This window comes from Cydia splendana, chromosome 16, assembly GCF_910591565.1.
Source record: "Cydia splendana chromosome 16, ilCydSple1.2, whole genome shotgun sequence".
NCBI lineage: Eukaryota > Metazoa > Arthropoda > Insecta > Lepidoptera > Tortricidae > Cydia > Cydia splendana.
This window is the reverse complement of record NC_085975.1, coordinates 5,266,840-5,338,928: the sequence shown is the minus strand read 5'-3', so window position 1 is coordinate 5,338,928 and position 72,089 is coordinate 5,266,840. Positions and strand designations below refer to the sequence as shown.

Genomic DNA, 72,089 nt, shown 5'->3' with positions numbered 1-72,089 from the left:
TTATGTTCCAAACAAATAATCAAGGATGTTATTCAACAGAACTTTTTTATTTGTCCTTGACGCACTTAAATAAAACAAGTATAAAAAAAAATCTAGTCGGAAATTTTGAAAAACTCATAGTGTCTATTACAAACCGGTTAAATGGGACTTAGGGCCATTTCAAGTGAATCATAGACAATTATTCTGATTTCGCAAATTACACTTCTTATTATAAAACTGGTTTAAGTGTGTACATAAGTGGACTTAGCTGGTTGATATTTTAAGTAAGCGTAACAGGTTCAATGAACTTCAAATATATGAGAACAAGTGGATTAACCCCTCGAACGCCCTGGTCAAAATTTGCAACTGAATTAATGAAATGAAATGATTTTTTTTATTTACAACTAAAACTAACATACATAATTAAAACTAGCATACATATTATAAAAACATATTTTGAAACTAAGCACAACAAATCACATTATGACTGCGATGCATTACGCAACCCCGCAGTGTCAGGGAGCCGGCCGCGGGACCGCCGAAACTTGACACCCTTCGGCCAGAACTCCTCCTTGGTGCTCATTAATAGGTAACTTTTTATTTCATTACTGTCACAATTGTCTGGGACGTATACGGGACAAAGCGTTTGGGGGATTAATAGAAGAAGTAGGCACTCGGTAGGAACTCGGAAAGAACTTTAATATACTTAAGATGGTGGTACTGGTGCTCGACGCCCAATGCCCATGTACTGGGACATGTCATCTTGAAACTTAAGTCATTGTCAATAGAGGTGACAGCAGGGTGTCATCTATTGGGCATTAGCAATGTTGAGCACTAGTACCACCACCTTACCTACTCAATTCATTTTCTTGGTAAATATTTATTTTCACCTCAGCAGCTCGAACAAGGGTACTTTGCTTCTTAAAAACAGTGAGCAAAATGCGATTTTGCTCACTGAGTCATTTTGTCTCACTCAGTGAGCAAAATAGCATTTTGCTCACTGAGTGAGACACACTTAGTGAGCAAAATGCGATTTTGCTCACTGAGTGAGACAAAATGACATTCAAGTGACCTTTATAGTCAAATGTCATTTCAACATGCGGGGTCTAATACAAGTTCGATATACCTGGGTTTTATTATCTCTGTCCCTCTAGGTATGTTCTCACTGCTTAATAGGGTGAAAAATTTTGTGTACTACACGAGATCAAAGTTATTTACATCTCGTGCGCTTTTGAATCCCTTACTACGCTCAAGATTCTAAATTAGATTCACTCGCTACGCTCGTGAATCTATTATAGAATCTTTCGCTTGCACGGGACTCAAAATAAGCACTCGAAGAAATATCAAACTTTGATCTCTTGTTGTACAAATAACTATTGTAATGCCTAAAACCGAAAGTGACGCAAACACGGAGTAGTTACCAAAACCTGCTGCAATTTGCTTTATAACTTGACAATCGATCATGTGGGAAAATCCGGTAACAATTAGATTTTTTGCACTTCCTTCTAAGCCGAATTCATCGTTTAAGTCATTTAAAGTAATTTAGTTTTCCGCAAGAAACGAAAATAACTAAAAGGGAAAAACAGTGACAAAAGATCGAGTTTGGAGCAGGTTTTTGAGACGTAATCGAAAGCTGTTAGCCTCCGCAGAGATTTTACAACTTGTTGATTTTGTTCCTATTTGGAACTTTAGAATAGTAGACTGTGCTCGAAATAAGTACATATTTCCTAGTTACGAGTGTCGCTAATTATGGAAGGAACGACCGTTTATCCATACAAACATGTATATTAAACATTATTCCAGTCTTCTCCGAGACCACGGGGACAACGCCGCGCGCCGTCCTCGAAACGTCGGAGGTAAATCTTAGAACTTAAATACGCGATTAAGTCCCGTTGTGTAGTTTGATAAACATGTATAGTCTCTGGATATTAACATTTTAGAAATCAAGTTTACACAATTTGTATATTAACCACACAACAGCTAATGCCCCTTAGTTTATTCGATTTTTTACAAAATAAAATAATTTGGTCATAATACTATATGATATATACTCTTGATCAACTTGATCCTACTTGACCAAGTATAATATCACTATATAATACTTGGTCAAGCAGATCTTGTCAGTAGAAAAAGGCGGCAAATTTGAAAAATGTGGGCGCGAAGGGATATCGTCTCATAGAAAATTTGAATTTCGCGCCTTTTTCTACGGACAAGATTTGCTTGACCATCTATAATAGGGTATTTTCCTACTAGTCAAATCAGTTTCTTTTTTAGAATTGTCAAAACGATTTGCTAATATGGAATTTATATGAAACATTACATCGTGACGTCACGGTCAACTCACCTACTTTTTATATTTCTATCCGATTTATTAAATAAGACTTGTGATTAAAAATGACTGCTATCTATGTTTTTCTAATATATATTCTATATATATATATATTTCTAATATCTAATAGAAGAAAAATAATGAAGAAGAGTGGCTAATGTTTTTAAACGGTTGTAATTTACGAGTAACCACATTGTAGTGTGAGTGTGCACTATGACACGCACACTCTATCACATGTAGGTACCCTATATATGGTTAATTTGTATTTTTTTTTATAATTAGTTAGACTAATTTTTAGTTTTCCGTAAGTCAGTGGAAGATTTTGTAGGATATACAATGAAATTGCGTTTACGTTGTACAGAATAAGAAACTCTACCTATCCACCATTTTTTTTTCAAAATCAGACAAAGATGAAAAAACGACAACAAAATAAAAAATTACCCATATACCTACCCTCGCATAAGTATTACATATACTACAGAGATAGGTAGTGGCTGTCTTTACGGCCCACACTACATGGCGATCCTGCCAGGATTGCTATGTGAGGTGTGGCATCAATTGGACAACTTGTCGGTTGGAAGTATAGTTTAATTATGTAATATCAAATATGAGCCTTAACCCGCGGAATATATAGAGATAAAGTGTGATGGTGTGTGTAGCATACGTAGCGCACACTCCAACATAATACCCCGTTAACCCGTTATCAATGTTGCAACTCATTGAAAATCAGGGTTGGCAACAGTATCGAATCCCGCTATTGGGCATTTCTTTGTGTGCTTATCACAAAAGTATTATATGGATGAGTTCTAATAATAGGTACATTTATTTTAAATGGTCGTCATAAGTAATAGATTTATATCATCGTCTGCTTACAATCTTTATTGAGCTCATTGGACTACTTAGATAGACTTCTGTAGGTTTTGTCAAGATCACTTTGCAAGTTGTTTTTAAGAAGCTGTTCTCATTTTATTTCCGTAATATTGTTAATACTTAAGTATAGCTACTATACTTACCTAATATATCCTACCTGATTATATGTTAATTATTTCGCGCAGATTCGAACTGGTTTGCTTAAAATAACTTAGTGAACTTTATTTATAAGATCAAACCTTCGAGAAGGTTTTATCAAGCTGTACATAGATAAACATAAGACTTTAACTAATATAACCCTGGAGACCTGTAGGTATTTTATAAATTTAGTTAATAGTTAAATAATTAATTAATTATGTAAATATCAATGGTAAGCCTAGCATGAATCTATGGGCCTGCATAGATTCATGCTTTAGTTTAGGTACCATTCATTTAATACGTAAGACGATTATTGCCAGTTATTGACCCCCTCCCCTATGTGAGAAAAAATATGATATGGTATATCAACTGTGATTTTCTAGATTTTTCCTGTTTCGCACATGTTGATCACATAAATACGTGACATTATATATTCTCTCGCGAATGCAACAACTTAGGGTCTCGAACCATAAAAGTCTGGGCGCACCTTCATTAATTTATGACGCTTTTTGCAAATATATGTAATCCCAGTCTGATTTGACCAGACTGCTTAAGGTATTCAGCATATGTACTTATAAAATATATGAATTAAAGATTGTGCTGTAATGTTTACGAACAGACCGAGATGTCGTATTATTAATGGCGTCGGATCATGCAATTTTTTCGAGTCATTCAAAGCAGTAAAATTGCGGTAATAGCCTCGTTTTCAGAAAAAAAGTTTATTACGGGAAGAAATATATTAACTTGAAAAAAAAACTGTTCGCAAAAGGTACGATTGAACGATCCATAAAAAAATGTATGTTTTAGGTATTCGTCATTCATTTGTCTTTTGTGGTCTTTAATCTCATCAACATTTATTTTTATTTTCGTTTTTTCTTTGTACTTACTTATAGACATTCGTTAAACTTAGAAAACTACATAAATACATACATATATCCTTCACAGCTCTGTCACAAGTAGCCTAAAGGATGACTCACGTTAGAACGGCCCGGGTCTAGGCCGAGGCATCAGACACTTCGTTTTCTATAGAAAGCACGTGATCTCCGGTCACCTGTCATAGAAACGAAGTGTCGGTTGCCTCGGCCCGGGCCACGGCCATTCCAGCGTGAGCCAAGGCTTCAAAAATATACAACTCATAAAACGTTACCTAGGGTAGGTATTAGGATCCGTAGGATATCTATCCTAAATAGGACTGAGGACATTAATTAGATACTACACGCAATCAGCATCGATCCTACCATTAACAACGCCACGACTGACTGCACATCCTGACTGATCATTACAAAGTTGCAACTGTGACCTTTTCAGTCAAGAGGTACCGCATTGTCGCTTTTTCGGGTTTCGTAGTCAACTAAGAACCCTTATAGATTCGCCATGTCTGTCTGTCTGTTCGCGGCTTTGCCACCGTAAGTGCTAGAAAGCTGCAATTTCGCATGGGTACCTATACTACCTCTATAAAACAACGATGGCGACGAAATGGTAAAATTTAAAATTAAAATAAAAAATCATCACACCTAAATTGGGAATGTCGTGAGGGGTATTTCTTAGGGCTATATTTTATATTTTTAGGAATTGTATCTTTTAGCTATGGCGTTCATCGAGTATCTTTAAATTACGTGATCGTTTATCCGTATCTGTCATATAATATAAACTAGTTTTAGTCCCGAATCTAAGCTACTTTCTACTAAGTAGAAAATTACCGCGCAATTTATTTACCAACCTTTAAGATAAGTGGTACCTATAGGTACGTACTTAACGATATATAATAAAATGGTCGTTATCTTCCGTACTGGTCATATCCGTACACGGCGGGAAGAAGTTGATACTTAAATGGCAAAAAATTTGAATAAATTTGAACTTTATGTAATTTTATTTTAAGTTCATATTTCTTTAATAAAATACCCCGAGTTATCAACTTCTTCCCGCCGATTATATTCTCTTTAATTTTAAAATTTAACGTTTCTCATAAGATAGAGAGTTTTATTACTGCAAATTTCTTCTCATGACTTGCAGAGTAACTTTCTAAAGAAAGGATTCGCATGGATGGGCTAAATAGTCGTAAAAAGCTTTGTATGCAAATGTAAATAAACAAGCTTGAGTGGGCAAGTAAGAGTAGCCATTATGTTCTGTTGTTAGTTTAACACGCCGACCCCGAATCCACATACCATTCCTGCCCTTTTAAACACGTTAAATAGGTACAGTCAGCAATACTATTATTAGCTTAGCACCTTTGCATACAAATTTCTATGCAGGGGGTACCTTTTCTCTGGAGCTAACTGTACCTGAATAAAAAAAAAGTTGTAGGTAAATAAATGGAAGGGTTACTTAATACTTATGAAGTTACTTGTGTACACAGCGTTTCTGCTTTTCGTCTGATGCTTTTGTCAGCTCAGCAACATTCTAATGTCCATATGTACAGTCGACGTCAAAGATATGTTTACATATTTCGCCTTATTACAAAAAAGTAAGGTGCTAAAGTGTAAATATATCTTTAACGTCGACTGTACATGTATAATTGTCGTAAGATTTTGCTAGACAAGTCAGAATATATAAATCAAAAGCATCTGAGAATTCTCGCCTCGAGAAATCTCGAGAAATTTGTCCTTAGTCGAAATGGGGAAAAATCTTGAAACCTCGACACCTCAAGATATCAATTCCGTGAGTCAGGTAAGCAGAGCCTTAGTTGTCATTAAATACGCATTTTACTGCACTGTTAGGAATTCATATAAAGCGCAAGAACGCAACATATATTTGTTTTTGTTTACATTATATGTGATCAAAAGCACGAAAGCCTCAGGACATTTCTGAAATTCAATAACATTCGAAGAATTTAGCTCATTGATCCCATCTCAGAATACAATTTTGAGAGCAGTAGTGTCGTAAATCAAGTTTAATGTGTGTGCCATTTTAGGGCGAATTTTTTGACGATAAGCAGGAAAGTTGTCTTTAAAACAATATGACTTAAGTCTCTTTAGCTTCCACAAATCTACTATGTCTTCTGATAACGGACGTGTCCTTTTAAGATCGTAAGTAATATTGAATATCTCTCGAAATGTTTATTCTTTTATATTGGACAGACAGGCCAATTCGAACGCTAACTGATATCAGAATGATAGGTATCTAATAAACTGATGTCATTCAGTTATCGTGTATTTCGCTCGTACAGTCACCTGCAATAATATGTTACACAACGAAGGCCGCAAAAATATCTGACACCAGTGGGTTAGGTTAGAACTGCGACTGTTACAGAAATAAAATGCTACTAGAAAAAGGTGACGAAGTGGATTAATTAATTTAATAGGATAACGGTAATTATATTAAATATTTGCACATTTTTAATTAAAATGTGGTTACAATTTTGGTGGTCATTTACAATTTTTGGGTTTACAGTGATTATTTTGGAGTCATTTGCTTTAATATGATATCAAGATTTAAACATTTGGTTATAATTTTACATTAAAATGGGGTTTGAAATTTGGTAATCATTTAGTATTTTTGGGTTAATAATGATTAGTTTGGTGTCATTTCCTTTAAAAGGATAGTAAAGTGTAATAAAATTGGTAATCATTTCACATTAAAATGGTGTTATAATTTTGGTGATCATTCATTATTTTAGGGTGGTAAAATAGATTTTTTTGGTATTAAATTTTACTAAATCTGGTGATCAGTTAAATAGCAGCCGTTTATTTCATTGGTTTTTAAACTTTATACAAAGTTCCTCAAAAAATTTAATAAATATTTTTATTTAATAACATTTTTACAACTTTATAACACTAAAACTTATAAATAAAAAATTTGCCCTAAGTCATGGTCCGTAGGTAGGGTGCCCAGAAGGCTGGCCGCATTGCCCCGCTGGATGGCAATATTGGCAATGCTGATCCTTTGGGCAAATTTAATAGGGCCAGCCCTCTGGTCACCGGAGGCCTCTATGAGGCGCTTTGACAGCTCCTCATAGAGGCGGTGCGCGCTAGGTCCCCACGGCCCCAAGGTTTCCACTCCAAACGCCGCAAATATGTAGCTACTACCTAGTGCGACATATTTGCGGCGTTTGAGGCTTTCGGCCGAGTATGCGGCCGCACCAGCGCCAACTTTGGTGCCTGGAATATGGGACGGCGCCAGGGTATCTACGCACGTAGCGTCCCATACTCCAAGGCTCCTCCCTTTTTAATTGAATGATCGTAGTTTTAATTTATACTTAATGCCATTTTGTAAAAGATGTTTAGGTAAGTAAGAAAAAAAACCTAAACATTATTTGTCAAGTCAACATATTGGTCACACTGTAAAGTTTCTAAATGTTTATGTTTTGGTAAGGTCGTGACACAATCATACTTTTTATTTATTTGGGCAGATTTATTTCACACCTTTTAACTAAATGATGATTACTTATGGTTATATATAAGTAAGTATAAAAAGTTAAACAAAAACCTTAGGTCGTACAGTCACCTGCAATAATATGTTACTCTTCGAAGGCCGCAAAAATATGTGACACGCTCTTATGGCTCTACAAATAAAATCGTGTCAGATATTTTTGCGGCCTTTGTTGTGTAACATATTATTGCAGGTGACTGTACATGTCACAGGTCCTATAAAACCGAACTATGGCCGTATTTGGTTAGGTTATGCGTTTTTATTTTATTTATTTTAGTTTCATCTGTCTTGAGTGTACATTTTGGTTAGAACGGAAGTTGACGGATGGTGACCGAAGGTGCCTATTAGGGCATGAAACTGGGGTTGAAAGCTTTTAACGACAACGCAGATGAAGTCACGGGCGCGGGCTAGCCATATAGTTCGTTTTATTTCATTTTCGTTCATTAGAAAGAAGGTAAGCGATCTTGACATGTCTTTTAATTGAAAATGCTTTTTAAAAATCAATAACTATTACTTATGAAAGCAGAAGAATATAAATGATCGTATTAGATTCATAGTTGTTACATATTTGCCGTGACTTGTTTATAAAAAGTATTTTTCAATTAAAAGCCACGTCAAGATTGTTTACTTACCTTGTTTCGAACCTAAAAAAAGGAACTATAGAACTAAGGGGCTGTCCATAAATTACGTCATCGATTTTTGACGATTTTTGACCCCCCCCCCCCCCCACTGTAATCATCCAAAAATCATGCTTCAAATGACCCCTTTTCCTCCTACTTCATGCTACCGTCATCCGATGTCCAGACCCCCCCCCCCCCCCCCCTAATTTGAAATGACGTAATTTATGAATAGCCCCTAAGTATAGTAAGGACCTGGAAATATGCCGTCATGGTGTAGGTACCCATGGTGTAATTCGCCGTGATCTAAGGACCTGACGCAACCCATACACGATCCGCATGGCTGCCCATACACAATGGGATTTCAACCAAATGGCTGTATGTAACTTTATAATCTTCTTGTAGGTTTATTGACGTATTGCTTCGGAAGAAATAGGGCATCTCTATCAATGTAGTACAGTTATTTATTTATTTAATCTTTATTGCACAAAAGATAAACCTTATAGTACAAAATAAATAAATAATAAATAAATAAATAAATAAATATTATAGGACATTCTTACACAGATTGACTAAGTCCCACAGTAAGCTCAAGAAGGCTTGTGTTGTGGGTACTCAGACAACGATATATATAATATATATATGTACTTAAATACATAGAAAACAACCATGACTCAGGAACAAATATCTGTGTCATCACACAAATAAATGCCCTTACTGGGATTCGAACCCAGGACCATCGGCTTCACAGGCAGGGTCTCTACCCACTAGGCCAGACTGGTCGTCAAAAGGCGGACTGAATGCCATAAGGCACACACAATTGAACAATTTAAGCTATCTCCTTGTTAGGTGTCATCTTCAAAAACGAATGGTAGTGTAGTAGGTACCAAAGATTTGTAGTTAAGTAGGTACAATACATAAATTTAAGTAGGGTCAACCGGGATAAATGCGTCACTTGAGGTAAATGCGTCTTTTAAACGTTTATTCTTTTAAATGGAACATTTTAGAACGATTGCAACCCTCACTGCTCGTTGTTTGGTCACTGAGCTTTTAGTGTGGACGGCTATAAAAGGTAGTTATAATATGTTGCGTTTGGAAGATATCTTCAAAAGACGCATTTGCCACAAGAGACGCACGCAGCCAAAAAATTCGCTTTCCCGATTTATCAGCGTAATTTTTGTAGCTTAGTCTATGCCATAAACATAGACATAGAGAAAATAGTAATGTGGCAGATTTTTAACCCCATCGATAAATAACATAAACTTGATTATCAAAATTATTTAAAATTCGAAACGTATAATATTTTGCTACATTCATATGCTCAGTTCAACATCGTGATGTAATTGTTATACTTTATACCAGTGGCCTATTTTATAAAGCTACAAGTTACAATTTACAAGCGGAAGTCTCTTTCTAACCCTATGTGCTAGAACAAGACTTCCGCTTGTAAATTGTAACTTGTAGCTTTATAAAACAGGCCACAGGTAGTCCAAATAATCCCGATTAGATACTGTATGAAGTTTTGAACTAAGTATATTAATAACGAGTCTTGATGTGTGTTTATTTTACCACTACGTAACTATGTAAACTCATTTTTAGTTTTCTTAATTCCTTAATGTTTACTCAGTTCCCCAAAACATGGCACTGTGCAATGAGGGGCAATTAATTTACTGTCGTTTAATTTTGTTGTATTATTAAATCAACATAATTATTCAATTAAATTTGTTGATATATCCGTACCCTCTCTTCTAAACTTAGAGTTAATTTGGCAAAATCCTTCCTCGGTGGTTATTCATGTCAACACGTATTAAATTCAGCGCCATCTGTTAGTTTACCTGGGTACTCTATAGTGGTAGCACATATTTGAAAAAAGTTTGCCCCTCCTTCCTAAGTAGCGCCATAAGATTCAGGGGCAAACTTAAGTCAATCGAGTGTTGTAGCTACCCCCCCTTTTAGGGGTTGAATTTTTATAGCCTATAACCTGGCCGGGGATGTTCTCGACAGATTAGTAAAGTTTTCATCAAAATCCGTTCAGCCGTTTTCACGTGATGCACGTTCAAATAAACAGACAAACAGATAAACAGATAAACAGACAAACAGACAAAAATTCTAAAAACTGTTGGAACGTGTTCTGTTATCGATTCTACGTATCCCCAGCCAACTTTTTTTCGAATATCTTCCATGTACAGACTTTCGACCCTCTTCAGCTTTAATAGATAGATAGAACAATGAAAGTTAAATATTATGTTATGGCACTTAAAAACATTTTCCATTAAACAGTTCTTTGTTATTTTTCAACCATTGTGTCTTCAAAAAAGAGTAACTAACGGCCCGATTCGAAGTTTAAGATACGTCAACTAATATATATAGAAACGCTATGGATTAGATATGTCAGTGTCAAATGTGACGTTTCTTCAAACAAAAATGTCACTTTTGACACTGACACATGTAATCCATAACGTTTCTAGATCTATTAATTGACGTATCTTAAAGTTCGAATATGGCAGTAAGTATTTTTATAATTGATTTATTTTCTTCGTGAAAAATATTGTGTTTTACTCGATAGCAAAGTTTGTTTAATCCTCGTGCTTTGAAACCGTCGCAACGCTCTAGATTCCACTTTTGAGCAATTTTGGAATATTTTGGTTACTCGGGTATCAACGTAGCACGAGGAATTAAACAACAACATTGCCCCCTTGTAAAACAAATAGGTATTGTCGATTCGATGTACAAATATACTCTGGCAAAGGTAACAGTCATCGTATTGAGTCAGGTAACAATTTTGCATATATCACCTAATGCAGTTACGCGTCCTTATGTAACAATTGATAAGTGACTGGAAGCCAAATAGATTTATTTGCCTGCCTCGTAACAGTCGTAACTCGTTGACGATACTCGACCTATTAAATCACTTTCTAGAATACATAATATATAATGCATGCATGTATACTAAACATAAAAATTGGTTGATTATAGCAATGCACTCACGAGAACTTTCCAAAGTTGCGAAACTTTCCACAAGAGAATTTCTCGGTAACTTCTGAAAATGTTCTCGAGAACGAGAATTTATTTATTTATCGTAGTTTATACCATGAATATTCACGATAGTTTAGGTGTAGTCCTTACCCCCAGAAAATTCTGACTTTTGGTCTACCGCTTCCGGTCAGAAAAATGTATGACGGCCCGGCCAAACGGTCAGACCTAGGTGAGGGGTGCTCGACCAAATGTCATAGAGGGACCCTGGCAGTTTTTGACGCCGCCATTTTTTTTTAATATGGCCGACTTTTTATTTTATTTTTTCAAGTGTGTCCTAGCGCGCTGAAATTTTGGTCACGGAATCTCGGGGTCCCCTAAATACCTTTGAAAAATTTTTTTTTGGATAAATGCTACAATTGCTGCAACTTTTAAACGGTGCGTGATAGGTGGGGGGTGCTCGACCAAATGTCATAGAGGGCCCCGAGACAAAACGAACTGCATTAAAAAGAAAAGAAATGGCCGACTTTTTTTTATTTTTTTTAAGTTAGTCCGAGCGCGCTGAGATTTGGCATGGCGGGAGATAGAGGCCTCTAGATTCCGATAAAAAAAGATTTTTTTTGGAAAGACCCAAAATGGCGGAATAATAATTTCCATGTTGCAGGAATATTCTGAGAACATTCTCGAGAACGTTTCCGGCTTTTTGGGAATGTTCTGCAATTTGTACATTGCTAGTTGATTATATATACTTAGTCTGTTCAAATATTCTGTACAATATTCGCGTATATTATTAGTTACAATAAAACAGATTTTTTACATTCAATTTTTTTACTAACATGTGTTAAAAATTCAATAATATTTAGGTAAGCTATTATAATATGACTATTTTATGTACTGTACTAAGTAAAGACATGCTATAGGTATAATACTACCTTAAAAAAAAACGATGTATTTTTCATGAGGTTTATTGCTGGAATATTTATCCGCATTATTTTTACCCTTAAAAGGTACATATAAAAGTGCTCACTAAAATAAAGGCACACAACGAACAAAAATAACGCTATTTCTATATTTCTAATGGTTTAATTAGTAATTAGGTAGGTCTTCGAAACTTTTCAATAAAAGCACAACAAAACGCAAAATTTGGAAACTTGTTTACATATCCATGTAAACATACCGCTATTGCACTTCCTCGTTAAAACTTCCCTTCATTTACCCTTGAATCTTGTTTCAGATCAACTGCAGCGGAAGAAAGCGTTGACCGACCAACCTCAAGTTTACTTATAACCGCGCGTCGCACGCATTACAACACAACTCGACTGACTCGCGTTGTCGACGCGCGGACGGCCATTGCGATCCGTCGAGCGGGCGCAATTCCATTTTCAAATTTTCTTTTTTTTTAATCGAAGTGCATTTGCGCGTGGCGTGAGCGCGTTTTATTTTTAATTTATTCAAAGGTGTCTTTCAAAATGCGTGCAGTGCTTTTCGTGTTTGCGTGTGTGTCGTTCGTGGCGGGACAGGACATAAACAGTTTGAGGGATATGCCAAAGTACGATAAGAGATATGACTATTTGAGTGTGGACGCTATTTTGGAAAACAAGAGATTAGTGAGAAACTACGTGGACTGTCTGATCAATGCGAGGCCGTGCACGCCTGAAGGAAAGGCGCTGAAAAGTAAGTCATAGCCGATATGTGCAGCATGCATAACGATGAAATGGATCGATTGCAATTTCTTTCAGCTTTCTGTTACATTGAGGGCTGGTGAAGCAAAGCCTACGAGTATTTAGCCAAAATTGTAATAAATAACTATTATGATACAAAATGCGTAGGTAAGTAGTACCTAATTTTAAAATAATGGTGTTTAAAATAAGTACTTATCATGGTTTTACATATTTACTTATTTAAAAAAACCTTAAAAAGTACCATAGTTTAAAAAATATATTGTTTAACTCTCTCGAATTATCAACAAGCTATTATTATATATTGCTAATGTCCTACAAACATCATCCTTTGACACCGTTATAATCATTAAAACACTTAATGTTGATAATTTACACAGATCTTATCAGTATAAACACCAACTCACGTGTTACGAGGACGATCATTACCAATTTGTTTATGCAAAAACTAAAGTACACAGTTAAATTGTAATAAACACACATTACGATTCAAGTGTTCAGTTTCGTTTAACTTGTGACCCATTGGGGAGAGCCCAGTTACCAGACAGATTACTTTTTAATTGCTATTACTATGGAAATAAGCGCTAATCGATATTGATACTGAGTTTTAATTACTGTGAAGAATTTCAATGCGTATATTTCCTGTCTCTTTATATTTCCTGTTTCGTTGTTAACAAATAATTAAATAAAAATTAATTTATTATACGTCAACGTCACTATTTTGAAAGCATGGTCTAACCACCTGGCTAAAAAACTAGCCAAAAAAAAAAGTAAAAATACTTTACGTTTGGATTTAACCCCCTCATGGGATTGGTAAATGTAAATGACCCACAAAAAACTTGAGAAAACGATACTTGATGCTCTACTAAATATATTTACTAAGCAGTAACTTTATCGTTACTCTACTGGGTGCGTAGACAAGATGCCAATCGTTAACGCTCAGTAGCGAACGAAACGCAACTTTCTCTGTCGCACTAATATGTAGGAGTGATAGAGAGAGATAACTATTAACTATGCTACGCTACGGAGCGTGAACGATTAACATCTTGTCTACGCACCCAGGCCAGAGTGATCATTTATAGTCATTATCATTGACTAGTTTACAAACACCCCGCGATTATTTTCTGATAACAGTTTGCTTTGTACATTTTTTAAAGGGAGTAAAGTAGGTGAATTTCCATAGGAAATTTTCTTTCTGGCCAAACTATGACTTCTCTGGACCGTAAGTGTCCTGTGGACTTCCCTAAGAGTCCTAGTCTCACTTGTTTTTATACCACTTCGGTGGCAAACAAGCATCACTTGTCCAAGGACCACTTACGAGTATGCTCTGGCAAAACAGCTTTGTCAGTAGAAAAAAGCGTCAAATTTGACAAATATAGACAGATAGAATTGATCTCCCATACAAATTCTGAATTTCGCGCCCTTTTCTACTGATAAAGTTCGCCAAACTTAGTGTTACATGGCCAATTTGGCTGTAATTTTGTCTGTCATTAGTATTCTGTGAATTTTTCCTCGTTTTTCGTCATGCTGATAAAATACACATTAGTGTCATTTTCTCTCTTGACACCATTAAGTATAATCGTTATATTTAGTAACCCAGTTAATTTCTTATAATATCTATTATCTATCCAAATTATCCAATACATCGATGATATGATGCATTCAAATAGGACAGTAGGGGAAATTTGAAACATACTTAAATTAAGACGATACTGAGATTGTTATTAGGTGTTAAGATAACCTTGCGACGTATATAATTCGATTCCCTACAATCGAAATATAATACATATATGTCGGGGCCAGATCTTAGAATTGATCATTTATGATGTGGCAATCATTTGAAATGATCGGTTGGCCACATCATGAATAAGTCAAACCTAACCTAACCATATCATGCAGAGATCAATTCTAAAATGGGAATTCATGAAATAGTCAAATTCTGTGATCTGACCACGACATAAATACACCATTATACTTACTTATACCTACATAGTTCTAAAAATACCTAGCCTTATGACATGAGACAGTTATAAAGGCTAAATTCGTCCTTTTTATCATTTGATCGCAGTCAATATAATTTCAAAACACGGAATCACTTTTAATAAGAAAAACGTCTTATCGATATATCAAGGTTAGGTACATTATAAAAGCACTCAACAACGGTCGTATTAAGAATAACGTTTAAATAAATTAGCATACATTTAGAAACATAACATAGAACATAGGAAATAACAGATTAAATAACTACAATACTTATATAATTAATCCTCAACCTATTTACATATACCTATCTACTGAGTTTCTACTTGTACGAAAACTGCTTGATCGCGTTTTACGTAGTCTAAAGTTCAACTCAGTTCAGCAAGTGATTTGGTACACTACTTAAGTAGGTTAAGTCAGTTATATTGATCGCCTATTTCAATATTTGTACTCACTTTTTTGTACTCCTTTTTTTCTGCTATTGAAAGAGCTCATGATTTTGAGTTTCAAATAAATAAGTACTTAACATAAAAAATCCCAAATTGAAATAAAGTGAACCTACTTAGGTACCTATATAATTTTAAACACAATGGCCCAGTTGCTGGACTTGCTGGATACAAAGTAAAATCAAAATAAATGTTACCTGTAGCTGTATACTTGAAAATTAGTGGTATTTTAAACCAATAGGTATTGCAGCTGCTGTAGGTATGCTATGTGAACTTAGGGTTGCCATATGGAAGAATTAAATGTCCTTATAAAAATCCGGACATCACCCTAAAACTCCGGACATTTCTTGTAGCAGAGATTTGGCGTAACTTGAACGACGCCCCGGCGGCGCGCTGCTCTCTGCGGTGTACTGTATCGTGGATCTACTTTTCCCTTTCGATCCCTTCGCCCGATCCCGTAGCCCCCTCCCCGAGCGCGCATTTTATTTTTATAAGGTCATTCCTAAAAATCCGGACACATGCCAAGTCCGGCCGCAATCCGGACAAAGGGTCAAAAATCCGGACATGTCCGGACAAATCCGGACGTATGGCAACCCTATCAGTGAACTTGACCTGCGGCACGAGTTCGCGCGTTCGCGCTCAACACAAAAGAGGCGGAGTAAAAAGCAGAGTGTTACAAATTCAGTTGTAATACAAACACCTTGTATGGAACTTACATAACCATTCATTTTGACTTGACTGGTTTTTTCATTATGTGTGTATTATTATTCCACAGTATTATTTACCGTAAATATTTGTTTATTCAAGAATGATTTATTTATTATTTATGATATATTTAAAAGTGATATTTAGATAGGTATATAATATCGCTCTATCGATAGAGCATAAATTTATATGGAAAGCGTTGGAAGAATCAGGAATAAACAATACTTACATAAATATACTAAAACACATATACGCAAACTGCAAAAGCAGAGTCAAGTTAGAAACCACTGGCAGATACATAGACATCGAAAGAGGCGTCAGGCAAGGAGACCCGCTCTCCCCAACTATATTCATAAGCGTTTTGCATTTAGTTATGAAAAGTTTAAAATGGGATTATAGAGGAATAAACATAAACGGAAAATATCTCACATATTTAGCTTTTGCAGACGATATAGTGCTACTATCTAGAAGTTGGAAGGAGCTACAATTTATGATCAATACTCTACACGCAGCTAGTAAAAACATCGGTCTCGAAATGAATCTTCAAAAAACTAAAATAATGACAAATCATGTAAAAAAGAAATATTTATAGAAAACATGAAGCTAGACTTTGTAAATGAGTATATTTACCTAGGGAAGCAGATATCATTCAGACCGGATAACAACACGGAAGAAGTAGAGAGGCGGGTAAATAAAACATGGAAAAAGTTCTGGAGCATGGCAAATATACTTCTAAGCGCCTTGCCACTACATTTAAAAAGAAAAGTACTAGATTCGTGTCTCCTTCCCACACTTAACTACGGCTGTCAAACGTGGAAATACACAAGCTACATTAAACACAAGATTAGAGCATGTCAAAGAGCAATCGAAAGAAAAATTTTGAAAGTTAAGTTAATAGATAAAATACGTCACAAAAATATACGAGAAAAAACTAAAGTAATTGACGCTCTCGGACACTCACTAAGACTCAAATGGCAGTGGGCAGGTCACATCGCGAGAATGCCAGATGATAAATGGACAAAGCGTTTAACTACCTGGAAGGGACCATGTGGGAAACGAAGATCTGGGCGTCCCCGTGCTCGCTGGGCAGACGACATAGAGAGAGTGTCGAGCAACTGGCTCACAGAGGCACAAGACCGAGAACGGTGGAAAAGGTTGGAGGAGGCCTATACCCGGAAGGGGTCCTAACACTACTAGATTATCACAAAATAGTATTTAGTTTAAAAATAGCTTGTACAAGTGTTTACGGAATAAAAAGGCTTTTTATTTTATTTTATTTATTATATAATATCGCTATACCTACTTGTATGCTCTTTTATTGTGTTCTTCCAATTTCGTTTTAGTTACGAGATGTGATAGCGTTTTTATTACAGTCACTTATTATACATTAATTATATTAATTTATCCAAAGTCAGAAAAGGTAATTTTATCTTTTTTTATAATATCATTCAAATACAGTCATATTAAATCTCAAATTAACACTGAATGGCATCAAATGACAAGGTTTACATGCTTAACATTTATTAAATGGATCGTTCGTACAATAGATTTGATCTGCCAAACGTCTACGCGAGTGACACTAATCTGTCCGCCTTGCATTTTGCCAGCAATATCGAGCTGCAGCGGCATCATGGTCGCGTTTTTATCATTTGTCATGTCATGCGTCACTTGCGCACTTAAGAGCCAACGGGAGTGGTCATTTCTCCATACAAACGTACTCCTCGTTTTCCTCCGTGGTTTTTGAAGCTAGAGCAATGATTTTTTCAACACAGATTAATGTTGTCAATATCTGTGTCGAACCGTTTTGCTTTTTTTGATATTTTTGTTTTTTAAGGCGCTAGAGCGCCCTTCAAAAATGGCCAAAATGGCCTAATTGACTATGCCGCAATGAGAGGCGTGGCATTCAAAACTGATATCAATTAGCCAAAAAAGCAAAACGGTCCGACACAGACAATTTCATAATCATTTAGATTTCCAAATTTGGTTACGATTGGTTAAGTTTTGGAGGGGGAAACAGAGGAGTACGAAACCTCGATTTTTGAGATATTTACGCAGGATTTTTCGCCTTGTCCTTATCGCACTACTTTTAGGTGCCGCTTCCGTTAGCGAGACGGGTATATTTACCTAAAATATTTAAAGCTCAGCTCCTGTTTCGTCTTAAGTACATACTTGTTAGAACGTGACAGGCATGGTTACAAATGATAAAGAACCGGCCATCTTAGCCCTTCTGCCTTCAATCGTACATTCTTGATAAGCTGCTCTGGAACAAATTCAATGAACTAAATTAATGTATTTTGACTAGTAAAGTGTATCATAATAATACCCACCTAAATAATAGTGGGTGTGACATATTTTGATCTTAGAACTTACAACAACTGGAGTAGCCTTATTTGACGTATTTGCGTTCAAAAATGTCTGCTGTATTTTGCGGGGAGGTGAATAAGTAACACCAAATAACACCTGTGTCGAAACACGAAGAGACACACGCACATTTGAATGAAAATTAACACATTCTCATTTTTACACATATAAGCATCTTCTTCTTCAGTCGGTCCCTCAATACTGAGGATCGTGACATCATATCCTTCTAATCTGTTGAAGACTAGGTTCCTCCATAGGGTTCTTAGGGTTTTCGGGTAGCATATCACACATGGTAAATGTCTTTGTACGATTCTGTGCACATTTTGCAAGATTTTTGACAGAGGAGTAAGTTACTGACAGGCTACTCTATTACTGTATGCTTTAAGATCGTGATAAGTACCTACTTTTAATTCTGACTAGAGTGACTACAAATGTTCTTGTAGGGATTTATGCCATAAGCTAATTAGTAATATAACATTGTAACAGAACTGGTATAACATATATTCCATTACATTTTAACCACTAATAAGACCGAGCTTGCTCATAATAAAATTATTATTTATAAGGTTGATTACAATGATTACTACGTTCATATTCATAAATTATTATCTTCAGATAAATATTTATGTAAATTGATAAATGCTCTTGCATAATAAAAACATTTCGGTGATTATTTGAGGTCAAATATTAAGTTGAAGGTTGAGGTTGAAGACTGTTATTTTGACTAAAAATAAAATATTTAACATATGTTAGCAAAATGTACGACAGCTCGCGGAGGTCTTTCAGATTAAAATATTTTATTAATATGTATTATAAAATATGTATTTTAATCTGAAAATATTTTATTAATATTTTATTAATATCTATTTAGTAAAACTAAACAAAAGGATACAAATTAAATTACAACTAAAACTTAGAAATAAAAATTAAAACTATACATTTTTTCATTAACTGTTTATTAATTAATTTTAGATTTATTTAAGTTATTTTTTGTACGATTGTAGGTATATAGCATTAACCTTACGAAGTACTGAAATAAAAAAATATTCAAACACGAATAGAAAACATATTTTTCACCTCAGCAGCTCGAACAAGGGTACTTTGCTTCGTAAAAACAGTGAGAAAAATGCGATTTTGCTCACTAAGTGAGACAAAATGACATTCAAGTGACCTTTATAGTCAAATGTCATTTCAACATGCAGGGTCTAATACAAGATCGAAATACTTGGGTTCTATTATCTCTGCCCCTTTCACACTGTTAGCAAAAAAAACAGACAAAAAAAGTTAAAACGACATTCAACGGTATATTGATGGTTTATAACAGACCCCGAAAAACTTCAGACCGCATCGTTCCAAACCACGTAGGTACGAGTATGAATTCTTAATAATAAATTAATAAAAATAAAGTTGTAGATTTGATAAAAACTAATAAAATACAATATTTTAGGTATTTTATTGTACAGTTAAAATTATGAACTCAAAAAATACACAAATTATCACGCAATATTAATTATTTTACTTTTAAGAATTTCTACCATAGTTGACAAATAGTACGTATTCGCAATTCGGACCGTATCATACAAAGTTTTTTTTTATAAAAAAAAGTTGTCGATTGAAGTGTCAGTTGATGTTCGTTATTTCCATATTATTTTACTGAAATTCTCTTTATTTATTTCTCATCTTAAGTTAGGTTATTTTATAATATGAATATAAAAGTAAAATATAAAAACACTCACAAAACAATAAAAAATAATATAAACACATTATAAAAAACCTAACCTAGGGTGCCGCCAGCAGCGGGGCAAGGCCCAAGCTACCGGTGGTCAGGGCTGCAGAGAGAGGAACCGGCGGACTATCCGCGCCGTGTCCAAGATCACCGCCTTCTGCATCTGACCCTTGATCCAACCACCTAGCGAGAGTCTCTCAAGGTGTTGGTCGAGACTCTTCGCTATTAGACCGTTTACTGAAACGACTATCGGGACAATGATCGTCGAATCAACATCCCACATGGCGGTTATCTCGTGAGCCAAGTCTAGGTACTTACTGGACTTGTCCTTCTCGGCCTTCACGAGATTCTCATCATGGGGGATGGTGATATCAACGAGCACGGCCCGACGTTGCGATCGATCTATTATCACAATATCAGGCTTATTGGCTACAATAGTCCTGTCAGTGATGATAGATCGATCCCAATAGAGCGTGGTACGACCATTCTCGAGAACAGGCGCAGGTAAGTACTTGTAGTACGGTACTTCGCGGTCCACAAGGTCATATAGAAGAGTAAGTTGCTGGTGAATAATCCTGGCTACGAGATTATGTCTGTGCAAGTACTCGCCGTTAGCAAGATGAGAGCAACCGGAAATGATATGCCTGAGTGACTCTCTGGGACGGCGGCATGCCCGACAGATGTCGACCGTACCGTCCTTCAGGATATATTTCCGATAGTTGTTCGTCATCATCACTTCGTCCGCAATTGCACAGGCAAAACCCTCGGTTTCTCCGAAGAGGTCCCCGAATCGTAACCAGTTCACCGACGCGACACTACTGAAATTTATTATTACGTTTTGTTTTTGTGTTCGATTGCGGTAATTAAACTTAATTGTTTCTATATCTTAAGAAAACATGAATGCAGTGCAGTGATGAAGAAGGATTACATTTTTTAAGTTGCCTAATAGGTATGTTCTCACTGCTGAGATGAAATTTTTTGTGTACTACACGAGATCAAAGTTATTTACATCTCGTGCGCTTTTGAGTCCCTTACTACGCTCAAGATTCTAAATTAGATTCACTCGCTACGCTCATGAATCTATTATAGAATCTTTCGCTTGCACGGGACTCATAATAAGCACTCGAAGAAATATCAAACTTTGATCACTTGTTGTACAAATAACTATTGTATGCGGTCAGACGGTTTGAATGACAGAGTGGAGCAGATCTCTACGTAAAGCTCCAAGGTCAAAGGCTGGCTTCGTAAGTATTACTTCCTGTGCACTATGTTTTGCTAAGGACTGGCTGCATCTTCCGCCACGTGGCATGTGCATTGTACACACGGAAGTATGGTATATATATGGTATATCCCTACATAAGGTATATACCTAAATATAAGTACCATTTGTAGAGAACTTAGAGTTAGTTAGTTTACTACAAATCTCGCGCCAGCACTTATGAATCTTACTAAAACATCTGCCAATGTCAAATAACCTTTATTAAGTAAGTAAACTTTTTTTACGCGAAAGCGGTGGTAGCCGAGTGGATATGACGCCCGACTTTCAATCCGGAGGTCACGGGTTTAAATCCTGGCTCGTACCAATGAGTTTTTCGGAACTTATGTACGAAATATAATTTGATATTTACCACTAGCTTTTCGGTGAAGGAAAACATCGTGAGGAAACCTGCATACATCTGCGAAGAAATTCAAAGGTGTATGTGAAGTCCTCAATCCGCATTGGGCTAGCGTGGGGACTATAGCCCAAGCCCTCTCGCGCATGAGAGGAGGCCTGTGCCCAGCAGTGGGACGTATATAGGCTGAATTATTATTTATTATTAAACTTTTTTTATTGTGCACCATACAGTTAAAAAATGCACAGTTAAGAGCTAGGTAACAGGCGGTCTTATCGCTAAGAACCTTTGTGCATTATGCAATAAAATCTAACCCCCTTATTCATAAAACTTTAAGTAATCGTGCGAGCCAGTCATCTGTCTGATATCTGATGCAAGAATTAATCCAAATACTTTTTAAAGCGCATTTAGTAATATTATGAAAAAAATAAAAACGCGATCGTGTTAGCCAGTCATCCGTCAGGCCAGACAAGGCTCACTTGCTGCAAGAATTAATTTAAAATTTCTAAGTGGATTTATAAATAAATACCTATAATGAAAAAAATAAAAACGCGATCGTGTTAGCCAGTCATCCGTCAGGCCAGACAAGGCTCACTTGATGCAAGAATTAATTCAATAATTTTAAATGTACTTAGGTATTTATAGTATAATAAGCAGAATTATAATAGAATGAAGAAATTACTTAAAAACGCGATCGTGTTACCCAGTCACCCGTCAGGCCAGACAAGGCTCACTTGATACAAGAATTAATTCAATAACTTTAAATGTATTTATAATATAATCAGCGGAATTATAATTGAATGACGAAATTACTTAAAAACGCGATCGTGTTACCCAGTCACCCGTCAGGCCAGACAAGGCTCACTTGATGCAAGAATTAATTCAAAAAATTTAAGCGGGTTTATAATCGAATTATAATCAAGAAAACTTGTTGTTATCATAAAGTTTATCTTAATATAAGCTTAGGTTATTTTTTTCGTAACGGCATGGCATAACATGGAGGATAGAGCCTTCCCATGTCCACAAAATACAAAGCAGCAAACTTTACGCACTTTATTTAATCTTTTTCTAGTGCAATAGAAACACGTCCAATATTGAGCAGAGCTCGTTAAGAAAGCACAGGATCAAAAACACAATTATAAAGAAACACCAAAAAAATTTTTGGGTGGACGATTAAGACCCCTGGGAGTAACGATTAAGTTTAACACATGTTTAACATAATGTCATAGTAGTTGCAATACAGTAGGGATACTGCTCGCTCCAATGAACCGAATAATTATCAGTAATGTCGTCAGGGATGTCACTAAGTACGTGACGAAACTGATTAGTCGCAGCATGTCCGATCCAAAGTCATTGGCTAGGGATGTGGGAGTGTCTGTCACTTTCCACATGTTCCGTCAATTTATCGAATAGATAGGTACCTCTGTATCTGTATCTCTGCGTCGTCATTTTAATTTCGTTACCTGCTCCTTTCTATCACTCTTAGGGTGGTATTCCATCTGTCCAATATCTTGGTCCAATGTCATTGCGTCTCACTCTCTCATTAAGCAAAATGTGATACAAAATACACCTTGGACAGGTAGAATACAATACACCCTTACATACGAGTGTTCAAAAGTTGCTTTAGTAATCATAGTTGTTATCTGTGTATTGTTGTTATGTTGAGTACAAATAAAACCGGGCAAGTGCGTGCTTCGGACTCGCGCACGAAGGGTTCCGTACCATAATGAAAAAAAACGAAAAAAAATGCAAAAAAAAAACGATCACCCATCCTAGTACTGACCACGCCCGACGTTGCTTAACTTTGGTCAAAAATCACGTTTGTTGTATGGGAGCCCCAATTAAATCTTTATTTTATTCTGTTTTTAGTATTTGTTGTTATATCGGCAACAGAAATACATCACACTATCACGGTTCGTGAGATACAGCCTGGTGACAGACAGACGGACGGACGGACAGCGAAGTCTTAGTAATAGGGTCCCGTTTTACCTTTTGGGTACGGAACCCTAAAAATGCCTTTCCTTGAAAATTTTTGAAAACATGTCGGTTTCAGAAAACTAGTTCAAAGAAATACCAGCTAATTAAAAAAAAAAGTCTTTGTGACTTCCAAGACTAAGACAAATCATTTAAATCTATTTATTTCGGATTTACTGAAATGCCAGAGCATTGCAATACAGATATTGCAGTCAAGAAAGTAATCTGGAATGAGTTTCCCTAGTTTAGAAATGTCCGGACATTACTCGAAAATGTCAATACACCATCGGTTACATTTAGAACATTCACACCTCTACTCGCTTCAGACCAAAAGCGGCACCAATTGGTCAAGGCTCGGATCAGTATTGAATGCCTGACATTTATTAACTAGGCTAACCTTAGATAGCTAATGTATACAGTAAAGGCTAAATACACCTGGGTTTGAATGTAATTACACGGTATTATATAATGTTAAGGTATGAATAATTTATTCAAAAGATCTGAATAACTAATTGTTAACGGGGTTTGGTGTGTATTGCTGCATAGATGACTTTTAAACGAGTGGTCGTGGCGTGGCGTGGGTTGAAATCCTGGCTCGTAAACTTTCTGTACCAATTGTTGTTATTTATTCTAGATTTTTAGTACCAGTAAATATAATATCGTGAATACTATATATAGTCTCAAAAAAACCTAAATTCTCCTTCGGGTTGGACCGAGAATAAAAACTGGTGTATTCGCCGATTCTTTGGTTTAATGCCTAAAAGTGGACCTTGGTCTCCATTAACCACTAAGATCATCTTAGTGGTTAATGCAGCCTCTTAGTAAGATGTGAAGGAAACGGAAATAACTTACTTCTCATGATTATTTATAATCAACAGTGTAGGAAGAGTATAGTAACTGTTATTAAAACAGCCTGAAATGACCGTCTATAGCAAAAAGAACGAAAATACTACCTTAGACATCATAATTAACAGTGCACTAATTGATCGTTAGAGTCAAGGATTTTGCGATCATTAAGCAAAGAGATGCAGTCTATTATTATGATATAAACTATCCATAATTGAATAGCTATAAATTCTATTGTAACAAGTGCTTCTACAATATTATATATTTAAAACAATAAAAAACTAGACTTCTCTTTCCAGGAGGGCGTAGTCAAAGAGACAATCATTAACGCCAATCGAAAAGTGAAATAATGAAAGATGCGATCGAAACGTCAAATTATTTCCATACATTAATTACATTTTAATTGGCGTTACCGATTAAAGGATGACTCACGTTAGACCGGGCCGTGTCCGGGCCGGAGCTTCCGGCGCATCGTTTTCTATGGCAATCATCACATGATCACCTGTCATGTCATAGAAAAGTAAGCGCCGGAAGCTCCGGCCCGGACACGGCCCGGTCTAGCGTGACGTGAGTCATCCTTTACGCATTCACTGCCAGGGGGTGTGGCCTAGGCACAAACTTGCATGTTGGTTGTGATGTTTGAGAAAAGATACTCCGATATATTAACAAGCACTTTATTATTTAATTTAGTTTTTAACATCCAGTCGGCCATTAATGCCGTTCACTATGGATGCATTCTTACAACGGTGAACGCACATGAGCGTTGGAGGCAGTGAATGTGTTAAAGATTGCCATCTTTAAAGTAACTCTGCATGTTACCTCTTCACGCTTAAACCGCTGAACCAATTTAGATGATTTTTGGTAAATTGAGATAGTTTAAGGCCCGGGGAAGGACATAGGATTGTTTTCATCAGTCACCATCATCATTCCACGCAGGCAACGTTGTAGATAGAAGTTAGTTATCTATACCGTGCCCATAGGAGCTTACCTTGACAGTTAGGAGGACCTTATTCACACGACTCCTCAGTACCACTATAACGGAGCTCGTTAAAACTGTTACTATAACCATCCACATTTAATTGACAGTTTATATACCTTATTGTAAAGCCATAAAGACCACTATCGGTCAGTCAATAGTTAGTATTATCATTATCAGCCATTTAAGGTGCGTACCGTTTTTGAAAGTAACGAGTAGCGGTTTAGCCTAGCGTGAGTACTTTTTTGCTATAATAACCTACTTGTTGTATTAAGTACAGTCGCCATCAGATATATCGGAGCGGCCAAGGTGTTCACAATATCTGAACACGCACTCTAACGCCCTGACAATAGAGGCGTGTTCAGATATTTGTGAGTACCTCGGCCGCTCCGATATATCTGATGGCGACTGTATTTTATTGCTATAGGGAATGTAGCTGGTATATGTTAACTTACTAGGTCAAGAACCATTAGGCTGCTAGCATAAATATTGTATATTATTACACAAGTAGGTACTAGTTTATACAATTTATGAACGTCTATCAAATCTAGTCACGGAATACAATAATTATAATATATTCTGTGAATCTAGAAAACCTTTAATAATCGTTTGTCGTTCTCATCATTCATTCAGTCATTTTGATATTTCTATTGGTATGGTAGGGAAGTATTCGGCATTCTTTTATAGGCCCCGTGCATGAACTATAGGGAGCAGCATAGGATCCACAAAACAAAGAAGTAATAGAAGTGAAACGTACGTCTATAGCGTGTGGCAAGATTAAGCCTTATTGTACTCAGTTTCACCACAGACTATTGTCAGTCGTGTGTCAATTCAGTATGGCGCTTTTGAGATGTCAGATGTGAAAACGATTCCAGGAAAAATTAGAAATAATTAGAAATATGCCGCGCTGCTCCATTTTGGGGTGTAAAAACACTAGCCAAACAAAAAATATTAGATATGGAGGCATTTCATATCATCGGTAAGTATTATTTCAAGTAATATTTCAATACTTTTACATTTTCGGTTTCCGCAAGGATTTTTGGATTGTTTAGTGCAAAAATCAAATTTATGTAAATGAGATAAGGTTGATATCTACTTAGCGTCAAAGTCATGTACGGGTGCCATGGGACCATATTAAAAATGTTATCGATGTCGATCTTCGTATAAATACACAGTTCGGTTTGTTTATGTGCATACATGTTCTTAATAATTTATTTTTGTTTTGCCTCTGGATGATCATATCGAAAAAGTCGTCGCTTATGCACATTTTATATTACGTACAAAATATGTTCTTACTTATTTATTGCTATTCAATGGATTATTTGATTTAAAGTTTTTCTTATAGTATTGCATCCATGGATACATAATTATTTGTCAATTTTGTATATTAAATACGAATAGGTAAGGTGTCAGTTTTAAGCTGTCACATAATTTTACTGCCGGGTATTTGCTGACCAGTCTAAAGCCCGCTCCACACTCTTAGACAAATCTTAAAGCGGTCTTCACATTCGACCTCAATATTTAGTATCTCATTGTTCGAATACGGCTGTAAAGTCTCCTCTCGGAGTTGGAAGGTCAGATGACAGTCTCTTTTGTAAAAAAGAGTGCATAAGCCAATTCTTGTGATAAGTTTCCAAGCAGACCCCAGGCTCCGTGCCTGACGCGGGCCGGCTCACGGGCCGTGGCAAATAGCCGGAACAACGCTAGGAAGAAGGAAGATGATGGTTGCGCGACATGTAGTACGTAACTGAGGACGCGGACATCACGCGGGGTGTGCTAAGGAGTAACAGTTTTTATTATATACTCGCTTACAGTTATATGCGTGGTTGGTGGCTTGATTACTTTCAATACGAGCATTTTTTTATTAAAAAGTAACTAGGTACCTAACCGTCGCCAGAAAATATAGTAATACATATGTATAAAAAACCTGAGTAGTTTACGTGTACACTAATCATTAATAAGCGTTTATCGATATCACACCGAATCATGCACATCCCTATCGCATGTGTCAACCTCATAGTCGAATATTTTATCCTATCGCATTCACTCTTGGAAAAGCCATGCAAGTGTAAAAGCAATAGAGCATAAATGTCAATTTACAAAAATAAAAATCGTAGTGCAATTTCGACATAATTTCCTTTGCTGTAAAGTTCAAATTATTGAGATGGGCGAGGGCTCATAATCCTTTTCGAAATAAGAAAATATGGCCAATTTTTTGACAGCGTTTTGGCGACATAGGTTTCCATACTAATCCAGGCACATGCCGTTTCCCGTCAGAGCGCGGCGCGCTCATTGTTTCTTCCGTGATAGGATCCTTCATATTTTTGGCGCGAGGCGTAAACGTGTCGTTTATGCTTCAGATGTAGCCGACAAGATGGCATAACCTACTATGCACAAGGAAAACTACCGACGAGAACGGTAGATGGTAGCACTTGCTTTGGTAATGTACATGTGCACATATGTTTCCGATTCAGGCCACAAGATGGCAGACCCTCCAACGCGCACGGTCCCTATATTAATGTTTTTGGTGGGAGAGCATAAGCATTAACAAGTTCTATTCCCATAAATTATTAAAACCACATTATCTATCAAAACCAGACATTTTGTATACGCTCCTTGTGCAAACAATCCACTTCGTGCTGATTGGTCATACGTGAATACGCAAAATAGTGCATTACCTCGGTTCACCTACTTATTCCAGCAATATACATACCGAGGCCCTGGTACAAAAAACAAAAATCTTCCTCTATAAAAATATATAGTCTCTATATATGGCTCGAATAGGTAAGCGCAATAAAGAGGCAGATAAAGAAATTTCGATTTGAATTTTTCGCTGTAGTGCCTGGCGTGGCTCTCTGCGATTTTGTCGCGTCGCTACAAGTACATGCGGCCCACACCAATTTTGATATCTGGCCATGGTAGTTGCCGCGCACCGCTACGGAACGGACGCCTGCTCGCGCTTACGCCACCTTGCGGTCATATCTGTCGTAATAGACGCGTTTTGTTAGAGAGTGAACCTTCTATAAGTACCTAATCTTCTTCTTTTCCTTTGCCTTATCCCACATTAGGTGGGGTCGGCTCTCCTTATCCTTCGGCGCTAAGACGATCTGTCTTGAGTTCTCGGGTTGGGTAGTTGGGTTTTTTCCAATAGCGTACTAACCTTCTATACCTAATATTGCTAATACTATTATTTATTATGTAGTAGGGCCTAGGGCCTTTGTTTCCATAATTAGGCAAAGTAAAGTAACTCAGCCAAACAACGAAATAACAAACAATATTGGCTTTAAATTATCTCCGATCAAAACAATACCTTATTATTCAAAGCTATCAAACTAATGCGATGCCATGACGTGTATGACATTATTATTCTAATGGCGATTCTCAGCCAATTAAAATTGTTGTCCGCGTAATCATACTCAAGAATCTACAACATAGTTTCCGACTTCAAATTGAAGAACATGTGGTTTAACATCAAATTATTTATAATAAAATAATTTAAATTCGTCATCTATTAATTCTTCTCAACTGTTCCAAACAGTGTTTAAGACTGTAGAAGGTAGAGCAAAGGTAAAGTCCATCTAAGCAAAGTTTGTGCCATTTTAAACATCGTTTCGGGCATTCTCGGCTCCGTTCGGCTCAGCATTGCTCCGAGCAATTATTAGGGTTAGCACAACTTGACGTCCTTTTACGTGACTTGAATTTTGAAACATTGGAAATGGACAGCATGATTCGTCTCTGAATCGCTGTCAAACTTCGGTTTTGTAGGAAGTGTCCTTTCTGTACGGTAGTACTATTCTGTGGTAAAATATTTAGTATTGCACAAGAATAATAAAACAAATTTACAATGTAGATAAAGGTAGCAACAGGCGATCTTATCGATAGCGATCTCTTCCTGACAACCTTAGGGTAGCAGGATATATAGAGAAAAAAAGCTAAAGCTATTAAGCTATAGGGGTAATCGATGTACTGTTGACTATTGTAGAATAAGTACAATTAGACAACAATTTGTTGCAAATAGCTGCGTCGAATTCCACATGTCGGTAAATGCATTACCTACTTCGAAGACTGTTCATGAGATATTGCGATTCTTCATTTTAAACGCTTCATAGTGAGGTATCTGTGGTAGGTAGTCTATGTAAAGGATGCATCACACGTGACAATCTCGTCATGTTATTAGGTAACTAATTGGCAGGTCTCAAAAGGTTACGGACTCAACAGTTAATTCATAGCTTGAGAGAGTACAAGAGGTGTTGCCGCGATTTCCGCGTAACTACTGAGGGCCTACCGTGGTTACGCTCGACGTGCTGCCTCTCTGTCGCACTTGTGAATTTGTACGTAAGTGTGACAGGGAGGCAATACGTCGAATGTGGTTCGCGGTAGGCCCTCAGGTCGCGTGAAATGCGAGAAAGGTGTTACTTGTATTGTTAAATAAGCATTGTTCGGTGTTCAAATTTTTTTTAAAGCATTATTACAGATCATATATCTAATGAAAAGATTATTTTAAACTAAGTGTCTAAAGTCTAAACTTTAGACTCTAAAGTGTACCTAAGTCAATCTAAGTAACGAATAATGTGACGTCACGAGTACGACATATATAGATGGTCAAGCAAATCTTGTCTGTAGAAAAAAGCGGCAATGTAGGCGCGAAGGGTTATCGTCTCATAGAAAATTTGAATTTCGCGCCTTTTTCTACTGACAAGATTTGCTTGACCATCTATATAATTTCGTTTTTGCCATAAATTTAAGAGATTACAATAAGAATCTAGTTTACAGGTAAGTCCTTTTGAAAGTATACTCTGGCAAACTAATTTGTTAGTAGCAATAAGTACCCACAGTAAAAAAACTAGGCTCATCCGTTTTTTTAAGGTGATAATACTAAAAAGTGTAAGAAAAAGGCAGTACGATTCTCTCTGCGTATACTCTTGCCAAACTATATCAATATGTGCTCACTTGCTCAGCCTAGCCTTAATTTTGTAATAAGTAATTAAATTGTTATGATTTTATAAGTCCACAGACACAATGAAATTCGAATAATCATATTAGTGTCAACTACTAGCATACTCAGCAACAGAAATAAACAAAATGCGATCGAATGATATAAATCTTTTTGTCAAAGATTACGCTTACGTAGACCCTATCTCGCATAACAGCCATTAGAAATTGGAATTTATTGCAATATGTTACAGTAAATAATTGAATGAGGTTTCTAATGCCTCTTACGACTGTTATGCATAACGGAGCACTATACCACGGATTACCACGGTATATGGTGTATTATGTAACTGGCAGAACCAGTTGCCGTTGCCTCACATATTGAATACACTCGGAAGTGTTAGTCACAGTTCCTAAATCCAATTCCCATCTGATTATGTCGCAATACAGGTAAAATAGATAGCGTAAAACCAAAATCCTGTTTTGACATTTAATTTATTTTATATTGTTTTACCCTCTTTCTGATATTATTTTATTTTCTTGTTTTCTTAGAGTGTAAATAAAATGACAATTTAAATTTGTTTTGACGTTTATATGCGCATGATTTTTATATTTTTGTTATGTCCTTGATTAAAATTTGATTAGTTCGCATGTATCCTTATTATTTTTGATAATTTATCTGAGTTCCTAGCATGTAAGTGAATTGGTCAGAAACTATAAACTTGCATTGTTGTAATAAATAAAGTAAAAAATAAAATGTGTCAGTGGTTTTCATACGTATTATGACCAATTAGCACACAATGTACTTTTACTCGGATCTCGTATTTGCGATTTCGCCGATCGCATTCCTTGTGCGCGAGCGCCGTTGTGTGACACAGATCTTGAGGCCGCCATGATAAAGAAATGTTCACACTGATCTTACAGTTCCGAAAAATTTAACAGAAGTTTGCTAAACGGCCGATTTTTTTCGTTGACATTATTGGTTTTTTTATGAATATTTTATTAATTGTTTGTTGCTTATTATTATTTTCTGTATAACTTGACGAATTTTTTATGGATTTGTGTTATTTTTAAGTGGAAATAAGATGTAATTTCCAATGGAAGGGAAATAAAATATATCCAATCTATTTTAATCTTACTTAGATACTATGATATGAACCCAGTTTTACCTACTTAAAATGAATTGAATTATATGATAATGATAATTTTACACATTATAACAAAATAGGAACACACGTTTCTTTTGGAAGATTTAGGTCCTGTTAAGATTTTTAAAATTTGATCATGACGTATTGATGCAAAAAATTGCTTTAGATTTCCTAATTTTATTTAAATCAAATTACTGCGTACTTTAAAACTCGTAATTTAAATATTGACTGTTAATTATGTACTCGTAAACAAAGATATTTATTTTTATTTATTTATAAACAGAAACATATTAAATCAATATAAGTTAGTTACACGACGTCTAACAGGTAGGTAATACCTATATACTTACGTAAGATTTAATATTACTATGAACTGTCGATATTTCTGTTTAAAGAAACACTGAAGGCTTTTTAAAACCAAGCATTTCAAGGATCAGCAATTCGTAAGTCTTTTAGAAAATTTGATCAGCCATTTAGGAGTACGTTTTTTAGGGTTCCGTACCCAAAGGGTAAAAACGGGACCCTATTACTAAAACTCCGCTGTCCGTCTGTCTGTCCGTCTGCCTGTCTGTCACCAGGCTGTATCTCATGAACCGTGATAGTTAGGCAGTTAACATTTTCACAGATGATGTATTTCTATGCAAATACTAAAAACAGAATAAAATAAAATTTTAAGTGGGGCTCCCATACAACAAACGTGATTTTTTGCCGTTTTTTGCGTAATAGTACGGAAACCTTCGTGCGCGAGTCCGACTCGCACTCGGCCGGTTTTTTAGAGTCCAGTAGTACAAGTACAACAGCCCTAAAAAACAAAGGAAAGCTAATAAACAAACTCGTCGTAGTCTAGTAAACGTGAGACTTTGTTTATTTTGTGTTCTGTGGTCACTGAGTTATTTTAAATGCCATAATCTGGCCGCAAAACTACCTCTACAACATAGTAAGCAATTTTAAACCTAAATCCAAAGAAATAGGAGCGTTGACAGATAACTGTTAAGTTGGCAAACTTTTATTGTTGTGGCTTCTTTAAACCAGCCAGTTATAAAAATGCCCGGAAGTTATGCTGCCTCTTTCGTAAGAAATGTTTTTCTAATTTTACATAGTCAGGGGTCGCTGCCTTGTTTTACGTATATAGCAATACGGCTCTCGGTCGTTGTAAATGTTATTGTTTTTTAAACGATTAAAAATATAGAGTTTAATATTGTATAGTGTTGAAAGTTGGCTGTTGATGATATTAGTACAGCGATTCCAATTAAAAGTAAAACAAATGTGGCATTGTTTTAATATTAAAGTAAGCTGCAGAGATAACAAACCCCCCTGAATAGATATTTGTATGCAGGGGGTCACCTATCTCTGCAGCGGACTGTATCTAAAATAACCAAGTAAACCAAGTTAAATTAATTTATCGTCTAACGAATCATCAAAATATCAATGTGGGCAGAATTATCATAGGTAAACGGCATATTTAATGTTGTAAAATTATAGAATTTGTTATAAACATGTTAGTAAACAATAAGATGAGTTCTATAAATACAAATCACATGGATATTTAAGACAAATCAATTCCGCATTTACGTCAGCGTCTGGATAGCTAATTTTAAATCTTAATTATATTCAAAAAAGGTGCCTGGTAAACATCTATTTATATGATGAAATATTCACAAGGATGAGACTTATATACTATATAGCTAATAATAAATAAATAATAATGCTTGGGCCTTGCCCAGCTGCTGGCGGCACCCTAGGTTAGGTTTTTTATAATGTGTTTATATGTATTTTTTATCCTTTTGTAAGTGTTTTTATATTTTACTTTTATATTCATATTATAAATAACCTAACTTAAGACGAAAAATAAATAAAATGAAATGATTAATAAATATTATGGGACATATTTACTCAAATTGACTAAGCCCCACTGTAAACTCAAGAAAGCAGGATTTTCTACACAGCACAGAACTTGGCACCCATATTGATCCCAATTCTTTTGTCGGCGAGTCAACAACGACACATATTCTAATATTGAACTTGGCTCTCATTTCACATTTATGTTTTTGTTTGGATTAGATTTTTTCTACGCATAGTACGATTAATCTACCACATCGTGTCAATTTAATTTCAACCTTAGCACTCGAATTTAAGGTTCAAATAAGTTCGCCTTTGTACCTTTATTTCTGTAAATATTTTGTAAACCTGTGTTGTGTACAATAAAGTGATTACTACTACTACTACTACTACTACTACTACAAATTAGGTTGGTCTTTCGGGAAATATGACTCGCCCTTAAATTAATCACCGACCCTTTTGGAATATATTTAGATTTTTTGGGAAAACGTTCTAGATTGGCATGACCTGGAAAAGGGTATCTCTAGGTCAAGTTATACTCGTGGCTCAGAGATGCAAGCTGAATGCTGTGCGAACTAACAGTTCGCAAGGCTAGCTTCTTTTGAGAGACAAAGACTGTGTTATACGGAAGAGTTTGACAAAAGAACGTACGCCAGGACCATTATCAATGCATAACGTGGGCAAACCATAACTAACTTTAAACTAATTCGGTTCGAACTGCCGAATATTTACCGAGTAACCAAAATTTTCTTCTTCTGACATCGGAAGTTCATATGACGGTCATACAAAACGGACGAGATATCCATTCATAAGCTACTATTTCGTGAAGGCACTAACTAGCATCTATTTACAATATCCCGACCACTGTCCAATGCAGCATATAAATTATTTTTTTCGATCGTTCACTCTTGGCAGAACCTAATTGTAATGATTTCACATTATGGTCGTCACCCTCGTCCTCTTCCAAGAGACTTCTGTAGTTCATCGGATTTTCTTTTTATGCATATCATAACATGCATGATATGCATGAAACTTTCTAGGTACCCTACTCTGCAACCTGACCTAAGGTAACCAGTAGAACCTGACTTGAAATAAGTCAGAAGGATTCGAACTTTCCCATCTAGTCTCTGAAACTAAATTATACTCAACAAATATAATTGTTTTTTATAAAATAATCACGTTCCAATAGATTAAAAATGACACCAACAAATAATATTTTGAGGAATCACAATCAGAGGACGCGTGGTGAATACTCAACAAGTTGTGGTCGGTTCCCGAGACCGTATCTGACGAAATATAAATAAATTATCTATTTGCGGTTTCCTACGACGTGTCTATACCTATTGTAACCGCAGAGATGTGACAATGCATTCCTAGATATAGGGTTTTGTTAATATGTTACAATGCTGTTTTATGTCATTACTCATTAGAGTCAGGTTAAGCTAACTCTGCACCATGTTTGATAAGATAACACAGAGTGTAGAGGTGTTATCATAAACGCCAAACTTATGTAGTTTGCACACTCTGTGCTATCAAACTCTGTTCAGAACTTATTCTTTATTGTATGGCCTTACCTGACTTAGCCTGACTTTAGTAGAGTTTTTCCAATATTTCTAAAATTTCTAATGCAGTTACCTACTCATTGTACTCATGATGTTTGTTTGTGTATTTATATATGCATGACTTCTTCGATTTCTTGCAATTTTCTCTCTCTCGTTTATCCTCTCTTCTAAACGGTCCATTAATTGCTGCCATGACAAATGGGCGTCACAATTCAATTGATTTTTGAAGTGATAACTTCTTTAGCGGCGCTGTGCACTTTTTGTGATGGGGAAAAAATGTTAAACTCGCGACAGCGTAAGACGTAAGACGCTTCGTAAGACGCACACGTGACCTGATCGAAAAACTGTTACAATGTAATTGAGTTTTCACTTCTGCCGGCACTCCCGGAGTGCAACTCGTTTTTTTTTCTATTATCTATGGTTAGGTTACTTACGGACATAGACACAGACAATGGATACCTATTGTAAATATTCACACAATCACTTGCTTCCACGCTTACTTGATTATGTGGAGATTGAAGAGGTTATTACTTGTCAATTGTTTTTATAACAATACCTATTATAATACACGTAATGTTAAGGATAGTGCAATTTTATTATAGGCTATCCCTTATAATTTCCTTATACATAACTACGAAGAAAGATGAGTGCCTACGTGAGTTAGCAACACGTTAACAACTAAAAATTAGTAGTTTAATTTAGTTAAGTTTTTTTTTCAAAATTTTAATGTAATCCGTTATATGCTTCCAAATATTAACCTATCTACTGAAATAAACATTTATAAGTTTGAAAAATCCGCGTCATTATAGTAGACTATTGTAGTAAATCAATTTTAAAAACATTAATTTCAATTTTTCAATTACCGTAAAAACAATAACAGTTTTGAATTATTCACGATTGCCTAATCGTTTCAATAGACTTACGTTATATTGACCGGGATATCGACCGTGATTTGATTACCTTTTGTATACTTAATACAAAATTCCATATCCCGGTCGATATAAGTCTACAGTACTGTAAAAACGTTTGGTTTTATACCAAAAACATCAATGTATGACCTAAAATAAAGCTACTAAAATGACAAGTCTTGTAAGCGGGCTACAATACCGTTTAGAGTTGGCATTGATGTAAACAAATTAATCAGTGCGCAAACCCAGCACGCGCGCACTCGGAAATGTTCCACATGCGTTGCCGTGTGAGCTCAGCTCATACGAGCATGGAATATAAAACACCGATTACCTACTTATTTACGACGCATCATCCCTATTATAAGATGCAGTGGTATTCTATAAACATCTTATATTACGTACAATACTTGTAATTATCCAATTAAAAGTATTGTAGTTCTTTAACTATTAAGTTGTGTTCAATTGTAGGTATTGTAGTGGTTAAGGACGAATCGTGTCACATTGTTCTGAATGAAATAAAACCACTAAATAATGTGTTTATAAAACCCGTGATTTAGAGATAGAATTAATTCTAATAAATACCAAAAACAGATCAACAACACACCGGTTTTGGTATATTGGTTATGTGCAAACAGTCAATTTAAGACCCAACTCAGTCAATCAATCAACACAAACAACAGTCAATTTAGGAACCAATGTTATGTAACAACTCAAAGTTGCAATAAAGATTTTTTTTTTTTTACTTTTTAGAAAATCAGTCGAGTCGAGTACATAGGTAATGTAGGTAATACTCTGGTTGTACTCTGGTTAATTACTTAGGAATGTGGTTTGCCTAAAATAACGAAGTCAAATAACAAATTAAAAATTGCTCGGATTATAAAAAATAAACCAGTGAAGTATAGTGAACAGGATAGAGTCTTCAAAATCCAGAAAAAGTGTGTCAAGGCTATTTTCAACGCACAATTTGACGACTGCTGCGTCCCACTATTTAAAAATTTGCATGTTTTACCCTTGCCATGCATCTATATACGCGAAGTAAGTGTATTTGTCACCTCAAATCCACATTACTTTAAAACCAGGACTCAAATTATGGAAAGAAGGACAAGAGTGAGAGTATTAAATGGACTAGATAAACCGCTTGGAAAAAAAAATATTTACAGACGAAATGCTTTTAACATGTGCATCGAAATTTATAACCGCATACCCGAAGAAATAAGGTCTACAGGAACCTTTCTTTAGGCGTGTACTGACAAATTGGTTATTGGACAAATGTTATTATACTGTTAAGGAATTTATTGAATGTAATGGGACTGTTATATAATCTGTATTGTTTAATGTTAATTATTGTTATTATTTATTTTTCTGATATTATTTTATGCTTATCTAATAAATTTTGATTATATTGATTTAAAAATGTCCTAAATTATGTGTTAGGTATTTATGTAATTTAATATTTGCATGCCTGTATGTGGGCCGAATACACTGAGCAAAAAAAACTGTGTTACCAACTAATCAAAAACTGTATTCTGGCAAATAAATTATTTGATTGATTGATTGATTGAACAGAAACTCATTAATTTGTTGACGTTAAACTACCCACAAAAAAACTTAAAAGATAAAAAAGTGATTCCGACTCCGTTAACTACATATGATGCAAAGCTTGCAGTCAAAATATCATCTGTCATGTAGTGATTAGTACTGTTATGAACTTATGAATTGAATCCACGTAGTCTTGCCCCGTACTGACACTATTAAATTATAGCGAATAGAAACTAATTAATTATATAGTTAGCGATATACCCACCTACCGAACAAAAAAAATCTTAAAAGCTAAAAAAAGTGATTCCGACTCTGTTAATGATGCAAACACGATGCAAAGCATGCTTCAAAATATATCATCTTTCATGTAGCGATTAGTCATTGCTACTGTTGTGAATTGAACCCACGCGGGCTTGCCCCATCCTGACCTTTGACTATTATAACTAATTAATCATGAACAAAACATGATGACACACATATGGTAACCGTGACCAGCATAAAGCCGTTACTTACATAACTAGGAAACCGATTCTGTGTTAATAACTTGGTAAGGCTTTGGTCTTATTTTGATACAACCTTGCGTTATCACACGCGCACGAATAAGTGTGAGCGAGATGCCTTAGGAGACTCCTGATAGTCCTGATTGCATTTCGTGAGGACCAACTAGAAGGATGATCTGTCAGCTGTCAATAGTGACGAAATTGAAGAAATGTCACTGAAACCGCCGTGTTTCTTGCGCCGGTATCTTCTCGGGGCTGGGACCAAATTATTTTCGTTGTCTCGTTTCTGACCACTCTGTCACGCTTGTACCTATCTATTTCGTCTAACAAATAAATAAAAAAAGACGAGTGCTATTGTATGTCTTTCTAGCTGTAGATTATATTTAACATGAGAAAATTTTAAATAAAAACAATATGTCGTCTCATACAAAAAGCTCCACTCCGTCACGTTTTTTTTTTGGGACAAAACACAACCATATAAAAGTATTTTGACCCGGCTATGGTGTAGGGTTAGAACCTGTGATTGTTTTTGTCCTTCACAAGTGCATTGTTTTATGCCTATAATTAAGAAGAAAGACTTTCATTTTCACTTTTATAGCAGCTAACAGATTATATTCAATAAAGCAGGCCACTGACGAGCCTGCCAAATGGATTCATCCAAATGGACGGCATCCTAATATTAAACATTGTACGTTTTTGACATTCACGGACCTATTTTGGAGTGCAGCCACGCTATTTGGACTATTGGAAGGCTCGTCAGTAGCCACATTAACAGTTACATACCGAGATTATAAAGTTCGAATCGCCCTTCAAGGTGCAACGGCGCACGCCATCTCAAGTATTTAAGATGAAAATTGAAAACCATATCAAATTATTAAAACAGAATGGGCCTTTAAGTAAATAAACTTATTCAGAGTAATATGACAATTATAAATTACTAAATGACCATAGATAAAGCAAGAATGGTCGCAAATTAATCTTTGTGGTCGCAACACTAAGTTATGATAAACATCTTCGAGCAGATTTCAACGTCTCATTTGTTTTAATTTACGTGCAGTTTGTTATACAATTAATTATAAGATTTAATTGTTCATTTGCGTGTGTCTTAAATACTCAGGATAATCGTAGAACTTAAAAATACTTTAGGTTTTGAATACAACAGTATAATGTCACTGTCAGTCTTTCATCTGGCCTCTTTCTGATACTAATATTAAGTTCAATCAATCCATATTATTAAACACATTCCCCGCCGCGTCTGTCTGTATGCCTGTAGGTATGTACCTATGTTCGCGACAAACTCAAAAACTACGGAACGGATTTTCATGCGGTTTCACACTATGAATAGTAGAGTGATTCTTGAGGAAGGTTCAAGGTGTATAATTTGGTAAGGTTTTGTGTAAATTGGTTGAACTACCCGTGCGAAGCCGGGGCGGGTCGCTAGTGATTGGATAATTTACATTGTCCAACTTCTGTTTGTATTTGTTAGGATTATTTTGCAAAAAGTTAATTTTGTTTCCAAATTACCCGCTAGATGTCGTTGTACCATGTGTTAAATTTCCTACGCGGTATTAAGATTTTTCTGCAAAACATGACGTCTGGCTAATATTAATCATTGTCAAGATTTTAGAACAGTTATACCTCTAACGAAATTATACATTATTGTACAGTTGTGGCGAACCTTTTTCGGTTGCTTACCTCCGCCTGCGTTCACTAAGTCAACAATACATAAGTAGGTGTCACTTGAATTGTCGAATGTTGATTCTTGTAATGTCAGAATAAATATTAATACGCTTTAATTCTATAGTTGAATTATCGAGAAGATGGAATTGCATTTGTAGTGGTTGTATGCTGATAGTACAAGAAAATAGAAAATTCAAATATAGAATGCCTGTAAACAAACAATACTACTACATATGCAATTCCACGCTCTCGATGATACGACTATACTTGATTAATTATTTCTTTGAATCCTAATATAGGAGTCCCACACAGTCATTAGAGTGTTATTCTTTTGGGCCCTTTTTACAACATTTTTGATGTTATTTGACACTAGTAGATACCTTGGTAGGTAGTGTGCTGTAGTGCCCTAAATAAAGGTACATAATTGAAAATATTTAAAATCAGGATTATAACAATGGAGTGGATACGATAATACAAAAACGTACCACGATGCTAAGAAACTTATTGTTTATTTATATTAATGATCAGTAGAAAAACGAAATAAACACTAAACATTAGGTATTCGCATTCCGTGGACCAAACGGGTTAGATATATTATACCTACTCAACCGAATCCTTGTTAAACAAAATTTAAAACCTTTTCGAAAACATTATACAACAGCCTGTGGTTCACAAGTACAACTTTAGAATTAAAATATAATTTTTTCCATGTAAAAAAAAAAAAAAAAAAAACAATTTAACTTAAATACTTACTTACTTACTTATTGTACACAAATATACAGTATAAAAATTAAACGTGAATAAGTATGCTGTGTTAAGTGATGCCGTTGCTTGGAGGCGGTTAGCTCTGGAATTAAGTCTATTAAGTAAGAATTTCTGACGCGGTTTGCATGATAAAGGCTTAAATCATATCAAGGACTCAGCTCGACTGGCTAGGTCATAGCTGTTCAATGATAACGATTGTTTTGATTTGTAAAGGATGTTTGCTAATATTATATAGTAGTACCTAGGGCAAAGAGAATTTGAAATAGAGAGTTACTGTCATGGTAAATTATGTAGCTACAGTACATTTATTTACATTATTAACGGACCTAAATCAATCCATCCAAAAGAAGGTATTCGACAAGTAAAAGTTGGTGATGAAACAATAACTAAGCCTTTAGATATTGCGCAAACATTTAACAACTATTTTATTGAAAGTATCCATACAGACATTAATTGTAATCAAACCAATAATAACAATGAAAAAAATCGGCATCGCAATCTTATTAAAAACACGCCTAATTCTATTTTTGTAAGACCGACGAGTTTAAATGAAATACTGGTGATCATAAACTCTTTAAAAAATACAAACAGTACGGGATACGATGACATATCAACGAAAATCATTAAAAAATCCTGTAGTGTTATCATTAAGCCACTGAGTAATATTGTAAATCTTTGCATTAAGACCGGTGTTTTTCCAGATATCTTAAAAATAGCGATCGTGAAACCAATTTTTAAGAAAGGAGACAAAGAAAACCCTAAAAACTATCGTCCAGTTGCATTGCTCTCCAATTTCTCAAAAATTATTGAAAAGGTAATATATAACAGGCTCTATCAATATTTTGAAACAAAAAATCTACTCGCAAATGAACAAAAAGGATTCCGGAAGAACCGATCAATAAACATGGCTGTCTATGACATGTTAAAACCAGTCATGTTAAATGTAGATAAAAGGATTCCCGTTAGTGCCCTCTATATGGACATGTCAAAGGCTTTCGACTTCGTTGATCACAATATCTTACTAGGCAAACTATTTCAATATGGAGTACGCGGAAATGTGCATGACCTGATAAAATCATATCTAGACAGTCGTAAACAAATAACGCAAATCAGTCAATTATGCGTCAAGTCTAAAACCGAAGTGACATATTCGTCAGACATCAGAGAAATAAAGTATGGGGTACCACAAGGGAGCATCCTGGGGCCTCTATTATTTTTAATATATATTAACGACCTACCTAGAGCTATCGAATTCCCTATGGTCCTCTTTGCGGACGATAGTACCATAATTTTCTCGGCAGAAAACGCAAATATATATATAAGCACTTATCAATCAGACATAAATAGGATTAGATACGGTAATTGCATGGCTTGATGAAAATAATTTAAAAATAAACTTTGATAAAACTAAAATAATGAGCTTTAAACAACGGACTAATAAAATGAATAATTTGACTGTAGCTTATAATGACCATATAATAGAGGAAACAAATGTGACAATCTTTTTAGGATTAAGAGTAGATAATAAGTTGACATGGGAAAATCAAGCAGAAATAATTTGTAATAAACTTAATAAATATTCTTTTGCTTTGTATAACTTACACAAGTTGGTAAACCAATCAGCGGTTCTTACATCATATCATGCCTACGTAACCTCAACATTACGTTACGGAATTATGTTTTGGGGCAATTGTTCTGATCGTGAGATGGTTTTCAAAAGTCAGAAAAAATGTGTTCGCGCCGTATGTGGTATCCCGCCAACTGACTCTTGTAAAGAACATTTCATTAGACTACGTGTACTGACTCTTCCATGCCTATATATCTACGAAATTGCATGTTATGTTAAGCAAAATAAAAATCAGTTCCAAACCTTTAATAGTGTACGTCAACAAGGAAAGATTAGCAATACCATCTCAATCAATACGGCATTATTATCTAAAAGTGTTTTTGGAATGGCATCAAGAATTTTCAATATTTTACCAAACAACATTTTAAATACAGATAACATAAAACTATTTAAGAAACGTCTGTTTACATTCTTATCAAACAAAGCGTATTACTTCATTGACGAATATAAAAGAGACAATAATTTAATTTAATTTAATGCAATATTTATTTAATGTTTAGAGTAAGGTAAGACTTATGCATGCAGTTTATTGTTAAACTTACCAACGCATATAAATTTGTATACCCAATGCTGGTAAGACATAGTGATACTAAGTAATTAATTGTAACACCTATGTACCTATGTTTAACAAATAAAAATATTGATTGATTGATTGATTGATTGATTGATTGATTGATTGATTGCCATCTTTCGACAGAAGATTAAAACTGTTAGAACGCCATTTGACTTTGATCATTATTCTTTCTCTGATATGTGTTATCTTGTTAAATATTAATATTAACGCCATCTACTCGAGAGTAGGCTGAAGGTTATAGCGCCATCGCTCGAAAAGATTGCACCATACCTTTGGCCTACAGTCAAGTAGATGGCGTTAATATTAATATTTAACAAGTTAACTCATATCAGTGAAAGAATAAGGATCAAAGTCAAATGGCGTTCTAACAGTTTTAATCTTCTGTCGAAAGATTGCGGTCAATTTACAGTGGCTCCATAATTTACTTTGACAATCCGCCTCTATACACTCTATTCTCTTTGACCTAGGGTAATAAATTCCAACACAGACTGAAAAACCTTTCAAAACTTCGATCACCCCAATATACATAATATGTTTCATATCAGCATGCAGCATTGATGTAACTATAATATTTCATCTATCAACCTTTATTTTAACTGCCATATAATTTTTCATCGAGCGTACTCGTGTCGCTGGCGGTACGAAGTTACACGAAGTTTTGTCTTATTTATCAGACCGCGGCGAAATGAGCCCGATTTCGTTTGTCTTATATATCAGTCTAACGGCGGTTAAAAGGTTAAAAAAACCTAACACTTAAGGCTGCGCGTACGAACACGAACCACAGTTTCGAACCGAATTATGAAACCGAATAAAATATGTACCTACAGTTATTGTAAACATAGTAAGTATGGTTACAAACAGTTTTGGCACAGCCAGCCCTCATCAGTCGTACAATATTCAAAAGATTTTAGAAATAAATTTTCTCTCTCCATTTTATTAACCTTCTATTTTGTCTCCAGAACTACTCCCAGAAGCGCTTCGAACGAAATGTGTCCGATGCACAGAAAGTCAGAAGCAAACAGCAGTGAAAGTGATCAAGCGAGTGAAGGCTGAATATCCTGAGGACTGGCAGAAGGTAGCTTCACGATGGGACCCCACGGGAGACTTCACTAGGTACTTCGAGGAGGTGCTCACCAGGGACCACTTTAATACAATCCCTAGTAAGTATCTGTTAGATATGACTGTGATTCATCAGAGGCCGAATACAGACCGTGCGTATTGGAGGGTCTGCAATCTCGTGACCTGAATCGAAAGCGAAAACAATTCACGCTTCTATAAGCAGGTGTTGCCCCCTACATTAAACGATGGCTCTATTTTGTAAAGTAGGGTCTGCCATCTAGTGGCTTAAATCTAAAAATGGAAACTTTACATAATGCTTCGCGCCAATTAATAGGCGGCATCTGTGCTGCCGTCTACAGTTCATGCACGCTTCCTATACCTTTTAGTTTTGCAGAAGCTGGACTTTTTCAAGGTATTTTCTTGAATGATGTTTATTTAAATTTTGAACTAGGCAACAAAGCCCATATTATGTGTTTACAAAACATGAACTTGCCCAATATGCTTTAAGGATGACTCACGCTATGACGTTGTGTCATTTTCTATGACGGCTGATCGGTGATCACCTGGTGCTTTTCATAAAAAACGAAGCGCCAGAATCTCCGGCCCGACCCCGGCCCGGTCTAGCGTGAGTCACTAGTGGCAAGAATTAATTATCCATCCCATAGCCCATCCGCCCATCATTTCGTCGGGTGACAAGCAAAAGTCACTAACTAACACCAGTGAAATTATTGGACAATAAACCGTGTTACAAGTGTAATAAAGTGCATTGTTACTTTATTTTTTTGATAGTACTTAACTACTTAGTGACTTTTGCTTGTCACCCGATGATTTATACAAGACAAATGACTACAGCATAAAACATAATATACATAGTTAGAGCGGTTTCGCACTACGTCCGATCCGAATTCGATCCGAACCCGTGAAAATATGGTCCGTAGTAGGCGTAGAACTATTTCTATGGTAAGTTACGCACCGCACACGTTGAATGACGGAAAGAAATCGGATGACGGAGATCGGATCTAGTGCGTAAGTTACCATAGAAATAGTTCTACGGCTACTATGGACCATATTTTCACGGGTTCGGATCGGATTCGGATCGGACGTAGTGCGAAACCGCTCTTAGAGTTCAAGTAAATGCGCCGCGTACTTGAATCAGAACCGGCGATTTTAATTAATTCGCAAAAATAGCTGAGTTGAGAGTCCAAATAAGTAGCATTTAAGTAAGGAAACTTATTACTCCAACGAGGGACAAATTATAATCAAATAATAATGATTATTGAAATCCTCAGGTAACGAGATCCCTGGATCATCACCGTTGCCGACTCCACCACCGCCGCCACCACCAACGCAGACCACCAGACGACCATTCTCACCACCACCTCCACCAACACTGCCGCCGCTGTCCGTGATACCATCTAACACGCAGACGACTTCCACGCCTCCACGACCGGTCATATTGAACCGGTAAGTTTGTATAACCACTATTCCAGCTACTCCACCAAAACAGACCACCAGACGACCATTCTACCACCAACACCACCAACACTGCCGACGCTCTCCGTGATACCATCTAACATGCAGGCGACTTCCACGCCTCCACGACCGGTCATATTAAACCGGTAAGTTTGTTTAACTATCATTCCAGCTACACCACCAAAACAGGCAACCAGACGACCATTCTCCCCACCACCACCACCAACACTGTCGGCGCTCTCCGTGATACCATGTATCACGCAGACGACTTCCACGCCTCCACGACTGGTCATATTGAACCGGTAAGTTTTTTTAACCATAATTCCAGCTATAACACCAAAACAGACTAGAATACATGAGAATACATGCTAGATAGAGACAAGCAGGTTTTCTCATTGTGGTATACAGTGGTAATTTTTAAAAGTGGGTTAATACGTCATTATCCGGAAAGTAAAGGAATAAGCGAAAGAGGTATGTCAGGATCGTAGCAAGTGGAAGTCTGTGGTCTCTGCCTACCCCTTCGGGAAATAGGTGTGATTATATGTATGTATGTATGTATCCGGGGATTAAGAATGTAACGATTTGCTAAACACGATACAAATAGAAATCCGAACTGAATCCTAAGCATTTATACCTAATGGGAAATGGAAAACACTCTTTTATGTCTGGCGAATTCCCCCATCTTCATCTATAAATCTATTAGGGATTCCCATTAGTTCTATAGAGTTGTGGAAGTCTAAAGTTGCGTTAAAATCTGGCAAATGAGCCGCTATCGCGTCTTCACTGATTGCTTAATAATCTAGAATTGTGAAGCAGAGAGCCGTTAGAGGGCATCTTGCAAACAGATAAGGAAGTCTTCAAGTAGTACAAAATGTGTAATTCTATAGAACTAATGAGTATATCCCTCGCCAGGCCTTCAACCCCACCGCCTCCGCCGACGCTGCCGCCTGCACCAGTACCTTCTAGCTCGCAGCCGCCCGTCTCCACTTCGCCACGGCCCGTCATACTAAATAGGTTAGTATCTCTCAGCTATTTCAGTCGCAGCAGCAGCCAACACAGCAACTGCACCAATGCAATTAATTACTATTAAGGTGGCTTTTTTTACCACTGTCAGACTGCACCAACATTACTGCTGCGGTATTGCGGCGTCATATTACTGTAGACTACACTGAGGTGGCAAATATCAAAGTTGTCAGGAAGTGACTAATATAAAATTCTTGTATAAAAATACCTTTTTGTCATTTTCTGCAGTACCTACCTAATGCAGTCGGCAGCATGACAACAGCAGTATTGCATTGTATTGCACGACATTACTGCCGTCTGCATTGCTGACGAAAATGTCAAAATCGATGTCACCGCCCGTAATTTTGATATTTGCGACACTCCAAATCCGGACAGTACCTTTAAGGTGACACTCCATTTCCAACGACAGCAGCACTGCCATTCATTTTACTATGGAAATTGACAATAACACCGATGCGTTCGTACTAGTAGTGCAGCTGCGGTCAGAAATGAAATGGTACCCTTAGTCTCCTTGATGCCGGCCGTGCATTGCGTTAATATTGTGTCAAGAAGTTTATTAGACCTAAGGGCCCTAAAACACTACCTAATGATTTTAATGAGGATAGCAGACCGTCTAGCGTCAAGTCGCGCAAGATGTATGGAATCGCGCGCGAGAACGCAACTCATGCTAGCAGGCAGTGTTGGCCGAACGTTAATTGCAATTGACCATTAACCATCACAAATTGAACCATAAACGGTAACGGACGGTTACAGTTGACGGTTCAACTTGTACTGGTTAATTGACAAAAATTTTGAATTGCATTATCGTTTCGGCCAACACTGCTAGCCGGTCTGGAACCGTTGGATGCGCTACATTCTAACTATGACAAAATGTCAACAAGTCTAACAGTGGAATTTTTCGCATGTCCAAAAATACCCGGCAACATTAATTGACACCTTCAATCATAATCACCATAAAATTTGACAAAAAAAACTGATTAGTAATAAAATAAAACTTATTAGCTTGCGTCAAGCTCTTCGTTATTTGTTATGCAGAACCTTTGAACTGGTTTATCGCATCGACTCGTCTGGCTAAATTATTGATATGATAACTAAGTGATTGTTATACTGCGCAAATTCCTAATAAACATGAGGCTAGTCAAATCAGGTATATGGCTCTAGTGAAAAGGGGTAAAAGTCTCACGCAGCGCAGGTGAAAAAGGCTATAGGTACCCAAGTTCCAATAACACTTGTAACTTTTTGAAGTGAAGACTTCTTTAGCGGCGCTGAGCACTTTTTGAGGTGGGGAAAAAATGATAAACTCGAGACAGCGTAACGCGTAACGCGTAAGGCGTCTCTCCTCTCTTTCTACCGCACGGCAAAAATGTATGCCTGAGCCTGCTGTTTCATGTATATTATGCGGCGCAGGGCGCTTGCGTGACTTTATGTTATGTGTGACGGACAATGTTATTCACCAAATAACTTTATAGTCATAACGTATCATAATCAGGTCAATTATTTAAAACTGGACTTTTATATTAAGCAATAAAGCTCAATGTTCTAATCTTGTACGGGCTGAAATACGAGGATCTCACAGTTACATTCTAACTTTATATCACTCCAATATAATTCAATAAATCTTGATGAAATCGATAAAAGTGAACTCTAGTACTGGTGAATAAAACTTAAAATATCATGACCAAATATATTTAGATGCGAGGTCTGCAAGGTAACTTTAGAATTTCTATTCGAATTTTAAACAATTAACGCTACAAATTTAAGTTCACTGGCCAGCAATTTCGGAACTAAAGTTTTTCAATAGAAAGGAGGATGGGTCAATTATTTTTTAGCGCGTTACTTGTCATCTCATTTTTCTTGCCCCCTATATTAAATTGAATTATGATAGTTCGTAATCGGTTCAGTACGCACGCAGTTTTTCTCCTTGACTGGTGCAAAAACGCGAGAGCGCGGCGCACCCACAGAAATATGGAGGTGCAACCCATTTTCATTAGACCATTATGTTATTTTGATTTAGTTTGAAAAATGAAAATGACGAGTTATTTAAATTATAATAATAATCATAATCAATTAATCGGGACAATGGTACATTCAGGAAAATGTGAAAATGATTTGCGTACATTTTAATAAGGCTTCAATCATACAGCCAGAAAGAAGTATGGAAGGTTTTAACATGGCTTTGGGTCCGGCAAGAAAATATATGTAATACAATTAATTAGTGCTTGTTTTTAGGCCTACATGAATAAAGTATACTTATTTGAATTGAATGGAATTATTTTATGATGGCCACAGGAAAGTTACATAACCTTAACTCATATTAAAAAAAAATTTGACTCATGCGCCGTCTCGAAAATCACGTAATTTAATAGTAAATTATCTGGATTGCATTATAAAACGAGTACCGACATAGGAAAGAATGCAGTTTTAATTTAATACAAGATTATGTTAAGGAATGTGGAAAATTAAATGGATATCATTGTTTACGCAATGGTTTTACTTCATTTACTCGTACTACAGTCAGCAGCAAAAGTTGCTAAGCGGGCGAGGTGTTCAAAATTACCTTGACACGCTCTTATTCTGTTAACAATAAAGTCGCGTCAAGATCATTATGAACACCTCGCCCGCTTAGCAACTTCTGCTGCTGTACATAAGTGTTTTAAAGTGACACCTGACAAAAAGCAATAGTGTTGCAAAGCCGTTTTAACCATTACTAATCATTAGGAGTCAGTTTAGGTGTCTTGCAGCATAGTTAGGTCATTAGACACAATTACGCGAATCAAATATACGAGTATTTCTAATTGCTATACGTGAAAACACGTGTTTACGACTTGACCGGAATTTAGACACGCGAATACTTTGTTGTTACGCGCTCTTTTCATAATTTAATGACTTAATAACCGAAGAACCAGGGATCGGAACCGGTTTTTTGCAAAAACTTAGAAATTACCATATTTTTCAGATTACTTTATACTTACTCGAAATGTAGCACTCAGTTGTGTTTTAGGTAACGACTTCGTATAATTAGATTGCCCAATTAGAAATGAAATAATTAACAAAGAACGAAAATATACCGTTTTCGTTCCCATACAAAAAATACTGGTATCCGATCCGTGCGAAGAACAACGAAAAATCAATTTACTTACTGGTAGTCCAGCAGAGTGACACTTTATTACTTTTAAAACTTCTTAAAATGGAAGCAGGCACAAAGGCTTTGGTCCTAATGTCTAAGTAGTGATATTAAATGACTTTGCTGAAAAATAAATATTTACTCTAAAATTATAGTCCATTTCCGTCAGTAGAAAAAAGCGCCAAATTTAAAAAATGTAAGCGCTAAGGGTTATCGTCCCATAGGAAATTTTAATATCGCGCCTTTTTCTACTGGCAAAGTTGTTTGACCGGCTATAGCATCATAGCAATTTAAAAAAATCAAATTCAACTTTGTAGAAAGGTATGAGCGACACTTCTGCTGTTAGGCTCTATAAGTACTAAGGATTTTCTTTCTTGTAGAGCTTTACTACTCTTCGCTTTATTTACAACTAAATGTATGAACAACATGTTCTTTCATTTGTGTCCTTTGTAGTTCCCCAATGAAGTAATAAAGTGTCTTGATGAAGCTTTTGATCCTGGATAAAGATGGGATCAATTTAATTCGTTAATAGATCGTAAGACGTAGTTAGTAAGGTAAGACGTAGCAGCAAGGGATCAGTACGGTTACCATCAATTTGTCACTGACATAAACGCCGTCGAGAACGTAATTTACTTTCTATACATCCCGTTTGCACTAATATGCGAGTGCGAGCGAGATGTATAGAAAGTAAATTACGTTCTCGACGGCGTTTATGTCAGTGACAAACTGATGGTAACCGTACTGGTTAGCTGCTGCCCTAAGTGCTCCATTTAAAAAACCAACCTGTATAGTTACACTTACTTACTTTTAGTGTAAACTTTGAATAATTAGGTGCTGCTTTAAATAATAACTTAATGTGAATAATTATTGTAATGTAAATACCATTTTATTGTATATTTGCATGTATACTTGTGTACGTACAATATACCTATGTATGGCAAATAAATGATTTAATTAACTTTGACTTTGACTTTAGTGTCTAATATCAACGTACGTACACCAAAATACTTAATTTATAGTATACTACTTATGTTATAAAAAAAAACGTAAGCCAAACCCGTTTGGATTGAAACGGGTTATGTTTTAGGTAGACACCTGTGTACATTTCAAATTATAAATAATAGATCCAAACTTTATACCTATTCGCTACGGAAAAAAATTAATTGTATTGATTTTGTTTAGAATATTTTATTATCAAAATTATTGAGTTGCGTTAAATTTTGATTGCTTTGGCCAATTTGAAAAGCAAATAGTTGCGATGCATTATTAACATTTATAGGGAGGTTATAATTGTTATAAAATTGCTTTTTTATAGAATGTGTGACGTCCTCATTGTCGTCGGAATTTTGAAGCAAATGTCAAAATATTTCAATTTATTCAATTCGGCCCGCAGATGTGTTACCATTGCCAGTATTAGGTAATAGGTACATTAAATAACAAATGAGATATGGGGTGGTTGTAGGGTTGCCAGATCGAAAGGCTCTATTATCGGAAAAAAAAAATATTTTTTTCGGGATTTTGGGACTTTTGAGCACACCATCGTACTAGACGAGGAGGGCCCTGAGGTCTCGTGCCTTCAACTTTGCCAAATAATAAAACTATCAAAACTCTTAATTGACATCCACGTTTCTCACAGGTTATACATAGGTACCCTACTATTTAGTTTTAGAATGAGAGCATAATGGATGGATTGTATGGCGGCGGTCACGTTCGCGTGACTCTTAATCGAACTATAGAGTCACCTTGAACTTAAGTGTAACTTAACTATTTTATTCGTAATTAAATCAAGGTTTAGTACAAAGTTTCTTACTCACTTTTTTTATTTTTTTTTTATTAGCCTATAGGAGTGTCCCACTGCTGGGCAAAGGCCTTCCCTCTTTCCCGCCATTTGGTCTTATCCGATGCACACTCCCGCTACTCTTTACAAAATGTGTCAAGGTCGTCCCGCCATCTCCGTTTTGGTCTTCCTCTGCCCCGAGATCCGTCCTGTGGGACCCAGTCTGTAGCTGTAGTTTGGTCTAGTGCTCCGGGCGCATTCGGCAGACGTGCCCTGCCCAGTCCCACTTTAGCTTGGCGGCCTTGCTGCCCACATCCAGAATGCCGGTTTTAGAACGCAGTTCGCAGTTTTTACTCACAAGAAGAGTTAATAACATGCCTGTAAAAACTCTCATTAACGACACTTCAGCAGAACAACAATAATATTCAGTCATTATTCGAAAAGCGTTTGAAAAATTCAAAAAACAAACAATGGAGAGCTAATTTTATACAGATTCATCATTAAGATGAGGATGCAGGCATAGTGAAGTAATTGAGCTAATTTATATGCTTTCCCACAGTGAAGATACTTAGTTATCAGTACAATGATGTTAATTACCTGATAATTAACTCATAAAGAAGTTGGTGACAAGCTGTGGCTAGCATGAACATTGTTATAGCGCAATTATAACTATTGAAACTATGATTGAATTATTTACCGTGTCAGTAAACTGCAAACCGAAAAGAACTAAAACAATTAAGGTAAATGTACTAGTGCTCGACATGCTAATGCCCAATAGATGACACCTTGCTGTCACCTCTATTGACAATGACTTAAGTTTTAGATGACATCCCAAGTAACAATTTGTGGTTCTATAGTAGTCGATAGAACGTGTCCCAAATACCACCTAAGGTGCTATAAAAGACCAAAGAAGATTGTATAAAGCCGAAATGGCGCATCTTATGTGCCATTCAGTGATATAGTAGACCTGTAGCAGTGTCAGTCGTGATGTTTTAGGTCTATAAAAGTGATGTGATGATCACTTTTGTGCTAATTTGTTGTCAGTAACGCCATTATAGTGTTCATTTATACTATAGTGGCATTTGAGATTCCATTATAGTGCTTGTTTTATACTATAGTAGTATTTGAAATTGTATTATAGTGCTTTTTTATACTATTGTAGAATTCATAGTTCCTTTACTACGAAATTTGCTATCAAGTTTTCCATCAACTGTTGTGAGTGGTTTTGTTGTGTGTTTACTTCACAAAAACGGTACTAAGTAAAATGGTGATAAGTAAAGACTTTATATTAATATGCGCCATTTAGATGTCGAATAATTCGGTCCTTAGTGCAAAAAGTATATGGGACGGAAGTTTTACCGTTAGAATAGTATTAGTTTAATGAGGAATTTTAAATGCCCCCTCGATTTATTTATGTTTTTAATAAAATAATTTAATAAAATATTATGATATTTTATTAAATTATTTTATACTATACAGCCAAGAAGTAAATCCGACGCTTTTATAGGCTAACTATAGAACTTACGACGAAATATTCACCGCCATCATGATTAAAATTAGGGTTCCAAAAGAATTTTGCTGTGACCCAGTTACACCTACAAACTCTTTAGAAAGTTATAGGTTTTTTTTTTAATTTAGATGTAGTCATTACTGTTGTTTCCTTTTTCAGTGTGATTGGTAAAAAAAATGTGCTAATAATGGATGTCGATAAATATCTAAACCGTCACGATTTTATGCTTGTATTAAATCATTGATGATAAATCTCACCTACAGTCACTAATATCACTGGGGTCTTTTTTATCAATTCATTAAAATATAAAAATATTTTGTACGGAACCAAATTATGTGGCTTAGGCCTGAACTTATATAAGCAAGATATAAGTAGCCATTACAGATCAAATTTATCATTTACAAGTAGTCGTTTTCTACCTTTATGTATCTAACTCGGTTTATAAAAGACATAAAAACTCAACTATAACGCTGTTGTCTTTTAAAAGAAAAAACAAAACCACTATACAACAGTTTTGTGATATAAAAGAGTCATTGTGACGTTTACAGCGATGAGATATAATAGGGATTTAAAAACTACTAAAGCGCTTTTTAACGCTATAAATATGTCCCAAAAACGCTACTATAGAGCAAAACAGTTCTATAATAGCGTTCATATGACAACTAAAGTATTATGTACTATAGCAGTGATCTCTAAAGCCACTATATCCTAAAATCGTTGTATAGTTGGGTTTTTGTCACTGTTAAAACACAAAACTATAGCGGCTTGCAGGGAACCTTAATAGCGCAAACTACTAAAGTATTATGTACTATAGCAGTGATCTCTAAAGCCACTATATCCTAAAATCGTTGTATAGTTGGGTTGTTGTCACTGTTAAAACACAAAACTATAGCGGCTTGGCAGGGAACCTTAATAGCGCAAATTAGTTGCATAAAAGTGATTCCAAATACTATTATACAGTAATATTGCTCTATAGTGGTTATATTTGAACCTGTTATAGTACACGCCTATAACAGCTCTATAAAATGAAGAAATAAACCTTTACATCAATTGCTTATAGAATATATTAGCTGTATAAGCCTATAGAGCAAAAAGGTGTTGCCAAGCGCTTTTATACGACAGGTGGTCACCTCTGAAACCTTAATACGACGTCTATACAAGCTTTTAGCGATAAAAACTAAAATTATAGGACTAAAATGTTACTTGGGATGTACTGGGACCGCGTCGTCGAGCACCAGTACGTTTACCTTATAGTTTGACTTCTTAAAAAAATTAGAATATTTATTAATATCTCATTATCATGATATACCCATAACTGCTTATAGCCACTTTGGTAGTAGAGCGATTACCGGAACTTATTATGGGCTTTTTAAAATCCAGGGGTGTTACAAACGCGTTGCCGGTCTTTTAAAAACCAGTGTGGCTACCACCAGTTTGGCACTCACATAAACGCTATCGAGAACGTAACTTACTTTCTATGTATCTTGCTCGTACTCTCATATTAGTGCGAGCGAGATGTATAGAAACTATTAGAAAGTAAATTACGCAGACGTTAGCGTTAGCGTTAGACGTTATGTTAGTTTTGACACTGTCAGTGACTCATGGACCTCATCTCATGGTACGGGCTCTGTAGGACCCACACTACCGTAGTCTTTTAAAAAATATAAGGCAAAACGCATTAAAATTAAGCGAATAACCTCGCCTACACAGTTCCATGTTACCTTCATCCTGTCTCGAAAGCAATGTCAACGAAAAACAATGGTCTAAATTACCAATTTACTAGTAGTTATATTATGCTCGTAAACCGCCGTCGGAACGCACAGTAAACTATTAAAAATTGTTGTATAACTGCTCCAAAGCCAATTTTTTTTTTTTTATCAAAGGTACATAATAATCAATTTTAAAGTTACTCGCCAAACTACTTAGAATGCAGTTTGTAGGATTGTAAGGTAACAAATTAAACTATTAATTCACCAGACTATTTGCATAATTTTCATCTTTGATTTACGACGGACTACAGGGATTTTGCACAATGAGTTTAATTCCCATTTTTCATTCAAGGCGTTACGGTCACTTAACGGTTAAAAATGTAGATTTTGAAGCATACCTAATGTACGAAATCATGAATAAATTATGTATAAAATATTTCATAAATCAAGTAGGTACCTATGTATCATAGTTATTTGTATATGGACATGGAGTGATCCAGTGTCAACCATCTTACCCTAAAGTAATGTCCGGACAAGATAAAATAATCTGATGCCAGTTTGAAAACCTGTTTTGATTCAGGTAGGTCCAGTAGAATACCTACCTAAAATATGTTTCCCATCATTCCAGGTTCGGCGATGACGGCGAGTTGATGGTGAATGGACAGCCAGCACCGGCGCCGGCGCCGACGTCTCGTCCGACCACCGTGCGCCCGGTCTACACCACCAGGTAAATATGTCACTGTCAATCATTAACGACAACACTCTTAGCAGTGAGGAGACACTCCTGACTTCGGGCAAACTCGGCTCCGTTCGGCTCAGCATTGCTCCGAGAAATTATTAGGGTTGACACAACTTGACGTCCCTTTGCGTGCACGACCACAGATAAGATAATTACTTGAATTTTGACAACCCTAAATAGTCGAAAGGCATAGTGCCATACAATCCACAAGGGATATCACGATTCGTCCCTGAATCGTTATCAAACTTCGGTTGTTTAGGAAGTGTCCTTTCTGTACGGGAGTGGGTACTACTACTTATTCTGAGCTCTTAGTCACATATTCAGCCAAAAATTATGGTTTTCGAGAAGTCGAAACTCAAGAAAACTGGACTAACCGCACAGTAACACGTTTACTTTACTGACTGGTCATTGCAATAAAATTTAGGTACCGTCAACCGGGGTGAATAGGGATGGCTGGGGAGAATAATGTGATTTACCTGTATAATAGTAGATTTTGTATGATACAATTTGTGTGGGTAGTTATTAAGGGATTCTCAAGTAAATAACATTTTACGTTTTGTCCCTATTCGCCCCGGCCATCCCTATTCACCCCGGTTGACGGTATGCTTACTGTAATGTACACTGCACGATGGGGGTGTACCGTCGTCCATATTGTTGATCGATGATTGGTTGCTGGTGCTCCAACATTCATTAATAAAACACTATCAATACTATCATGTTATCCCTGTCACACGATGTTATATAACATTTATTAACAACAGCCAATGTGGGAGAACCATGAAATCTGCACACGACATCTCCTGTATTTGTTTGATGTTAAACATGAACTTTGCCACCTAGCTTAATTTTATATAATACGAGTATTAGGAAACAAACATATTAAAATAAAATCATAAACGGTATTTTTTAAATGTACCCATTTGTTATGTTAATACATTTGCGTCATATTTATTCATATATTTAATATGTACATTTAATATGAAATCGCGGTAATTACACAACATATTCCTTCCTGCATCGCACCCAGGTACATAAACTCGTAAACAATTCCTTACGTCTATTTGATAGCATTATTTCACATGTGCGTAACACCTGATGCAACGCAACACAGTTTTCGCCAACAAAGCAACATTGCAGTAAATACAGGGTGATACAGGGTTACCTTTAAAAAGAAAACAACCAAGGAGGCGTGAGAACTTGTTTCCGTACTTAATGTATGCATGATACATGGCAACTCCAGCGCAATTATAATGTCGTTTTAAAGTCCTACTATAGTTTAAAATATGTGCTTGTCCATTTTTTGCCTTAGCACATTACATTAAGGTGCTTGTTTGAAAGTGTTTTACATGTCGACGGCATGGTGTAGTGTGCACGGATAATAGGCGTGCAATTGTAAGCTGTGAAGTAATCGTTTGAGATTTATAATTCATGGGCCCATTTAGACGATGCGAGAACTCGCATGCGAGTTTCATTACATTGCGGGTTTTGATCGGCCGGTTGAATTGGACGTAACCAACGGTCCGCAATGTAACTAAAATCGCATGCGACTTCGTTAGGCACTACATACTTTCAAGCATTAAGTACTTACAAGTTTTTTTTTATCTCGCTGTTAATGGTATAGACCTGTATAGATCGTTAACCAATGCAATTATTTTTACGCACGATCGTACTGATTGTTAATGAGGGATAAGTGATTTATGTCGGAAATAAAATTAATACCTAATAGTTCTCGCAAACTCTACCACCAGAAGCTAACCAAACCATATGATCTAATTACATAGGTATCACTTATAGGTACAGTCAGCAGCAGAAATTGCTAAGCGGGCCAGGTGTTCAAAATGATCTTGACGCGACTTTATTGTTAAGAGAATAAGAGCGTGTCAAGGTAATTATGAACACCTCGCCCGCTTAGCAACTTCTGCTCCTGACTGTACATAAAAATTTAGTTGTAATGCACCATTTAAATTGGGTGCCACTCGGCGTACGTATCATCATCATCATCATATCAGCCCTTTATCGCCCACTGCTGAGCATAGGCCTCTCTTCTAGTACGCCACTTGTCCCGGTCCTGAGCTAATCTCATCCAGAAGTGACCCGCAATTATCCGGATGTCGGCGTAGGTATGCCATTTGTCAAGCCGCCAATTTTTAAGTTAACCAGTATTTATTTCAATTAAAATTAAACCTAGCTACCAACAGATCACGGAAACTTTAAAAATAAGTGAGTAAATATTAAAGGTATGTAAATCTATAGGTACTCATATCAGTCATATCATAGTAAGGCTAGTTGCACATCGAGCTATCAAATGAATTGTTCTAAACGATTGTGATGACTCCATCGTTCAAAGTTACTGCTAACTTATGTCTTTTTATTATAAAGGTAGCCAATCTATCTGTTATCATGGTTCTATTTGAGTCGCGAAAGGGTGTGAATTTCGATGCGGCACTGATACCACAACTTAGCTAATTCTAAACTACTTTAGTCTGGGCATTTTCATTTTAACTTGCACTTTAAAGCGCGACTTTAGTCGTGTTGCAGTAACGTCTAACCGTTACATTCCTGACAAAATGTATGGGATTTGACATTGACCGTAAGTTTTGTAACGATTTCTAACCGGCCGTTAAAGGTGCACTGTTAAGTGAAAATGCCCGCCTACGCATGCGTAGCATTGTCACTGTATTTGCCGAGACAAACAGACCCCCTGGAATTTAATTACTTACGCCAGCGAAAACGCGAAAAGTAGTCAAGTGGCGCCGCGGATTTGCGCAAAAGCAGTCACGTGGCGGGGCCCCGATGGGTGGTCAGCGCAGATGAAGAGAATTTTACAAAATTGTCGATTTAAGCTTTTCAGTTTTTGAAAGTATATTAAATGACATATCGTTATAATCAGCGTTAAATACGCTATTTGAATATAGCAATAAAATTATTATAATGTTTATACATTAGGCCAGACCTAATCAATTACCGGAAGAATGACAGTTTTCCAGTTTCCTTGTTAAAAATGACTACCACCGTAAAACACATTGATGATTGGAAGTAATTGCTATTTAATTATCAAAATAAGACTTTTATTTTTAAGATTAAATCATTAAAAGGGACCTAATATACAATTTATTTAACAAAACAACCTATTAAAAATTATGACTGAACTCGGATTAGGTGATCGCTCCCGAATGAATGGTCCTTAACAACAAATTTTATACCAAGTGTTTCTGTGTTTCTTACGGTATGCTATCTTTGTCTAACTCCCAACCTAATTTTGGGCGCTAGAAGAGCGTAACTATACTTAAATGCGTTCAATTTTACCTCTAAATACGGCAAAACATCATTAACCACTCACTGGTGGCCGACAGTTTACTGGTTTTCGCATCGACCCGTGAGTGGTGGCCCGCCAGTTTACTGCTTTTCGATCCGACCATTAACGGGTTGAGCGCCACTTGAAGGGATAATTGCAATTTGTAAACTGTAACACAAGTTTTTTTTTAAAGGCAAATGATTATTTAAATACGATAAGGAAAACTTTACACTTGTTAAAAACCTACCTATATTTGTTTTTGTCGAGCATCGTTTTCTCTTCTGGGTTTAACCATCATTTCATTTATTTATATATGTAAAAATTGTAACCAGTTATCATATATTCCACGCTTAAGTAACGCTGTGAAATTGCTTATGCATTTATGTTATCTATTATACAGGTTTAGATGGAAATAGGACAGGATAATTAAAACAGATTATCTATGAAACATAAATTGACATCAATGGAAAATTGTGGTAAAACCATTTTCAAAAATCACGTACATTTTAAATACCAATAGGTACTCACTTTGTTTTGTTATTGTAACCCTTACCTAGTTCGTTTATTAAATAGGTAACATATAAATAGGTATAAAGAACTCCACAAAAGTGAGGCTTGGTTCACACGGGGCAAATTTTTCCCGTATACCGTTACGGGATTTTATCGAATACCGTAGTGACAGCCAAATTTGTATGGCAGCTTTCAAAATCGTTCACACGGCTACCGCATAGAAGCCATGTGAACCTAGCTTAAGCGTGACGATTTTATCAGGTACCTACTGTATTCGGTGTAGTTAATAATGAAATGATCTCAAGTGGCCTGATTAAGTTTAAAAAAATATAAAAGTTCTTGGCAAAATTCTTGAACAATACAAATCTTAATAAGACTGGTTTAGCCAGAATTATATGGTCTACGTACTTACCTATGTTTGTTCACTATACTCGCAGCACTAAAACATTGCCATTCCAATTTCAGACCCACGCAAACGTACTGGGCTGGCGCAGCGTCCGACGTCATCCCAACACGCTTCAACCTTCGGCCCACCAAGGACATCATGCCGCCCTACACCACAGCCATCACTCTCATCGACCAGATCGGCTACAAGATCATCAGGACCACAGAGTTGGTCACGGATATCTTAAGGAATACGGTTAGGGCGGTCGTAGGACGGTAAAGGAATCGTTCGAACGGTGACGCGCCGAGGAAATTTGTCAGTGTAGTATTGAAACTGCGATATGTACCACTCCTCCACTCCACATTTTTAGGACTATAATTTTACATTGAGTCAATCATGTCGCTACGCAAGTTCGTTTTTGGAACATAATCGGATCGAAACTTTGATAAGTTCCGATCCGATAATTTCAAATAGATGTAGATATGTGCCTACTCATGCCTATATATTATTTTGAGGATAGGTACTGGGTCGTTATTTCCATTCAAAATGTTCTAAAAATTTGGGTACCATCTACTATTGATTAGGATCATCTACTAAGGATATTAAGATTTTCTGGATTTCAAGATGGATTCAGGATCAATTCAGCGGATATAAGTATGATTTACCCGCGCTTATCAGCATTTTAGAACTTTCGTTTCAATAGAACTCATAAAGACTCCTTGAAATGTGGACCTTTAGAATATCGATGTAGTTTCAGCGCCGCGCTGACTTTGATATTGAAAGGTATTGCGTTGTCGGTTGCCGGTAACTCTTTGTTGATGGTGCCAGTGGTTCACAATTTGCTCAATACATAAGGTGGTGGTACCTACTAGTGCTCGACATGCTAATGCCCTGAGATGACACCCTGCTGTCACCTCTATTGACAATTATTTAAGTTTCAAGATGAGATGTAGGTACTGGGACCGTGTCGAGCACCAGTATCACCACCTTACTTCGAAAACGTGCGTGACATAGTCTAGATACAAACATTTAGGCGTTGAAACTCTTGCCATTAAACGTCTTAATTTCTCCATTTATTGAAAATCTGATTAGTTTAGCTGCAAGAGAATTGGTTAATAGGTCCTATGGATTTTGTTTTTATTTAGGCCTTCGTCTTTGTCAATCTTAATGTTTCGTAATTTCGTTTCTAAAGTTTGTATCAAATAAAGACAATTACACGCAATTTCGTCTGCACGTACTTTTTCGCGAAATAGTTTAGCAGAAAATAATGTAATAACCACCGATTTTCTATATAAAAGGCCCTAAATTAAAAGTAAGAGTAATTTCTAATGTATTTATTGGTGAAATATCTTAAATGATTGTCTTACATTGATAATTATTCGTTCTCTCTGCTACAAAGAACGCAACGCATTCGCGTTATGACGAATGTTATTTTTCCTGTTTTGTTTTGATTTTTGTACAATAAAGTGTTTTACTACTACTACTACAAAGACGCAGTTACACGGGTGTTCATAAGTTGACTTTAAGATTAATCCTGTCCAAAAAAAGCTCTGCTGAAATTATATCTAAGTGATAATGATAACAATTAAAGGCGACGGCTTGTTTTTATATCCGTATAAATCCTATGAGTAAGAACACCATGGCGAACAAATAGAGTTAGACCAAGAAAAGTCTGCAGCGATTTTGATAGCCCACTGACACTTGCACTGCGTGGGCTATCAAAATCGCTGCAGACTTTTCTTGGTCTAACCTAACATCATGACTATTCAGCTTTTTTGGTATCGTTCGTATAACTGCGCCTTCACGGCTGTCTTCTCCAAATTCCATGACATTTACATTCTGCCAACTGTTATTGGAAATATTGGAACAAAATCTTTATGACATAGTCAATTTAATTGTAAGTATGATACATGTTTTCCCATGTTCACATTCTCATTGTAATTGTTAAATTATTTATGTTTATAGTCTGTATCTTTAGGTATTTAAATAAAAGTAAACAAAATCTACCCTCAAATGGCTCCTTAAGCCAGTTGAGGGTAGATGAAAACATTACATGATCAAATAATGCAGGTTACAGTCAGGTCGTTCAGTGACTGATCCAGGCGATTTTGTATTTGTTTGGTTAACCAATAAATCTTATAACTACCCGAAAATTTGCAAATTATTTGTTTCCTTTTATTTAAATACCTAAAGACACAAAGTATAGTTACATATAAATAGACATATTTGACATATTTTAGACTATACATGTTGTTTAAGCTTCGTTCGCCCTAAGACAAAAAAGTATAAAGTTTATACTTACTATAAACCTTTATAGATTTTTCGTTTATAAAGGCATTAACGGCCATGGAAAGCAGTTAACCTCTTGAGCCTTCTATTTTATTTATTTTTTTCGCCATGTCAGAACGGCACGACAGAACATTTGCCTGTTTTTATGCGCAGGAGCATTCACATAAACCATACTATGATTGGCGAGCATTTTATAAATGGCGAGTCTTTTGAAAGATTTTGTAATACGTAGGTACTTAGATTTAAGTTTTTGTATTATAATTTAATTAAAGTCGGACAGTGACTCAATTAAATATTTTTATAAAATTGATGTTGTTTTTTTAATAGCCTACGCTACGGTATGTAGTACAACTACTATTATACTGCAAAATATTCTTAAGAGAAGGTTCTGCTGCATCATGATACATGTTTTTTGGCATAGACACCTATTTTAAAAACAGTTTTTATTAGAATAGGCGGTTATCAGATTGGTGCGGTTTCCAGTTGAGGCGACGGTATGATAACCGCTTTACTTTATCGTAGTGTCGACTGTCGACTATAGGTACTGTACTATACTACCACGGCACGTTGTACCGTCTCGTCTCGATGAAAATAGTACATTGTAGGAGAGGACGGAAAACCGCTAAAAGATGGACGAGTGCGTTTGAGGGCCGACACGTTAGTGGAGGCTCTCAAATAATACGAGTCCATCTTTAGCGTTTCCGGCCGAGGCATTACATAGTGCTTTTCACGACTACTGCGAGGAAATAAGAAAACATTCGCATAACTATAAGTACTAGGCCGCGATTTCTCTGGTAGCAAATTATTAGCCACTGCCTGTGCTGTCTCTTGAATTTCGGTAGGCGTCAGCGTAAGAATATCATTTTCTTCACTACAAGAACTCGTTTTTATAGCGAGCGTAGATAGGTACGTGTTTCTTGTATTTTTAGTCAAACACAATTTACACTCCAATTCAGTAAGAATTTTCAGATCCCGCCTTTTTTACTTTTTTTATCACTTTTAAGAGGCGTTTTTTGTTATTTGCTTCAAACCGACTCTAAACTTAGAAGCGTTTTTGCTAAAAAAAACACAAACATCTACAAAAGTAAAAACCGGCTTAAGCGTGAACTGAATGGATAATTGTAAAAAAAAATGTACTGAACGGTTTTTTCTTTTTTTTTTAAACAAAAATTGGTTCTATAAATAACCTAATTTTATTTTAGAAGGAAAAAGTTGCGCCAAAAAAGACCTTTTATTGATTTTTATGTTTTAAATGATACTCATTGCTGTAGCGAACCGTCACCAATGATAGATGATGATAACAATGAAACATTGTAGTAGTGGTGGTTCAGGTGCTACAGCTATTGCCTACTTTCCAGCTTGGTTTTAGACCATCTATTGCCACATTTCCGAACAATGGCGTGAAAAAATACTTACCTTGATTGAATATTATTACTTAGACGCTTTTAGTTTTTTCTGTCGACGGTAACGGTATCTCTTTGACATCAATGAGAAAGTATAAATATCCTATCATCCTATATCATCATATCCTATATTATATTAATTTTAGGTAAGTGCAACGCGCTCTGAACTATAAGCCGCGCATAAATGAAATGAAGTAAATATTGGCAGAATACGTCATCCAAGTATAAAATCCCGCCTGCATCAAGCCACTTTCAGTCCCTATCGAACCATCACACCTACCGGCAGCGATTGTAGTATATGGTAGTATGTAGATCAATGCTCAGTTTATTGCTGGTTGCTATATAGTGGCTGTGACAATTTATGACTCGTGTTACTTTCAAAAACCGGGCTAAAGAGAAAGTGCCTCCGTTACTTCAAGTTACGACATCAAATAAAAAAGTAATATGATTATAATATTATAGGTAGCTAATAAGACTAATAAGAGTGTTATGACAAAATCATGGCCAAAATTTTGTAGTTAATTAGATACTGTAGTATAACAAAGATTTTGTTTGGGTCCCTACGTTATGCCAGGCGTGGCTCACTCCGCGATTTCGTCGCTTTGCTACAGGTAGCTAAAAGTAGGTACATCCGTTCCACACCAATTTTGGTGGCTAGCCATAAGCCGCGCGTGGCTCTGTCGCCACCTAGCGGCCATATCTGTCCTGATCGTAACAGGCGCGTTTTGTTAGAGAGTGAGTCTTCTGTACCTAGTACCTGCTAGTACTATTATTTATTCTGTGGTTATGCATAGTTATGCAGTCACTCTGATTGTCAAAAGTTAACGTTTGGCAATTCTGTTACCACCAAACATGGCAGCGTACAGCGCCATCTTCTTCAGCTGACAGTTTTTCTTACTTTCTTACAAACTTTGACAATAAATCTTTGGTAGGGTAGGTAGTATACACGTAGTATAATATTATAGTAAGTATGTACATACTTTCTAGCTTCGTACTTACTATTTATGGTCTATCAATCTATTTAGCAACAATACTGCGAATCCATAAATAGGTAGACTTATTAGGAATTTTGCAATCATTAGAGATCATTAGACATGCAGGTGTACTAAGTAGATAATGACAAGTTAAATCTAATAGATCTAGTTAATTGATGTCTTCTTAGAATGTGGGTCTATTGCCTGTGGTTTATTGGAAATACATATATATTAGGACTAAAATGCAAGGGCGTCCATTATTTACGTAAGGCATTTACAGGAGGGGATATAGGGTCGAGACAAATCCCACACAATCTTTTCCCAATCAATCGGGCGAGAGGAGGTCAGGAGACTCAGGAGGATCTACTGCATTCGTTGATCCTTAATACCTCGCCAACTAGCAAAAAAGTCTCAGATTGCGCACTTTATAAGAGTAGTGAGCTTATAGCGCTCTTATTTTTGTTTTGAACTTATCATCGCTCTTATATTAGTCTTAGACAAGCTAATACCCACTTTAGTAAGTTTCGTCTTATTACCTAGTCTTATAAATGTATATAAGATCATTTTATAATACCATTATAAGCCTCTCGCTCTTACAATAACATTTACTAAGTCTCATTGAACTTGAGAGTACCTGGTCTTATATCCACATTCTCTAAGTTCATTTGATCTTATATTAGACTTTCTAAATGCTATTATAAGAATGTAAGACTAATATCAACATGGCATAATACTATTATGAGTCTCTCGCTCTTACAATAACATTTACTAAGTCTCCCTGAACTTGAGAGTACCTGGTCTTATATCCACATTCTCTAAGTTCATTTGATATTATATTATACTTACTAAATGCTATTATAAGAATGTAAGACTAATATCAACATGGCATAATACTATTATGAGCCTCTCGCTCTTACAATAACATTTACTAAGTCTCATTGAACTTGAGAGTACCTGGTCTTATATCCACATTCTCTAAGTTCATTTGATGTTATATTAGACTTTCTAAATGCTATTATAAGAATGTAAGACTAATATCAACATAGCCTAATACTATTATAAGCCTCTTGCTCTTACAACAACATTTACGAAGTCTCATTGAACTTGAGAGTACCTGGTCTTATATCCCCATTCTCTTAGTTCATTTGATTTTATATTAGATTTCTAAATGCTATTGTAAGAATGTAAGACTAATATCAACATGGTGTGGCAACACTAAGCTGTCATGTTGACACTTGACACACAGAGAAAAGCCGGGAAACTACACGTGTATAGGATAAGAGAATTATATGTAACTAGTAAACATTATACCTATTCAACACAACACGATCGTTATTTAATGTTCCTGCCATCACCTCACAGCACTCCCACATTGGTGACCCCGACGTGATAGTACGCATGGGCCATACTTCCGGCCATCTTGAGACTCTATCTATGGCCGTCAAACAGTAACTTGCTTGCATGAACGCTGAAGGCCGCTCTCATGTGCCACGCCGATTCTTGGGTAAGAGCTCTACCCCTCGTTCTACTAGGCATGCGGACAGCATTCAAAGAAGACCTTAATGCTACTGCCGCGGAAATGGTCTACGGCGAAAGCTTACGTTTACCAGGAGAAATGTTAAATCCTGCCCCAGCGAGAATGGAAGACCCAGCCGACTATGTCACCCAACTTCGACGAAAAATGGCAGCTCTACAGCCTATTCCAGCCTCACGTCATTCGAAACCAGCTATCTTCATCTCCAAAGCCTTGTCATCAGCGACTCACGTTTTTCTGCGCGACGACACTGTTCGCCGCCCATTACAACCTCCTTACACAGGCCCATACGAAATTGTATCTCGGTCATCCGACGGCAAAACTCTGACACTCCGCATCAAGAGTAGGGAGGTCGCAGTAAGCGTCGACCGAGTAAAGCCAGCCTTCATTGAGGCGAGTGCTACAGAACCGGAAGCCAGGGCACATATTCAGAATAAATTACCCGTTCCTAAGCCTATTGTCAAGCCAGCCGGAGTCCAATCGCCTAAACCTCCTTGCACGGATGAACCCGTCAAAGCTCCCGCGGATGCCACTACCCAAATGCCACCTATCACGCGATCTGGTAGAAAGGTGACATTTAGCAAACGCGATGATTTTTGTTATTTCTAATCGCCTAATGGGTTATTTCTCTCCGTGGGGGGGTGGTGTGGCAACACTAAGCTGTCATGTTGACACTTGACACACAGAGAAAAGCCGGGAAACTACACGTGTATAGGATAAGAGAATTATATGTAACTAGTAAACATTATACCTATTCAACACAACACGATCGTTATTTAATGTTCCTGCCATCACCTCACAGCACTCCCACAATAGCATAAGAACACTGTAAGTACGTACTTTTCTGATCTTATTTAAAGCTATAATAAGATCAACAGCAGCACTTTAGTAAGATATTGGAGTGATATAAGATCAAGACACTTATATCACAAAAGAGAAGATCAATATAAGATGGTTTGATCTTAAATCGTTTTTGGGAACACTATTGTTAGTATAAGTAAAGCAAGGAACCGTAATTTATTCAACATGGCCACATCATTTGTTTTCAGAATGCTTAAAATAGTCTAATAGTGCGCTTGAAAAATACACCTACATCAATGGCTGACTATCAATACAAAATAAAGAAATAAAATAATTATAAAAATATTCAAATAAGTACCATATTTGAGTAGGCGCATGAAGATTGAAGTGTAAAACAGGGACTACTTTACAGTAAATAATATTTTCCCATGTGAATACTTACCGTGAAACTTAAACACACGATGATAAACAGTACGTTATTATATTTAAACATAATTCATAAAAAGTTTGATAAACACTTATATACACTAATATGTTTTTGTCTTGTTGCAGTTAATTTTACCCGTATATTTATACTTCACAAATAGAATGTTTCAAATCAAAATAAGCTTATTAAGGCTTACAAGATTCTAACGTTCGACCAATATAAGCCTATGTAGGCTTACAAGTTACTTACTTACGACCAATATAAGCCTATGTAGGCTTATAAGATACTTACGTAAAAGCGATATTAGCCTAAAGCAGCTTAATATAATTTTGAAAAGCTTACTGTGAATGCAACTGATATTAGAACGATATTAAAATAAATACGCTTATGCTTTGTGCCCAAATCCTGGCTTATACGATGATATAAAATCAATATAAGAGCGACAAAATTGTAGTCTAGAGACTGTTGTTAGCGTGATTTTGCTAGTTGGTATCTTTTTCCAATGTTTATTTTGACGATAACTTTAAATTAGTGTCTTTAGTATCTATACATATAATAAAGCTGAAGACGGTCGAAAATCTGTACATGGAAGATATTTGAAAAAAAAGTTGGCTGGGGATACTTAGAATCGATAACAGAACACGTTCCAAAAGTTTTTAGAATTTTTGTCTGTTTGTCTGTTTATCTGTTTATCTGTTTGTCTGTTTATTTGAACGCGCATCACGTGAAAACGGCTGAACGGATTTTGATGAAAACTTTACTAATCTGTCAAGAAAATTCCCGGCCAGGCCACAACACTCGATTTACTTAAGTTTGCCCCTGAATCTTATGGCGCTACTTAGGAAGGAGGGGCAAACTTTTTTCAAATATGTGCTACCACTATTGAGTACCCTGGTAAACTAACAGATGGCGTTGAATTTAATATGTTGTGACATGAATAAGCCACCGAGGAAAGATTTTGCCAAATTAACTCTAAGTTTAGAAGAGGGGCTACGGATATCAACAAAAATAATTGAATAATTATGTTGATTTAATAAATTAATAATACGACAAAATTAAACGACAGTAAATTAATTGCCCCTCATTGCACAGTGCCATCTTTTGGGGAACTGAGTAAACATTAAGTAATCAAGAAAACTAAAAATGAGTTTACATAGTTACGTAGTGGTAAAATAAACACACATATAAACACGCGTATAATTGCATAATTATTTAAAATTATAAATTTTCTCCATTATTAATTATACCTAATCGTAATTATATCGCCCCCATATCAAATCCATATTCATACGTAGGTATCGCCTCCTTTATGCACTTAATAATGGCGACGGTGGGTACTTTGAAAAAAAAAACATTGACCTCTGTCATTTGCAGTGCCGGATTAACCCTTTTAGTTTTAAGCAAAATAAGCACTTGCTTAGGGCACCACGTCTAGGGGGCACCAAAACCGTAGGCAAAAAAAAAACGCAGGCTGCATCAGCATTGCAGTCGTCGTGGAGTAGGTACCTACATGAATCTTTTATACGTGTACAAGTACCCATCTAATAACGAAGGGTCGTAGGGATCAAGTAAGGGAGTGAGGGTACATAAGAACATCTCCAACGTAGGCTTTCGATTTGACCTTACGCGGAGGCCCTTAAAGTCATGGAAAAAAATCTTGCTTTCGGGCTTGCGGCCAGCCGATTTTTTCGACATAGGTTACCGATTTTATAGCGAATTTTGCTCTCTTGCACGCCAGCTTTGTCGGCCAAGCCGAGTTGCTCCTTAGCCGCGATCCTGAGACCTAACTGTCAAAGTGTTATAAGGGGCCCCGTGAAAGCCGAAAACTAAAAGCATCCCATCAAGTAGCGCTTTCGAGTGAAGCCAAAGAGCGAGCAGTAGAAGAGTCGTGATTACATGCATAGATTCGGCTTCAAGCCACTCTTTTGCAGTTCGGCGTAGGGTCTTATGCGAGGTCTTCTGCCTTATGGCAAAGTTGATCTTCTGCCTTAATTACACTTGGGCGTGGATCCAAATCTAAGTTTTCCTCTTTCGCAGCTGGGCCTTCTGCCTTGCTCACACTTCACATTCACTTGGTCAATTCCAAGCTCTGCTTTCTTGCATCTTTTCTGTATGAGAACACCCTCGCTGAGACCCTTAAATATCGAGCCCTATGCGAAGCTAGGCTGATATAAAACTGTCCCATCCCTTCTCTGTGTGAAATCCTGGAATCGCGCCTGGTTGGGACTAAAAGTAAAAATGTACAACTGTCTATCAAATTGCGTTTTTTATATCGAAAAATTTTCGCGTTTACAATCACGTTATAAGATATGATAAAGGTGACATTCGGTTGGCGACTGCAGCAGCTTTACTCTGTTGTAACGTTACTGCTGCAGCACTGTCAATTTTCGTGATAAAATGATGATGTGACTGATTTTCATACTAAAAGTAGAAATGTACAACTGTCTATCAAATTGCGTTTTAATATCGAAAAATTTTCGCGCTCGCTTCGCTCGCGATTTCAATAACTTTCTAAGATATGGCGACTGCAGCAGCATTACTCTTTTGCAACGTTACTGCTGCAGCACTGTCAATTTTCGTGATCAAATTATGTGACTGATTTCCATACTAAAAGAAAAAAATTACAACTGTCTATCAAATGGCGTTTTTATATCGAACAATTTTCGCGCTCACTTCGCTCGCGTTTTTAATAACTTTCTAAGTCAAATTGCGTTTTTTATATCGAAAAATTTTCGCGCTCGCTTCGCTTGCGTTTTCAATAACATTATATGACATGATAAAGGTGACATTCGGGTGGCGACTGCAGTAGCATTACTCTGTTGCAACGTTACTGCTGCAGCACTGTCAATTTTCGTAATAAAATGATGTGACTGATTTCCATACTAAAAGTAGATATGTACAACTGTCTAACATCAAATTGCGTTTTTATATTGAACAATTTTCGCGCTCGCTTCGCTCGCGTTTTTAATAACTTTTTAAGTCAAATTGAGTTTTTTATATCGAAAAATTTTCGCGCTCGCTTCGCTCGCGTTTTGGCGTGGCGACTGCAGTAGAATTACTCTGTTGGAACGTTACTGCTGCAGCACTGTCAATTGTTGTAATAAAATGATATGACTGATTTCCATACTAAAAGTAGAAATGTACAACTGTCTATCAAATTGCGTTTCTATATCGAAAAATTTTCGCGCTCGCTTCGCTCGCGTTTCAATTACTTTCTAAGATATGGCGACTGCAGCAGCATTACTCTGTTGCAACGTTACTGCTGCAGCACTGTCAATTTTCGCGATAAAATTATTTGACTGATTTCCATACTAAAAGGAAAAATGTACAACTGTCTATCAAATTGCGTTTTTATATCGAAAATTTTTCGCGCTCGCTTCGCTCGCGTATTCAATCCCTTCCTAAGATATGGCGACTGCAGCAGCATTACTCTGTTGCAACGTTACTGCTGCAGCACTGTCAATTTACGTGATAAAATTATGTGACTGATTTCCATTCTCAGCTGTAATGGGCCAATGAACGTCACTCAACTAAAAATAACCGGGCAAGTGCGAGTCGGACTCGCGCACGAAGGGTTCCGTACCATAATGCAAAAAAAAAAAAAACAAAAAAAAAAGCAAAAAAAAAAACGGTCACCCATCCAAATACTGACCACTCCCGACGTTGCTTAACTTTGGTCAAAAATCACGTTTGTTGTATGGGAGCCCCATTTAAATCTTTATTTTATTCTGTTTTTAGTATTTGTTGTTATAGCGGCAACAGAAATACATCATCTGTGAAAATTTCAACTGTCTAGCTATCACGGTTCGTGAGATACAGCCTGGTGTCAGACGGACGGACGGACGGACGGACGGACAGCGAAGTCTTAGTAATAGGGTCCCGTTTTACCCTTTGGGTACGGAACCCTAAAAAACAATGTAATCTCGATGACCCTAGGGAGAGGGGGCACCATGGTCTAGAAATGCTTAGGGCATCAAAATATCTTACTCCGGCAATGGTCGTTTGCGGAGTCTAACGATTTGGGACTCGCATTTTATACGCATTACCATGCCTTCCCGAAAAAAATCGAATCATTCGCGAAAGTCTTGCAACGCATTGAGGTTACAAGGGGCACGTGGTCTTCCTCGGGAGTCTGAAGAAGACCACGGTGAGTGGGTGGCGCTCTAGCCAGGCAGGCCGCTTAGCTTTCGCTCGCGCGCGTATACCTTACTGTATCGTCTGATATACATTTTGGAGTGTAGTTTTATTAAGTGGTACCTAATTGTAAAATATTTTATCTGGACTACAGTCCTCCAGCATATCCATTTGTCAACTTTACTTCAAGTTCCGCCTCCAGGGGAGAGGGAGAGAAATTAGGATTAGAAATTAGCCGCTTAATGACACAGACCGAATTCCACGCGGGCGGAGCCGCGGGCACAGCTAGTACAGTATAAATAAATACCTACTCCTGAAGATGCCAATCACAAGAAATTTGCTGGTTAGTAAGTATGTAGAGTCCGAGGCGCGACGGTTATCGTAAGAAGAAGTTCGTCCGAAGTTTCAGTTTCGGCAAGTTTTGGCATAAAAATTATGTTTCGGCCGAAACTAGAGCAAAAACAAACTTTGGCTATGGTTCGGTTTCAGCCAAATATCCGGCTTCGTTCGTACAGGACTTTATGTTTCATGTATTATATGGCTCACCGTTTAACGCAACATATATGGAAAAGTATCATAGATACTTATGTGGCATCGGCATCCTCCGATTAGGGAAAACATACCTTCATAACTCTGCCGGGGAATTACCGATGTATAGAACTGTCGGAAGGTTTTTACCGAACAGAAACTGCGTAAGCATAGTTCACAGAACTGCCTCATTTATTGTCAACCTCATAAAGTTAATGATATAAAGTGAGATTCTTCTACCGGTGACGCAGTGTAATGGCCCGATGTTATATGTATAAGTAAGTCAGGTGTTCTCATAGGGGTGATAGGGGTAACTGCGCCGTAGTACGCAGTCGAATGCTGATAGTGATCCTGCGGCGCTCTTCTACAAGGCGGAGTCGGCATTCGTTGGTGGTTTTAGACGGCAGTCCTACCACTGGTTATTCCGTCATCGCTCCTGGTCCCTCCGAGCCAGGTGGCATGCGTAATCGCATTTCCCCAACGTTATAAAAAAGGGGCAACTGCGCCTACACGAGATACAACCGTAAATTAGTTAAATAAAACGTAAACAATAAAATATTATTTCATAACGTATTGATTACCTCAACCAATAGGTATACTAGCTATCACATTTTTTAACGAATGGTCATTAAACTCATTAATTATAATATTAGCTTGAGTTATGTTATGAATGGTGAAATAGATTGAAATGCAAACAAATGACACAAACAATTAATTAAACACTTTTGTTTTGTGCATTGC

At 36.5% G+C, this 72,089-nt stretch overlaps 1 protein-coding gene across 1 annotated transcript; it reads left to right on the top strand.

The window, feature by feature from the left end:
* Positions 1-12,528: 12,528 nt before the first annotated feature.
* On the top strand, positions 12,529-59,642 carry LOC134798104 (formin-1-like). Its single transcript, XM_063770444.1, has 6 exons — positions 12,529-12,948; positions 43,614-43,822; positions 45,008-45,177; positions 46,099-46,200; positions 54,958-55,056; positions 59,339-59,642. The coding sequence occupies exons 1-6, from the start codon at positions 12,744-12,746 to the stop codon at positions 59,535-59,537; spliced, it is 984 nt and encodes a 327-aa protein (XP_063626514.1). The 5' UTR covers positions 12,529-12,743; the 3' UTR covers positions 59,538-59,642.
* The last annotated feature ends 12,447 nt before the right edge of the window (positions 59,643-72,089 follow it).

Excerpts from the sequence above, each read along its gene's own strand:
- LOC134798104 (XM_063770444.1), top strand. The coding sequence starts at position 12,744 with ATGCGTGCAGTGCTTTTCGTGTTTGCGTGTGTGTCGTTCGTGGCGGGA. Across the intron at positions 43,823-45,007 it reads ATACAATCCCTAGTAAGTAT|GAGATCCCTGGATCATCACC; the intron begins CTGTTAGATATG and ends TCCTCAGGTAAC. Across the intron at positions 45,178-46,098 it reads CGACCGGTCATATTGAACCG|GCCTTCAACCCCACCGCCTC; the intron begins GTAAGTTTGTAT and ends ATCCCTCGCCAG.